This window comes from Mytilus edulis, chromosome 1, assembly GCF_963676685.1.
Source record: "Mytilus edulis chromosome 1, xbMytEdul2.2, whole genome shotgun sequence".
Classification (NCBI taxonomy): domain Eukaryota; kingdom Metazoa; phylum Mollusca; class Bivalvia; order Mytilida; family Mytilidae; genus Mytilus; species Mytilus edulis.
In genome coordinates, this window is record NC_092344.1 from 3,958,703 (window position 1) to 4,030,791 (window position 72,089).

At 32.4% G+C, this 72,089-nt stretch overlaps 1 protein-coding gene across 1 annotated transcript; it reads left to right on the forward strand.

Moving 5' to 3' along the window:
- The first annotated feature begins 31,521 nt into the window (after positions 1–31,521).
- On the forward strand, positions 31,522–46,159 carry LOC139506348 (cysteine-rich secretory protein 2-like). The gene is made up of 9 exons (XM_071295445.1): positions 31,522–31,588; positions 33,807–33,949; positions 34,677–34,892; positions 36,200–36,297; positions 36,721–36,806; positions 40,117–40,146; positions 42,146–42,247; positions 44,703–44,834; positions 45,359–46,159. Exons 1-9 carry the CDS (start codon positions 31,522–31,524, stop codon positions 45,373–45,375), a joined length of 891 nt encoding a protein of 296 aa, XP_071151546.1. The 3' UTR covers positions 45,376–46,159.
- Positions 46,160–72,089: the final 25,930 nt, after the last annotated feature.

The window sequence follows — 72,089 nt, forward strand, 5'->3', positions numbered from 1 at the left end:
CATTACATGAACTTCGATCAACTGTTCAACTTTTTGCAAAGACAAATTGAAAACACCAAGACAATCCTCTAAATGTAAAATGCGTATTTTAATTTATGTTGCGGAAAGACTACGAAATAGATCATTTAATTAAGTCGTCACTTCAGTAAGGTGCATTCACCAATTATATTAAAAGACTTTTAAAATACAAGTCTACGGAATGTTTTACTTCGCAATTTGTCCTGCTATTCATGTTATAACTGAAAGTAGTTCCTGTACTACATGTACTAGCGAAGCCGGAACTTTTCGTCAATATTAACTTGTGCATGAAATTGAGGTAATTGAAAGACAAATCCAAAACAGCGACGAAACCCGTTTCATTGAATTAATAAAACCCGGGATTATATTAGCCGTTTTTACGGACAATTAAGGAGTAGATTACTATATTTTAAATGTATATCAGAAGTTAAACAATTTAAGCAAGCAACTTTAAAAGACTTGGAAAATAATTCTCAAGCCAAGATTCAAGAAATTGAAGGGGTGTATTTCGACAAATTATGCGCCAAGGAAAATACAATTCTATTCAAATTAATCAAGGTTAAAAATGTTTCGATTTACTTGTAGAGTGTCAGGTATATTTGTATTGGGGTTGAATTAAGATATAGAAATTTTACAATAACAGATGATATGCACCATGAAAGTTAAACATCCTATGATAAAAGTTTTGCACATTATTTATGGAAACCGTATACATGCACTTCCGTCCAATTTTTCCTTCCTACATTACTTGCGACAGTAAGCACTGCATTTTTAGGTGAAATAACTTAAAAGGTAAACATTATTAAATCGATTTCCACAACTTGAGGTAATTTATGATAAAATGATATCACAAAAAGAACAGAACCAGAATCAACCAACAACATATAAAAAAACGAATTAAACTTCCAAAAATTAATCAAAGTCAAAAACCCTCTTTGACGCCGCATTTTTAGTGTAACGTCGTGTTGTAGGAACATCGTGAACAACGTTTCAATATTCATTTATTTATTTGTGGTATTTAGTCTATCTAAATTCTTTTAATTAAACTCCATAATAAAGCCTAACATCTTTAAAAATCAAAGCAGCATATTGTTTTCTATTTAATTCTATTTATTGCTACTAGTATAAGAAAAAACAATCCGTTTTTTTAATAAATCAGAGTCGGAATTTTGACTAGTATTTCTAGAAGGTCATGGAAGTAAATTTAAAAATTTAACGTTTTAGAAAGAAACATCAACAATATTGTTCTCTCCTATGTTTTGAATTGGTTTTTAAGAAAAAGGTATTCCTCCCCATCACCATAAATAACCATCATCTGTGGTGGTACCACTTAATAAAAATATACACTTAATAAAAAATATATAGAAATATCATTGTACAGTAATATACATCCATTGGTCATTTAAAGTCGCTCAGAAATTTGCTAAAATAGTTCTTATGATTGCTAGCCTTTGTTTCATTAGTCTTATCATCCTGCCGCCATTATAACTTGAAAGCAAAGTAATAAAGTACAAATAAAAACAAAATGCTGACTCAAGTCTTACTGACTTTCATAGACGATAAACCCGTAAAATCACTAATTTACTCTGAGAGAAATAATGTCTGAAGAAATGTCGCACAACACAAAGGTGAAGCGATTTCATTTCACATCATTTTTTTATTTACAAGGAACTAAACGCCGACTAAAATGGACTTCTCCGTGTGATAGCCGTTTTATTTATGATTCAGATAATAGCTATCTTAAGGTTAATATATTACCTAAGTAGCTCATTTTCCCGAATGGAACAGGTGCACTTTTGTACTATATATGTGACCTCTTCCGGAGCACCTGATTTCACTCCCGGTTTTTAGTGGAGTTCGTGTTGTTTCTTAATTATTATTTATAACTGTTGATGTAAATGTCCTTTGGTTTTTGTGAGTCTTATTCCTTGGTTTTGATTGCTATTGTCTTTATCGATGTTTAATGATATAACAAGCTCTTGTAGTTGTTAATTATTACAACTCTAATGTTCATTTAGTGTAATATTATATGATAAAATTAAACTGGCAGATGAGATTCTCTTTATTAATAGACAGTGGGGACTGTAACTCTGGTTACTTATATCGGATATCTTTGTAACAACCACTTGATTGGTGGCCTGCATTTGTTTTTACCTATGAAAGTCCAAATTTCAAACCGTTCCACCGGTTCATTACAAAACCATCTATTAAATTTGTTGTTAGTTTCTTCTCGACTTTTACATACAAGACATACTTAACGCTGGCTGATAAACCAGGGACTTTCTACACTAACGGGACTGGTAACTTATAACGATGTCTATACAAATTATCAGACTTATCTCAGCCGTGGCTGATGTCACGTGACTTTATAGCAAATCATTTCACATTTACGAAGTATTCTTCATAACCACATGATAACTATATGTTCAAGTTTAACAAAAAAATCGTTTTTATGAAATTTTATACATTATGTCATTATAAAATGCTGTTTTTCAAAAGATTTCTCAGATCGTTTTGAAAATATTCATCTTTGAAACTTGAGGTATTTTTGAGGTATTTGTTCGTTAAATTTTCAGTAGCCGCCATCTTGTTTGATATGACAACCATTTTACACAACTGGGGTGTTCTTCAAAACGAGACTTTTAAGCGTAATAATTCATCATTCTTTCAAAATCTTATATTTTTTGTGATCATAAATGGCTGTTAATCAGATTTTGTATTAACAACTAATAATAATTATATAATAACAATGTACTGTGAAATACGCAAATAACTACTATCATCGCATATCAGAGATACGAAACTAAGTTTATTGTTGGGTGGTAGCTTTAAACAGGCGGCTCCGTAATCAGTTAAAATCAAAAGAGACGAGTCCCGTTAGTAAAGAAAGTCCCTAGTAAAACAAACATCAATCAATCGGTCAATAATCTTTATTCTGGCCTAATTATTCTACCTACTATGTATTTATTGAGTACAATATATAGATTTAAGTATATCATTGAGATTAAAATATAACTCACATTTCATAGCTTATATTAAAAGTACAATATGATGTAGACATGTGAATATATATCTTTCAAGGTAGCATTTCACAACTGTACCACATAGTCAGCTATAAAAGGCCCCGAAATGACAAATGTAAAACAATTCAAACTAGAAAACTAACGGCCTAAATAAATGTATGTATAATAAATGAACGAAAATCAAATATATAACACATCAACTAACGATAACTACTGAGTTACAGGCTCGAGACTTTGGAAGGGCACATACATACAGGACAAGGCAGTGTTACACAAGTTAGCGGGATTCAAACCCTTCTCCAAAGCTTTGACAGTGGTGTAACAGTACAACATGAGAACCAAATATATAAGTCAGTTAAAAGGCTCAAGTCATTAGATGGATACAAATAGAAATACATCTAACAAGAATACAATGTGGACGTGGCAAGGTACTTATATATCCCAAATACAAAAACTAATAAAAGAAATCATGCACCCAAGGCTAAATTATTAATCAGTACACATCCAACATTTAATGCATTTAATGTAAAGACTTCATAAACAGTTGGAGAAAAACACGACCTTGTGTAATTCCAAGATACAGGTATCGGCAGATTATAGACCCATGAATGTGTAAATGTATACAACAATAATATTTAGTTTGCTTTTAAGTTACTGTTAACAAAATCAATATTAGTACCAATAAAAACAATATTTAATGATCTAATTAGTGTTAAATTGGTTACCTTTTAGAAATAGTTATTTAAAGGATCGACAAGTTTACCAGCAACGTTTCTAAATTTTCGAGCATGGTAAACAACATTCCCATATAAATGAGGATGTTCTATCCCGTTTGAAATAATTTTTCTACAAACACAACCAAATTTCAAAATTTCGACACATATTTTTGTCGTTCAATTTTAAAATATCACATGGGCAATGTTAGCATATAGGATTAAAAAATCAAAAGTATGTAAGAATTAATTTCAGAAATAGACCGAGATTTAAAATAGTCCAAAAATTCTATAGAATCCACAAGTGCATTCCACTACGTGATTAAATAATTTCGACGTTTGTGGTTCCACGTATTTTCTAATTTACAATAGAAATATATAACATAATAACATATTATAGAACAATAATATATTGACAGGATCTTTTAAAGTACAGAGTCACATTATAAGAACAAACGAAACACAAAAAGTCGCATATATAAAACACACCAGCGAAAATGAAAGTGATACAAACACATTGACAGGATGTATAGGTACTGAGCCACGTTAAATGGATATCACATAAAACAACCCAACCGTAAAAGTAATATTTAAAATAGAAAAAAGACAAATGAAAAAACAATATAACACGTTGTTAAGATGATAAACAACACCAGTACGCAGAATCTATACATCAAGACTATCATGTATTAATTGTGAAGTTGATACGGTACGGAATATTTATCAACAAGGTTTTGGTACCTTCCGATGATTTTTTTTTAGAAAAAGGACGAGACGTTCTTTGACATACGCCTGGTTCATCAACTTTCTGCTCAGACACTGATGACGTTTTACAAAGCTCTTGAATATCGAATAAATCGGGAAATGTATATCCCATATGCCGGTGAAGTTGGTATATTGCTACTAAGGTCAAGGAAAGGGAAGGACGATTATTACCGTTTGAATTCAGTTTATTTAAAACAAGTTTTCTTTGGGTAAATACGGCAGTATATTTAGAAAATTCTTGATTATTCATCAATTTAATGTATTTTAGACTGGTCTTTCCTGAGTTTGGTCATAAACTGTGATTCATAACAGTCTGCTATTAGTTATCAAAGGTACCAGGATTATAATTTAGTACGCCAGACGCGCGTTTCGTCTACATAAGACTCATCAGTGACGCTCATATCAAAAGTTATAAACCCAAACAAGTACAAAGTTGAAGAGCATTGAGGATCCAAAATTCAAAAAGTTGTGCCAAATACGGCTAAGGTAATCTATGTCTGTGTTTTATTCACAATTTTTTTACAATATAATGGAATTCTATAAGACCATCATACAAGTCAAAAATAAGGCTAGCTATTAAACCAGGTTAAACAAAATACTGAACTCCGAGAAAAATACAAAATGGAAAGTCTAATCAATCAAATGGCAAAATCAAAAACTCAAACACTTAAAAAAAACGGATGACAACTGTCATATATATTATATTAGGTTCAGACATTTCCTTGTGTAATAAATGGGGGATTAAATCTGGCAAATTTAAAGCTAGCTAAACATCTCACTTGTTTGACATTCTCTTCAAATTTCATTATATTGACAACGTATGTGAACAAAAACAGAAATAATAGGTATAAAGATTTAAAAGAGTAGTAAATAGTTATCAAAGGTACCAGGATTATAACTTAGTACGTCAGAGTACAGCAGTCAACATTGTGATATAATTGTAATCACTATAAAAACAAACAAACATGTAACAAAGAAGCAAAAAATGGCATACAGACCAATCTATATAAACAATTATTAAAGACAATGACGGGATGTATAAGCACAGAGCCACGTCATATATGTATCAAAAAACCATAGAGAGGCATATAGACTAAGCACATTAGCACATAAAAGACAAGAATACATTTTTTTTTAACAATAGCACAATAACGGGATGTATCAAAGAAACACCAAAAGCTATATAGACAAAGTACGTTAGTAAAAATGAAAGACAAAAAATACGAGATATATCATAGAACAATAACGGTATGTGCAAGTACCGCGCCACGTCTACTGGATATAAATAAAAACAGACTAAGCAGTAAAAGTAAAATTTATAAAGACAAATAAAAGAATAGTAAAACTGATGAGTCTTATGTAGACGCAACGCGCGTCTGGCGTACTAAATTATAATCCTGGTACCTTTTGATAACTATAACACGTTATGTAGATTATTAACAACGTCAGTACCACGAATCTATACTTCAAAACCATCGTGTATTATTTGTGAAGTTGATTCGGAATATTTATCAACAAGGTCTTGGTATCTTCCGATAAACCTTTTTTTTTTTTTTAGAAAAATGAGGAGACGTTCTTTGACACACCCATAGTTAATCATCTATCTACTCGGACACTAGTGACGTATAACAAAGAGCTGCAAGCTTTTGAATACCGAATATGTTGGGAAATGTTTATCCCATATGCAGGTGAAGTTGGTATATTGCTACTAAGGTGTGGGAAATTTAAATCATCATTGTCTACGCGAGGAAAAGCCTGCACCAATACGGGAATAACAATTGATTTCCATTCGTGAGGGAGGGTAGGATTCCTGGATCCCAAAAGGGTCAATCCCGAAATCCCGAGCTTAAAAACACCCGATCCCGGAGTCCCGATAAAGGTCCTACCCCCCCCCCTCCCCCTTTCCATTCGTTTGATGTGTTGATTTTTTTTTCCATTTAATAAACGGTTTAAATTTTTCTTGGAGTTCGGCATTTCTGATTTATTAGTTTTTGCTGTGCGGGATGTACAAGTAAAAGCCAAGTCTGATTAGAATAAGAAGTTTATTCTGAAACCTCGTGAAGAAAGACTGCCACGCTCAACTTTCAAAACGTTGTTGTGAGTGGTTTACAAAATACCTTATTTTCCATAGCAGTCAATAAAAATAAAAAGAACAAATTTAAAAAATAATCTACTTCCAACAACGTATGCAACTTTTGAAAATTGTACATGATAGTTGTCAGCAATAACACTGAAATAAGAACATACTGTATTGAAAAGGAGGTGAAATAAAACAGGCAAGCATCTTCACAGACAAACACGTATAAAACCGGAATCGTGCGCTTCATTGAGGATAATGTAACGAACTTCTAATTTTCTGACATTCGTGTTCATCAAAGTTGAAATATAGATGATGCAATACCATAGAGATTATTGTAAATGAAGAACTCAGAACTTTAATGATACATAGTTTGAAACTTATTATTTTATAAGGAAGGATCGAATAGGAAATACCACAAATAAAGGAAGAGAAGTCACATGTTGTATACTATTGCTAGAGGAAACAGATGTAGGTTGAATGTACTATAACAAATCTTTTTGAGTTTTAAAGTATCCCCACTTCCCACAGAGCAGGTAGTTTTAATTTAATTTTCTCTTTCATTGATAATAATTTTAATGTACATAGTGTGACAAGAGGTTATGTAACATCCAGCAATATAATATAAAAATGGAGATATGGTATGATTGCAAATGAGACAACTATTCAATAAAAATCAAACGAATTGGATGTAAGCTATTATAGGTAACATCAACAGTACAGCTTTCAATGATGAGAAAAACCTTAAAAGGTCCCTACTGCGAAATATGAAACAATTCAGTTGGGAAAACTAACTCTTCATATTTATAACAAAACAATTTACGAAAAACAAATATAACCAGTGGACTAAGGTTGATGATCATAGTGACTTCTCGCCCTTTACCGCTATAAATAGTAGGATATTGCTATTATTTCACAAATTTGTTTGGTTTTAGTGCAAATAAAATAAAATTCAAATACTATACCTGTACTTAAAATATAAGGAAACGTCTCCTCTCTTGTCAATGAAGGAAAATACATGGGGCCTGTATTATTAAATTATTTAATGTTTCTTGTTGCGATCATAGACATCGAAAATCTGATATAAATCCCTTTTTTATTGGTGTGATTTCGGCAGAAAATGAGGAAAAACTATCTAATCGTAAAGACACATTCTTTTGGCAAGAGTTTAGGGATTTCGTTAAAATCGGTATAGCCTTAAATGCTTAAACTATTTTCTTTCATTGATTCCTACATAATGATGTAATGTCTATTGTTTTTAAAACTAGTACATGTACACGGTTAGTTTGAAGTTTGAAATAAAAGAGGTCAATGTTGGTACCAATAGTTTACTCCAATCATTTTACGGACGACGTACTTTACCTTTGACTGTGATTGATTATTCAAGTTTTGAATTTGATTTGATACATGCACAAATATAATCACAAACTGGTCGACTTACATCAAAAACCCGTCTCTCAATTTTAAAAAGAGACCCAGATTCGGTTACAATGAGACTTGTAACTCCAGGACACAAACACATTAATACAGATATAGAGGTCAACTAACCGTCTGAAAAGAAGATAGTCGGACATATACATTATATGATATTTCAAACACTAAAGGCAAAAGTATAAATTGGCTGTGAATAAATTATTGGAGACTACCAATATTTGCTATATCATTCATTTCCTAAATCAAAATTTAGCAGTCTGATAATAACAAACACAACCGCTTGGACAATAAAACAACTCTCAGGCATGAGTGAAAACATCGCCTTGACTGACACAGATAAATGGTCCCGGATTAAAATGTAGTCATTCATATCCCATCCAAAGTTAGATAGGAGATTGCACTTGTGTGAATAATACGAAATTTTATACGACACTTTATTTTCCAGTTAAAAATTCGTTTATTAAAATAAACGGAAACATTAAAAACACTAGTCTTGGAATTACAAGAGATGCCTCATTATATGTTTTATATTTTTATCTCTTTTCCATAGCTCTATTTGATTATATCTTGATCTTTTTCATATATAGTCATACGGAGTAGCTAGATTGGAGTCTTGTTTAATCTTTCCTTGTAACGAAAAACCCCGATTCAAAATGGTGACAATAGTCCGTTATGATATGCGAGTCATGCTTTTTTGTACGTATGGTTACAAATGAGACACATATAGCCACCAAAGTCATCGTGACAAGACTATTAACTACGGGTGGTCTTACTGCCTTTGACAATAGTTATGTATATATGATCTCCCCCAGTTTTTACTTGGGTTGATGTTGGTCAGTCCTTAGTATTCTTTGCTGCCTGTGTACCTTGAACTTGTCTTTTGGTCAGTTTTAGTGTTTTGCCATGACATTGTTAGTTTGTTTTTGACTTGTGAGTTTGACTATCTCTGGTATCTTTTACCTCAGTTTTTATATGCACGATTGGTCACTTTATAATCCAACGTGTAACAGTTGAAATTAGATATTCACGACATGTTTGATCTTAAAGCATTGCAGGATCAAAAGAAAAAAAAACCCATAAAAAACAAAGGGTATGTGATACGACAACCACTTTGCCAAAGTTCTTCCTGGCTTTGGAATAACTCAGTAAATTTTTGAAGGCGATAATTCCCTCCTCTTATCAGTACCAGTTTAACATTAGAACAAATAGCAAAAAAATATCAAAAAGAGCTTGACTTGTCAAAATTGGACCAACTACAAAAAAAATAAAAACCAACACAGTAACAAAGGACATAAACAATATCAAAAATACTCAGTAAGTGATTGGTAAATCAAAACACGATCTCAACTCAAAATTGAAGATGTAGTCTAGTATTGAATTGACAACAAAGTGAGACGCATGAACACATAAGGCGGAGTATGCAGATTGTATGCCATAATTACGTATTAGAATAGGCTATTTGCCAAATTCCCGTAATTGACCCTATAATTAGGAATCCCTATTTTGGTTGTCTCCCTTATGCGGGACATACAGTGGAGAGCTAGCAGAATGAGCAAATTTACCTTTGCGTAATGTGAGTAATCTATAAGGTTTTTAAATCTTTTAATTACATTAATTTGATTTTTAGCTAAATACTTTTGACATCAGAAATTATTTTTCAGGAAAAATTAGTTAAACCGCCGATACATCACTTTCAATTCATCATGCTTTGCATTGGCAAAATGGAATTTTGTCCGGTATGGAACCAGTCTACGATTGACAACGGGAAGTAATTTGTTTAAATAGTGTGTAATAATAGAATCAAATCGGTAATTGGCAAATGGACTATTATAAATACAAAAATCTGCGTTTTATTTGGTTTTCGCAGAAATTATTTTAGAAGACTGGCATTGTCAAAATTATTTATTATAAGTTATAATTTTAATATTTGTTGTTTTCAATACTATTGAAGCCAACCCATGTTTGAGCCAAGTGGAACCCCAAATGGATACATTTCTCAAGAAATACGATGGGTAAAATAGTGCATTAAAAAAGACATAATCCCGGATTCTACAGACTAAATCTGCCGAGCTAACCTTCTTAATTTGAACAAACAGTTATTGAGTATATTTACAAACAGCAAACTGTGTTACCTGTTATCTAATGATTTTCGATCTTTAACAATTCACATTGTAAAAATTGGTAAAACTCAATGGTTTTACTGCGAAACGCTTCCAGTAATTTTTATACGCATAAATAAAAGCAACAGTAGTATACCGCTGTTCAAAATTCATAAATCGATAGAGAAAAAACGAAAAATGTCGCACACAGCACCAGTTTTGATGACGTTATTCAGATAAACGTTACAATTTAAAAATGAAATATTAACTGTATTTTTAGCTCACCTGGCCTAAAAGGCCATGTGAGCTTTTCTCATCATTTGGCGTCCGTCGTCGTCGTCGTCGTCGTCGTCGTCGTCGTCTGTCGTCGTTAATAATTTTTCAAACATCTTCTCCTCTTAAACTACTGAATGGATTTGAATGAAACTTAGCATGATTGTTCCTTAGAGTATCCTGCACAAAGTGTGTGCTTCGAATTTTGATCCGTCAAAAAACATGGCCGCCGTTACTTAAAATAGAACATAGGGGTCAAATGCAGTTTTTGGCTTATATCTCAAAAACGAAAGCATTTAGAGCAAATCTGACGTGGGTAAAAATGTTCATTAGGTCAAGATCTATCAGCCCTGAAATTTTCAGATGAATCAAACAAACCATTGTTGGGTTGCTGCCACTTAATTGGTAATTTTTAGGAAATTTTGCAGTTTTTGGTCATTATCTTGAATATTATTATAGATAAAGATAAACTGTAAACAGCAAAAATGATCAGCAAAGTAAGATCTACAAATAAGTCAATATGACCAAAATTGTCAATTGACCCCTTAAGGGGTTATTGTCCTTTAATGACAATTTTTCACAATTTGTTCATCATATTTGCTAACTTTAAAAAATCTTCTCCTCTGAAACTGCTGAATGGATTTGGATGAAACTTAGCATGATTGTTCCTTAGATTATCCTGCACAAAGTGTGTGCTTCGATTTTTAATCCGTCAAAAAACATGGCCGCCGTTACTTAAAATAGAACATAGGGGTCAAATGCAGTTTTTGGCTTATATCTCAAAAACGAAAGCATTTAGAGCAAATCAGACATGAAGTAAAAATGTTCATTAGGTCAAGATCTATCAGCCCTGAAATTTTCAGATGAATCAAACAAACCATTGTTGGGTTGCTGCCACTTAATTGGTAATTTTAAGGAAATTTTGCAGTTTTTGGTCATTATCTTGAATATTATTATAGATACAGATAAACTGTTAATAGCAAAAATGTTAAGCAAAGTAAGATCTACAAATAAGTCAATTTGACCAAAATTGTCAATTGACCTCTTAAGGAGTTATTGCCCTTTAAAGACTTTTTTCACAATTTGTTCATCATGTTGACTTACTTTAAACAATCTTCTCCTTTGAAACTGCTGTATCAATTTCAGCCAAACCTAGGCTAAATGAGTTTTAGAGTTTCAGAGTATCTAGTATAAATTTTATATTTCATTTCCTTGTATGTCAAGAAACATAGCTCCTATGGCTAAAATAGAACATAGGAGAAAATGATTTCTTTTTTTGCTTTTGAAGAAAATAGGACGATTCAAAGAACATTTAAATAAATTGAAAAGCCAAAATAATCATTGATGAGAGATTAAACCAAAAAAATTCAGGTGAGCGATTCAGGCTCTTGAGAGCCTCTTGTTTTACAGTCAACCGTGTGAACTAATTTCATTCAGTTAATTTAGTAAATAAAGGCATAAATAAAAACAACAGTAGTATACCACTGTTCACAATTCATAAATCGATAGAGAAAAAACGAAAAATGTCGAACACAGCACCAGTTTTGATGACGTCATTCAGATAAAAGAGGGACGAAAGATACCAAAGGGACAGTCAAACTCATAAATCTAAAACAAACTGACAACGTCATGGCTAAAAATGAAAAAGACAAACAGAAAAACAATAGTACACATGACACAACATAGAAAACTAAAGAATAAACAACACGAACCCCACCAAAAACTAGGGGTGATCTCAGGTGCTCCGGAAGGGTAAGCAGATCCTGCTCCACATGTGGCACCCGTCGTGTTGCTTATGTGATTACAAATCCGGTTAATAGTCTAATTCGGTAGGTCACATTCATGAAAGAGAAGGGGATTGTAGTTACGACGTAAGGAACATATCCGATATCATTTGTGAAACGGTTATTCCATAACGGTCAACCAACTCGTGATGGCGTCCGTAAAATTTACGAAGGGATGATTTCAACTTTACCATTTAGAACTCTTGGTTTAATAGCTTCCTTGTGAGCAGTAACCCTCTATCAAGACAATCATGATAGGAAATGCAAGCACGGGAATATCGTATCAATTGGGAGATATATACCCCGTATGCAGGTGCTGCTGGAATGTTGCTACTTAGAAATGGAAAGTTCACAATTGGAAAGCTGAAATCATCTCTTTTGTCGTAAAGTTTTGTTTTCAACCGACCCTCATTGTCAATTTCTAGATGTAAGTCAAGATATGAAGCCGACTTAACTGTATCTGTAGTATCCTTTATCTCCAATTCGATGGGATAGATGCGTTCCACATAGTCACCAAATTTTGAATTGTTTAGTGAAAGAACGTCATCTATATAGCGGAAAGTTGAGTTAAATGATATTGCTAACTTCTTATCTTTCTTCCTAAGAAGTTCCTGCATGAAGTCAGCCTCATAATAATAAAGAAACAAGTCGGCAAGTAGAGGGGCACAGTTTGTTCCCATTGGAATGCCGACAGTCTGTTGAAAAACACGTCCTCCGAACGTTACAAATATGTTGTCAATCAAGAAATCAAGCATCTTGATAATATCGGTTTCAGAGAATTTTTTGTTTGAATCAGAGTGATTCTTTACAAAGTATGATTTATCCCTCCCTAAGACAAGATACTTTTATCTACGTTGGCCATTCTTTTTTATGAAGCATAGTAATACCAACTCTTTCAATTCGTCTTTTAGTTTGGAATGTGGAATACTTGTGTAAAGAGTAGAAAAGTCAAATGTTTTAATACTGTTACAAGATGAAAGAGAGTTAGATTGTATGTACTCTAAAAGATCTTTGGAATTTTTAAGTATCCACATCTGATTCACGCCACCTCTAGAAAAGGCAGTTTCACCATAACTTTGAAGCCCGTCTTTGATTGCTGATAAAATAGATGTTAATAATTTAGAATGAGCTTTCGTGGAGCACTTGGAAGACCCAGCAATATACCATTGTTTGTAAGGACACTTCAACGTTACAATTTAAAAATGAAATATCAACTGTATTTTTTTACAGTCAACCGTGTGAACTAATTTCATTCAGTTAATTTAGTAAATAAAGGCATAAATAAAGGCAAAAGTAGTATACCGCTGTTCAAAATTCATAAATCGATAGAGAAAAAACGAAAAATGTCACACACAGCACCAGTTTTGATGACGTCATTCAGATAAACATTACAATTTAAAAATGAAATATCAACTGTATTTTTTTACAGTCAACCCAAGTGCTTCAAAAATTGCAAAGTTTTATAACAGTTTATTTATAACGAGAGGATGCAGCTGCTACTTAGACTTTGAAAAATATAATCGGTGTCGGAGCTAAATATTAATGATATAAAGGGGAATATGTGGTATGATTGCCAATGAGACAACTCTCCACAAGAGACCAAAATGACACAGAAATTAACAATTATAGGTCACCTTACGCCCTTCAAAAATGTGCAAAGCCCATAAAATTAGCGCGATTTCTGTAATATACTTCTTTTTTTTATTTCGATATTACCTTTTTTTCTCCTATTAGTTCAACAGAAAAAAAGTAACTTAACAAAAATGTATGCTTCTTTCGCAGATTGTGAGCGTAAATGAACGGTGACTCCATCTTTTTATTTGATTTTTCTATTAAGTATAAGATAAAGTTCATTTGTATAGCGAAATCCTATCTTAAAAATAATTTTTTATTTAGACCAGCGAGCCACCTTAAGAGTAGTTATTTTGACTAGATTGATTAAAAAAAACATGTTTGATTGAAATTTATCTTGTTGAAGTTTTTTTTATAATTGATAATTAAAGATTTCAATTTTATGTACTGAATGTAAAACCAAAGATGTGCGGTAAACAACACGTTATAATAATTAAACTCATAATTAGGCTTGCATATCCAACAATCTTTCAGTTATAAGAGACCAGTATGCTACAGATGCATTTGTAAGAGTTAAAAGGGTCTCAACGACAAGTTTGCTGCAGATGCATTTGTAAGTGTTAAAAGGGTCTCAAAAAACTAATTTTTAGAAAGAACCATATACAGTTGATGTTTGTGTTAGGTATGTTCTTTAGTAGAAAGCTATCCCAAAGTGATTTAAAAAAAAATAATTAATAACTACCTTGCCTACCATAATCTATTTAAAGCCCTCAGTATAGCCAGTAAAAGGAAAGGTTAATGGTCGAATTGTGTTTTACAGTTTCTGTTATCTTTCATCGTGTATGACATTCTGATTTCATGTATGGATTTTCCCAAAGACTAAAAAATGAGTTGATCGTGAAATTCCAGACCTTTTACATAAATAATGAAAAATTATTAACATCATAATGCACGTTGTTGGAGCTGATATAAAGAATAAATAATATCGTGATATAAGAACAAGTAATATATGTATATTATTATATTGTATGATTATAATACACTACCACGTCATATCTTGGAAATATGAGCTGAAACATGAAATATTAATCTTCCGTCTCTCTTTTACCTTATTTATATATGCTTTCGGTAAAAAAAATACGCCTCTTTTACTCTGGATTATGCTATTAGAAATTAAAAAAAAAACACCAGGGTCATTGTACGTTCAATCATTTGACAAGTCCTTGACTGAATTATTGTACTTTTTATCATTTTTAACTTGGAATTTGAGTATTTTTGTCATCTGATAAATTCATGGTAAAGGTGCACAGTTTTCTCTGCTTAAACATTCTTTTTGTGTCAACCCGTCCTGTTTTTCTTACTAAAATGAGCTAACTATAAACTATATATATAATATTTGAACTAGTTAACCTACTGGCAGAATTACAGGTTCTCTTGATAGAGTAAGGACTTAGGCACGTAAGAGATAGCTACATCCGGAAACTACATGTGACATATAATATTATTACTGGTATCAGATTTGACCTGGAAATTGTTAATTATTGGTTAAACTAATTTTTTTGAAAACCATACATTGTATGTCCTTGAATGGTGTTATTTTTAATATACACCATTGTCTTAAATTATTTATATATTAAGTTAAATTCTTTGGTTCATAATTTTTACGTCATGCCGGCTATCAAATTGGACCTCGTTATTTTAGTATCATAGATTCTTTAATATTGCCTATTATTCTCAACTTTCCCTTTTTTTTTTTAATTTTGTTTGGATTTGAAATATTCTTTCCCTCTGCCCTCCCAAACAAATTTCTGTATTATAAAATAAATGTGTAGATTATTGCAGCACGTAAGTTGAAAGTAATGTTAAATAGCTGTGAAAAGTAAAGTGTATAAATACATTCTAGCATTTGAATATACACTTTAAGGCTCGACTATTTTATTAATTACTTGGGACTGTAAATCATTTTTAATAACCCTGTTTCGAATCCCAGTTTCTACAAACCGGATGTCAAATGCAAATTGCAGAAACCAATCGCAATATAAATTCAAGCTCTCAGTTTGCTTTATAATCTCAATGGATTAATTAATGCACCGCCGAATGGCGTGTCGCCCTGTAGTGATCAGTCCGTCCGTAACGAGTTATGTCCGCTTTCTATAAGATAAGATAAGATAAGAATTTTATTAATCTAACCAAGAACCCATAAAGGGCATCATTTTACAACACAATATGATTGGAAAAAGCAAAATAGAAAACTAAAACCATACTATAACGTTATGGACAGGATCAGAGCCTAACACAACATGTGTTTTATATAACTATTATATTAAATCTTATAACAATAAAATATTATATTATTTCATATATTTTGTTTACACCTGGATCTTATTTCTAAACCTGTAATTTCCTAGGCACATGAGAGTTGGTAAATGCTCATTTGTGAACAGCCAGAAATATTTCTTATCATTAGGTAGTTCTTTAAAATTAGTACAAAAAGTGATAACTTTATCAAATACTAATTTCCTCTGTTCATTATATAATGGACAATTTACTGTCAAATGGGTCTCATCTTCAATAGAATTTGATTCATGTGATAAGCAGTGATGACATAGACGTATATATAGAGAGAGACCAGTTATGATTTTATACTTTATACTTGAAGTGTATATCAACCAACACAAGAGGTATTAATGTATTTACAACCTCCTAGATCAAAGGTCAGTTGGTTTCAGTTGACGACCTTATTTCATAAGGTGAAGATCGTGTCCGCTCTATATCTTAAGAACCATTATGATTTCAATGTTTATACTTGGAATGTCTATTAACCAACACCAGAGGGTGTGTCATAATGTATGTATTAGAAATTCCTAGGTGAAAGGTCAAGTTCAAAACCTTTGGTTTCATTTGACATGTCCTATGGTAAAGATGCAATTTCTTTACCACACTTTATCCACACCGTGCTAATTGATATCTGGTGTTACTTATCATATCTTCATATTTTGTTTTCTGGATACCTACAATTAATTTCCAATCGTTATTAAAGCTTTATTTATTTATGGTAGATGTTGTATAAATAAATTTAAATTCTAATTTCCATGTGAAGTGAAACCCTGTGGCATGCAATATAAAAGAAGGCTTCGAATAAAAAAAATTGAGATTAACACACCAGCTTCATTAGGACCTTTTAGATAGTAACTAATTTTGGTCTCATGAAACATTCTAAGTTTTAAGGATTTCCTTATTTTACTTAAATCAGTTCAAATATTCTACAGGTAAACTTGTTTTTTCTTTTAAGTATATCCTACTTTCGGAGGTGTATGAATACCTGAACATATTCTCAAAATAATCAATTTATGTAAAAAGATATGTAGATTTAAAAAGATACCAGGATTAAAATGTTTTACGTCAGAAGCGAGTTAAGTCTACACAACAGGTGATGAATTAATGTAATTTTAAGATAAACCATTGCGAATATATCACCCGACTTTTACACAATAAACTGAACAGTTGTTTGATATATTAACTAGTTTTATACACAGAACAACGTGTTCTTCCTCCAGCCTAATTGTGAAAAGTTGAACTGTCTAATATTATAAGATTTTAGAGGGTGAATTTCTCCCTAACGTAGTTCCTATAAATTAGTCTGGTGCGATATAATTTCAAGGAGTGTATTGTAGTGACGAAATTCGGTAAACACTTCGATGATATTTAGATTTCTGATGTTCTCCAAAAGTAATAAACGCAGAAGAGGCCAGTTTGTAAGTGACAAAACGATACGTTTTAATCGGATGTGGTGGATAAAATGAAAGGTAAAATTGATTGTGTCTGGATATCAATCTAGATTCTATACATGATTAGGGATTTAGTTCAAAGTTACATTGGTGTACAGCCCTCATTTTAAAAGTACTATGAGCCTAGCAATTAAGATCTATTATAAAAATGCTATTAATTCCTTTAATACTTAAAAAAATAGAAAATATGTTTCTGGTAATGCATATTGATAGAGTGGTCATTTCTCATTTTATTATTAAAACGGAACTTCTGAACTACTCTTTGTCCTTTTATATATAAGATGAGACTGTTAATGCATACACGCATGTTTATTAATTGACGACTTAGCCGTATTTGACACAACCTTTTTCAACTTTTGATTTTCAGTGCTGTACAACTTTGTACTTTTTTTCGCTTTCGATCTTTTATATTTGGGCGTCACTGGTGAGTCTTGTGTGGACGAGGCGCGTTTTTGGCGTATTGAATTTTAACCCTGATGCTTTTTGTTATTCATAGCATCCCAAAATATTTTATAGATTCGTGCACAACAGTTTGACCTCCAAAACTGTGTCTCAGATTTTTCCTATTGCATTGTATTCTCTCATAAATCTTCAATGAAGTTTGCAATATCAATTCATAAGAGACCACCAAATTCAATTGGGTATAAAATTTGTTCTACTGATGTTTTTGGAAATCTGAGACACAGTTTTGGAGGTCAAGCTGTGTTGTACAAGAATCTATAAAATATTTTGGAATGCTAAATTCATTCAAGTGTGGACATCACAATATAGCAACTAATTACATAATAATTAATTATGTAATAATTATGGCATAATGAAATTATCACAATTTAAAAGATTAATTTTTCTTCTTTCTTTTGGAACCTCATTTATAAAATTTAAAGAAAGATGAGTGGAATTACATCAGTTTAAAGGTGTCTGATTGGAGATGAAAAATCTTTATATTGTGCTACCTTAAACATTAAAATTTCCATTAAAGTTTGATGTTAGTAGCTTTGATATGCATAGTTAACGAAAGTTTATTCTATTTGGAAAAAAAGGTTCTTTTTGTATTATGAATTATTTTATTTCCCTTTAAGGCGGAATTTTTTTAAAATAAACATTGAAAAAACCCATCGTTACTACCAGAACTTTCACATGTACCTTTTCTAATAAATAGTGTTACCTGTATGAAAGTTTAAAAGCCATTGTACCAGTAGAAACCCCAGATGCATTTTTTTAAATGTCGGATATTTTTTCATTGAAGTTGCAAGTTGCAAGTTTACTGTACAATTAATTGGATCTTTCCTGTACAATCGGTTGGCCATCTTCATTAAATATATAACATATGCGTAAACTATAAAGTAAATTATTGCAGTGTTTAAGTTCATGAATGTTATTTTTAAGAAGCAAAAACTAGAAATATGCCTTTATGGAAACGTTAGATTAAAGGGTACACAGATTCAATTTGGTTTATGCAAAGATGATAATATGAATAGAAAAAAGATGTGGTATAATTGCCAATGAGACAACTCTCCACAAGAGACCAAATGACACAAGAGCAATTTAGACGGGTCTTTACGGAGTTTGGTCATACACTGTGATTCATAACAGTAGGAGATCATTCTTTAAAGTTGCAGTGACTGGAATTTAAACTTAAACAATGGTGTCATATGGTTAAGGATAGTGTGAGATATGCGCTGCAAATTTATTCAAAAATGGTAAATATTTTGACAATGAAAAGCAGATCTTCTAACGGTACAATCACTTGTTACGACATTTCTCTTTAATTAAAGCAATGGGAAAGTGTTAAACTTTAAACTGAGTCCGTTCTTCTTTCCGTCTATTCCGAACTCAAAATTAAGCTTGTCTCATCCAAATGTTATGAAACCATGGCCTATATAAATGACATAAAATATAATTGGCAATAATTAATCTTCTTCTTTCTATTATCATCTTAAATCATTTACAGTAATTATTACAGAAAAGAAATTATGGGTACATGATTTGGAAAAAAGTTACAATAACAGGAACAATATAACATTACCTTCTCAAATAATGATGAGCTTGTCCACCTAATAATGGTGCAGTAGACAATACATAATAAAAGTATAAAATAAGTTTATCTTTTAGATTTATTACTTTGCCCTAAAGACAACGTTTGTAGACTTAAAGTTTCAACTCAAGGCAAAAGGTGGCGGGACATTTTTGACTGGTTATACAGGGGAAATTTGGGATGGAAAACTGTCCCGTACTTTTCACTTTTCAAAAAGTATCAGAAAGTTTATTTCCAAGTTGTTGGGGGAAAATATTCTATGTCTACTTCTTTGTCGATTTGCATCACTTTCAAATAAAACGAACATGACCGAGCGAAACATGAAAACAAAACGTAAAATACACGGACATCGTCTTATTATTTTTAAAGAATAAATAATCTTTTAAATAATCTTTCATTGTCATATAAACAAATTAAACATGTTTGTGAAAAACTGAAACAAAAGACAAACATACCTACATATACTTTTTTTAAATTAAATATGTCAATTTGATAAGTAATACCAATTCCCATACCTGCATTTCTTAGAAACTTTTCGAAAGCTGTCCCAACGCTGTTTTAATTGATATATAGAAGAATACATTATTGATTTGAAACTAATCAGCATTTATCATCACTTAGAGAAAAAAAAATCAACCTGATGTTGAATAAATACCCTTATTGAGAAAAGTCGTAGGCAATTATTTGGAATGTTTAGCTGATGGAAATTGATCGCCCTGTATTGGAATATGGAGAGATAAATTGAAAATCCTGCAGGCAGACATTTATACCAATGTCAGACTTAAAGTGACATTATTCATGTAATGACACAAAAAAATATTTATAGGTCAAATATTCTACTTTTCAGTTAAATCCTGATACTGACAAATTAGGAAATAAAGATTGTGTTTCACAGTAAACAAACAATTGATTCCCACTTAAACAAATATTTCTCTGACCTATATTGAGTAGCATAAAATATGTTGTTATAAAACAAAAAACTTTTCTTAGAGCCTGATTAAATTTACTCTGTGCAAACATTTAGATCACATTTTTTTAGAATAGTTACCAGAACGGGCGCAGCTTTTATCCTAACAATCATGTAACTTATATTTTTTGATTGTGTAACATTGAAAATGGAAACGTGAATTTAGTCCAAAGGATAACAACCGGGCTAAAAAGAAAAAAAAAACCAGCACAAGGCCAACACAGCGCGAAAATCCCGCACCCGCAGGCCCATTAAAAGATAAGTGTACTTGTTCAGCAAAAATGGACGTCAAAATAAACTTCAAAACATATAAATGAACCACTAAGGCAGCAACCATTTGATTTTCTAAGAGGGCTATGGATTTTTTTCTGAGACAAACTTGTTTTAAAAGTTTTTCAAACATAAGGGGGTGGGGCTGACTCCGATGGACTCTCCCTATGTGTCATTTGATGTGTTTTATTGTTCTATACAATAATATATATGGTTAAGGGGTGGAATTCTCGACCATTTACAAGTTATCAAAGAGGTGTTGGGATGACCCCCTAGGGACTTTCCCTTTATTTCCTTTCATTTGTTTTATTGTCACCTACAAGAATATACATGGTTAAGGGGTGGGGATCTGAACCGTTTACAAGATACTAGCATATTTTCAAATTGAACGGGGTTGGGGTGACCCCAGGGACGTCCCTGTAATTTCATTTGATTTGTTTCATTTGTTCCATACAAGAATATATATGGTTTAGAGGTGGGGGTCTGGAAGGTTTACAATATAACAGTACATTTTCAAATTGAAAGGGGTGGGGCTGACCCCCAGGGACTTCCCTGTAATTTCATTTGATTTGTTTATTGTCCCATACAAGAATATATATGGTTTAGGGGTTGGGATCAAACATAAGGGGGTTGGGCTGACCCCGATGGACTCTCCCTATGTGTCATTTGATGTGTTTTATTGTTTTGCACAATAATATATATGGTTTAGGGGTGGGGATCTCGACCATTTACAAGTTATCAAACAAGATGGTTTGGGATGACCCCCTAGGGACTTTCCCTTTTTTTCCTTTCATTTGTTTTATTGTCACCTACAAGAATATATATGGTTAAGGGTTGGGGATCTGGATCGTTTACAAGATACTAGCATATTCTCAAATTGAACGGGGTGGGGTGACCCGAGGGACTTCCCTGTAATTTCATTTGATTTGTTTCATTGTCCAATACAAGAATATATATGGTTTAGATGTGGGGATCTGGACCGTTTACAAGATAATAGCACATTCTCAAATTGAAAAGGGTGGGGGTGACCCCAAGGGACTTTCCCTGTAATTTCATTTGATTTGTTTCATTGTTCCATACAAGAATATATATGGTTTAGATGTGGGGATCATGACCGTTTACAAGATAAAAGCATATTCCTAAATTGAAGGGGATGGGGATTACCGCCCAGGACTCGCCCTATATTTCATGAGATTTGTTTTATTGTTCTATGTTCATTTCAGAAGACTGCGTGTGTCTATCCTTTACAATTTTCATGTTATATTCATTTGAAAATTTTAGAAAAAAAAATCCCATAGGGTTCTATAGTAAACTCCTCCCCTCTTTCTTGCCCCTAAAATACCCCTTAACAGACCCAAATGCACAAACGAAAAATTGATGGCTCACCTAGATATATTGGTCTAACATTCTATGAAACCCTAAGTAATTCTGACAAGTGGTTTTGGAGAAACGCTGCGGACAAGTTCATTTTAAAAGTGGCGGAAAAAAAAGAAGAAGAAGAAAAATTAAAAACCAATTGTTCAGAGAACAATTGAAGGTCTTTCCACCAGTTAATATCTATTTTAATATTAAAATATTAAAATCAGTCTAAAATGTCAGTTCATATGGCTTTATGATGTATAGATATAAAGGAGTATGTTCGATAAGGTCCTAAAATGGCCCCCTTTTTTAGCGTAAATTTCAAATTCGGATTTATCGACCAATATCACGATAAATTATAGCTAATACATTGAATAGCTAGGATATAAACCATTTTGTTGAAAATTTTACGTTTCTGCGTTTCATTATGACGTCACAAGTTGTACTCATATTGATTTTTCACGAAAAAATCAATGAAAATGGGTAAATTTCCATAGATTATTGGACAGGAAACATAGAGCGCATACGTCGACAACAAAGATCTTTTAAAATAATGTTTGTGAAGACATTTCACATGTCTTATTTGAATCTTAAGCTTGTCGACGCCTGCGCTCTATGTTTCCTGGTCCTTTATTTGGTTGAAATCTAGCTGATTTTGTCAAATTTCACCAAAATCCCTTATCTTGACCTTTTTTGGATGTAAAAATCAACGTGTTAGAATTAAACTTTGACAAAAACAGTTCTGTTCAACATTCTAACATGTCTTTAAGGCAACTTAAAACATTTATTGTCTTGTAACTATGAACTTTATAATTGGGGCCAAATATGGCCCTTACCGAACTTAACCCTTTAAAGCAAAGGTCAAAATCTAGGACGTCAAATTAACCTATGACCTTGACCTCAATTTGAAGGTCACAAACTGAGGATCTCAAATCAAAAGACCCTAGGTCTCTAATATGTATGGTTAATAAGTTATATCACTTTACACATAATTTTAGATATCATAGAGGCAAAAAATCCCATTCATTGTCTACGCACCCTTTCAACTAAAATTATTTAGTTACGACATGTTGCAACTAACAATTTAGTCAAAATAATTTGTCGATATCTTATACGGTTTCTGGAAATGAGTGGAAATAAGCCTAATTCAAAAATTAAAATATGACCTTGACCTTTGACCTTGACCTAATTTTCATTTTTTTTGGACCAAGGACCTCAAATCAAAAGATCCTAGGTCTCTATCACTTATGGTGTTCCAGTTTAAAACACATTTCAAAATTTCAAATACAAAAAGGGAAATAACTCTCATATGGAGCGTTCATATTGCTTCGGTCGAAATTGGACAAATCATGCGAAGGATATAACGAGCAATTTTATAAAATAAATTTGTCGTAATCTTTTACGGTTGCGAAGGAGATGTGAGCACAAAGAAAACAGTGTTTGGGGAGATAACTCCTACAAAGAAAAGTATTCGGTTACGCAGGGTAAATTTCAAAAGCGCATAAACTGTTCGATATCATATACCAAATATCTAAGCGACATATTGCGAAACAAATGTTTATCGCAAGAACAAAATTAGGCGGAAGAAAAAAAAAAATAATCAGAAGAAAAACAATAGGTCTTTCCACAGAAAAGTGGAAAGACCTAATAATAAGAACTTATATTGTCCCACAGAAGAATATATATGGTTTAGGGGTTGGGATCAAACATAAGGGGGTGGGGCTGACCCCGATGGTCTATCCCTATGTGTCATTTGATGTGTTTTATTGTTCTATACAATAATATATATGGTTTAGGGGTGAGGATATTGACCATTTACAAGTTATCAAACAAGAGGGGTTGGGATGACCCCCTAGGGACTTTCCCTTTATTTCCTTTCATTTGTTTTATTGTCACCTACAAGAATATATATGGTTAAGGGGCGGGCATCTGGACCGTTTACAAGATACTAGCATATTCATATAAAAAAAATCCCATAGGGTTCTATAGTAAACCCCTCCCCTCTTTCTTGCCCCAAAATACCCCTTAATAGACCCCAATGCACAAACGAAAAATTGATGGCTCACCTAGATATATTAGTTTTACATTCTATGAAACCCTAAGTAATTCTGACAAGTGGTTTTGGAGAAACGCTGCGGACAAGTTCATTTTAAAAGTGGCGGAAGAAATTAAAAAGAAGAAGAAGAAGAAAAAAAATAATAAGAACTGAGCAAAAACAATAAGTCTGCAAACTTTGTTTGGGAGACTTAATTAACAAAAAAGACAAGATGCTCCTGACTTGAGAATGACTCAAAATGCTGCGGTATGTTATGTATGGTTTATGAAATATCAACCCTTCCCTATACCTCTAGGCAATGTAGAACAAACAAACACACATACGCACTGTACAATTCAGTTAAAAAAGAAGTCCGATACCGGAAAAGGTAACAAAAAAAGCTTAGCAAAAAGACTACTAGCAGTTCCTAACATGCAAGCTCCATACCTCAATTAATAGTTGTCAAAGGTATCAGGATTATAATTTAATACGCCAGACATAACTGATTGAAAGATTATATATTTATATTGCTATGGGTCAGCTGCGTAAAGGCTTATAGCAGCACAGTCGTAATAGTATGAAACAAGTCGATCAAAGCTGACTATACCATAGAACAATTGAAAGGTTATACAGGTATCATTTTGAAAGAGTTGAGTGTTCCCAGTGTATGTAAAGTGCGGATCCTAAAATACCATTTTCACTGTAGATGCCATGCATTTCTGATGTAGAATGGTAAATAAACAGACGAAAACATTTTGATTTTTTAAAGAAAATGAAGAAAATTGTTCACATCTATAATACTAAAATTACGAGGTCCAATTTGTCAGCCGTCATCACGTAAAAACGACGAATCAAAGAATTCAGCTTTATATATAACTAATATAGTACAAAGTTGTAGATTAAAATAGTATATTCACCTGTTACCTATTACCTTATCTGTACGTTCCGCATCTAACAGGTGCACCACCAAACGGTGTATTTAGGATTAATATGCTATATTCACCTGTTACATATTACCTTATCTGTACGTTCTGCATCGAACAGGTGCACCACCAAACGGTGTATTTAGGATTAATATGCTGTATTCACCTGTTACCTATTACCTTATCTGTACGTTCCGCATCTAACAGGTGCACCACCAAACGGTGTATTTAGGATTAATATGCTATATACACGGATCATAATCACAGGGTTGACAACATAATCACAGGGTTGACACTAAAATTCAATCATTGTCAAATTGTTTCCTATTGTAGTATTTTAATCAGTAAGACTTTCTAAGATAACAATACGAATACTAAAAATAAGGTGTATATAGGAACCGTTTTCAATTTGTTAGCGGGCATGATATGAAACAGTGAATCAAAGAATTCAACTTTATTTATAACTAACATAGGACAATGCTGTTGATTAAAAAATACTCCATTCCAGGACCTTTTGTTATCCAAATAATTAATATTACCAATAATTTAGAAGTTCCAGTTCGACGGGTTCAAACAGAAAGATTTGAAAGCTGAGAAAACTGTGTATCTTATTATCGGCATGACTTTATCAGATAAAAAATAATACTAAAATAAGGCTTGCGCATAGTTATATACTTTGATTCAGTCATTGATATACAAAGTAAGAGATGGAACGGGTTTTTATCGCACCGAGAGCAATCCATACGTGAAATATGTACCGAAATATGTGAATATTTAGGACGTTTTACGAACAAATCCGGCAGGTGATTAAAAACTAGCAGGAAAGATGTAGTTGCAAAAAAATATTCATGACATGTTGTATAACGTAGAATAGCTTTTGTTATTCAGTTTGCCCATATTGTATTGAATTTCACTATGATAATATCTTTATGCGAGTCATGTTCACTGTTAAAAAATGATACTTTACTTTCATTTTCACTGTAGAGCGAATCATTAGTATTGTATATGCGGTGCATTTTCACTGTATGAATTTTATGAATTTTTATGCATTAAATTCCAAATTCAGCCGACTTGCTCATACACTAATTAAAGTAAGAAAAGGATTTGATAGTGCTGACTTTAAGATGAAAGTTTGATTGAACGCTCCAATAAATTCAATAGAATTAATATTTATTTCAAATAAACACATCGCTGTGATAATATAACACTATGTGGATCATTTCAGAGTTGAAAGTGTTTTTAGATTAATGCAAAATATTTTCAAATGCATGCCAATTTGATAAAATTGATGTTTCTGCAGTCGTCATTATACGCATGTGCAAACATATTTTATCATTGGATTTCGAGTATAGGTCTATTTACCAATCAGAAGAAGCATGTCATAGATTTTTTTATAATTCATCAGAATCTATATTTAAAGTATAGTTATATTTATCCAATGCATAGAAAGTTCATCACTGAATACGTACATCTCTCATGTCTATCGAAATAGAATGGGATAAAAAGGAATAAAAACAACAATACTTTCTAATATTTTTTTTATAAATCACTTCTTGACCCATTTCAATGAGGTTTTGAAGTAAGATTTTTATTTTAGGTCCGGTTTTAAATTGGCCCACAGGGTCCAAAATAAAATTTGAGGTTCTTTGGTAGGTTGAATCCATACATGATTGTGTTTATTAGTTAAATTTTTTATTTTTGGCTTATTTAACAAGTTTGTGGGGTCCAAACTGTCAAGAAATAAATTCGTTTAGATTTCAACAACAGTTGAATGTTTGGGGAATGCTGAATCTTACCGTGTTTTTTAAATCTGGGATTTTGGTATTTTGGGCCAAGTTATCGAAATGGTCCACATTGAGGCCCAAATTCAACAGTTGGGGCAAATTTGGACATAATATTAAAGCTTGATACTATCTGAATTTGGATTGTGATCAAATTTATGACGTTATATAGGTTTCTGACACAAGGTAAATGTGGTCGAAGATCTTAAATCGTATGCGCAATACTGTGCAACTGAAGGTTTCTTCCCGTCCATAACATTTTGTTTTCCTTCTAGGATAAATAACCATCAAACCAAATCCCAGTCTTTCCTTTCTGGTAATGAACCTTGAAGTACAATTTTAGAGAGGTCCATACACTTGAACACAAGATATTGTCAGGAAACTAGAAAAATGTTTGTTTTGCCATTTCTTTTGCCCCTAATTTCTGCATGTTTTGGGGAATTATCCCCGAACCAAATCCCAGTCTTCCCTTTGTGATAATGCGAAAAAGATCCAAAAACGTACACACAAGTAATTATCCGGAAACTACAAACATGATTGTTTTTTGTCCCTTTTTGTTCCATTATTCCTAAACTGTTAGTACCATAACCCCAAAATGAATCCTAACATTCTAATTGTGGTATTGAACACTGTGGTACAATTTCAGAACAATCAAAATTCTTATACATGTACACAAGTAATTATCCTGAAACTAAAACATGCTTCTTTTATGCCCCTTTTTCGTAAACGGTTGGAGCCATCATCCCCAACATTATCCCAACCTTCCTTTTGTGGTATTTATAATATAAAAAAGAAGATGTGGTATGATTGCCAATGAGACAACTTTCCACAAAAGACCAAAATGACACAGACATTAACAACTATAGGTCACCGAACCTTCTTTAAAATTTATATAGTTCCATTCACTTAAATAAAGGTTGTCTGAAAACCAAATGGGTCTTCGGACGACGCAGACTATAACGACATCATAGCAATATACGAACCGAAAAAAAAAACATCGCGGGGAAACATTTCAGTTTACAGTTGACACATGTCAATACTGTGGGGAAACGTATAAATGGCCAGCCACATATACAAGTTATAAATAGATATAAATATTAAAGTAATCAAATAAGTTTTTCCTTTGTTGCAAGTCTAATTATAACATTAATCTACAATAAAAATTCATCGCATTTTCGAAAATTCTGCAACAGAAATGAATGCCATACAGTGATAATTCATCGCATCTATAGTGAAAATGGATCGCTTTTAATAACTGATATTCTATGTTATGTTGCTTTTATAACACATATTTGAACTTTAATACTATTATTTTACAATGAAAATATGTTAAAATTTAGTTTCAAATCAATTATTTTGGTATTTTCAAAACGTAAACAAATAAAGTTTTCCCATGATCCTTTATTCTACAACGAACATACTCGCATACAACAGTGAAAATGATCTGACTGGATTCGCAGTTGATATACACTGGTTCCTGATAAAAGTAAATCTTGAAAATAAACGATAACTTACTGAATTTAATCACATTCAGAAATATTTGCAAAAAGACCGCACTGCAATATATTAACTATCAGTGTTTTTCTGAGAGAGAATTCGCATTGCTACAACACGTGTCAAGGTACTTTTTTTTTAATCCCAAATTCATGTATTTAGTTTTGATGTTAAATTTGTTATTCTTATCGGATTTTGTCAAATGTTTTAACGTTTGTAGTTGTAAATCTTTTTTTTCTTTCGTATTTTATTGTTGTGGTAAAGATAATTAATCATCCAGTTCATTTATTAGATTTTAGTATGGATCAACGAAATTTATACGGTATATTTGGTTAACATATAAAAAAAGATGTGGTATGATCGCCAATGAGACAACTGTCCAAAAGAGACAAAAATGACACAGACATTAACAACTATAGGTCAACCTACGGCCTTCAACAATGAGCAAAGCCCATACCGCATAGTGAGCTATCAAAGGCCCCGATATGACAATGCAAAACAATTTAAACGAAAAAAATATAAACGGCCTTATTTTTATAAAACAAAATGAACGAAAAACAAATATGTAACACATAAACAAACACAGTTTGATTTAGAAGAAACACCGACATAGCTAAATAAAACAATTAATTATCTAATCACTACCAACATTTGATATTAATTAGTATTGTAATTTTCATTGTTATTAATAAATGTTATATCAGTATTACAAATCTAGTCTTGAAATCTATCCCAATTCTGTTTAATTTTTGGGAAATCTTTTTAGAAATTCAAATGTGACGTCATTTTGTGCGTTGATGGCTTTGGTTAACTCGGCTGTGTATTTGCATGTGCTGGCTTAGGTTGTTTTATGTAATGTATCCGTTTTTATTCTGTAGTTTGTCACCACTTCGGTTTGATCATTTTCATTGATTTTATAAAATTTACTGTTTGGAAAAGTATGAACTATTATAAAAAATGAGGATGTTCTTATCCTAGGCAGATAACCCTAGCCGTATTGGTCACATCTTTTTGGAACTTTTGGTCCTCAGTGCCCTTTAACTTTGTACCTGTTTTGGCTTTCTGACTTTTTTCATCTGGGCGTCGATGGTTGGTCTTGCGTGGACGAAACGCACGTCTGGCGTATTAAATTTTCAACCTGGTATCTTTTCAAGCTATTATTCGTGTGTTTCTCTGTCCTATGTGTTCTCCCATTTATATGAATTATAGTCCTGTCATGTAATGGTATCATTTTAATGTTATATTTGACATTGCCATAAAAGCGGGAGGTTTGGCATGCTTTAAAACCAGGTTCACCCCACCATTAGGAAAATGGTTATGTTATATTATATTCGTTTCTGTTGTGTCGTAATTCTCTTCTTATATTTGATGCGTTTCCCTCAGTTTAAGTTTGTAACCCGGATTTGTTTTTTTCTCAATCGATTTATGAATTTCGAACAGCGGTATACTACTGTTGCCTTTATTTTCAACGTAATATGAGAATATTTCATTGTGTTTGTCTTTGAAACCCAGTCAAAAACTGCATGTTTATTTTAAATCACACACTGAACATTGGATTATTCGTGACATAACTCAACTTTCTTATTATGATTTTGATTCGACTTGAAATGTTGCACTATTCCGTGTCCGCGCATTCTCTTCCTGTTTTATGACACTTTTCGTCAATGTCTATTAACGAGTTGGATAACAATTTGCACGATATCGCGTGCAAATTACGGAACTGTGGAAGAACATTGCAAGACACAGGAACTTATATGAATGACTGATTGATCAGCTTTAATTTGGTTCTGCAGAAAAAAGATAGCTGTCTATTTAAAAAAAAAGACAATTATTGCAATTTCCTCAATAGAATGAAAAAACAACAACATTAATATTGTTAACAAATATAGCATAATGCATACAGTGAGCCGCAATTTTAGCTAATAAGTCAATCATAAAAAAAAAGACATTATTCTTTATCGGCAGTCTTTAATTGTGTGTTTTGCCCCTGTTTGTAATATGAAATAACACAAAATATTTAATCTAAATATTTCGTGTTAAATGAGTTCTGAAGAGTTGTTCGATGTGTGTATGACGTCACGTGCATTTCATTTATAAATGTACGTGGTTGTACACGTAAACGTGACGTTGCTGCACTGTAACTTGACCGAATTCCCTAATAGTTCGAGTATTACGGTATGTCCCTTTGATATCTAATGTTAAATTAGTGTATGATCAAAGGACAATTTTAGAAAATTGCTAAAGAGGGCGATGGATACCAGAGGGACAATCAAACTCATAGATCGAAAATAAACTGACCAAGCCATGGCTAAAAGGGACAAACAAAAATTATAGTACAAAGTAAACAATATAGAAAATTAAAGACGAAACAACACGAACCGCATCAAAAACTGGGGGTTATCACAGGTGCTCCGGAAGGATAAACAGATAGTCTAGCGTACTTGCTGTTGATGTAAGTAGTGCACATTGTCCTGTATTGATGTCTTAAACTTTTTTTCTTACATCAAAATGATTTACCATAAAAAAAACGCTACCATTTTGACTTTCTTGTCCAAATCCAAGAGAAACAGAGAACTTTGTTTTCAAAACGATATGACACCTATTTCTGCGTTCTATAGACACAATAATAAAAGAATATTTTCGATTTATAGTTTGAATGTCCCTCGGGTATCTTTCACCCCACTTTTGTACTAGTAAAAGTCTACTGTGACATCTGACAAAAGGAGGTTTAATAACGAGCCAATAAGCCGGATCAACAATTTATTATTGTGGTCAATATATTTTTAATGAGGATAGTAATCTATATGCCGAAAGTAAATTATTTCTTAGGTTAAATGTAGAAGTGTTACTTATAACCCACAAATTATAAATGAAACTTTTTAAATGTGTGGTTTGTCATAATTCGTTTTTAGGTTTTTAAATCATGAATGAAAAATAAAAATAACATAACTAAATAGAATATGTTGACCATCGGTTACATTTGTAAATGAGATCATTAGATTTAAGTTCTATACTTTTACTGAAAGACAATCCAGACTTAAATCCTGTTTCCTCCTACATACATAAAGAGTGTATATAAAGCCTTGTAAGTATTAATGATCCACCATCACCATGACTGATTACAGTTCCTTGGATTATGTACCAAGCAAACATTTTAAAAAGTCTATCTATATCATAGGTAAGAAATATTATATTTCATACGCATTGTTGTTCAAAACGTAAATAGGGTTTCAATTTATGCACAGTTGATGCAAATCAAATGTTCGACAAACTGTAATTAATTCACGTTAATAAAATCAAATGAATCAAGGAAAATTAACATGATTAGAAATAATACAAAAGTCTAAATAATTTAACTTCAACTATGTGTAGAACACAAACTATTTACTCTAAAAAAAAACTGGAATTGTGCAGAGATTCTCGATATTATATTAGGATAACAGGATAAGAAATTCTTAAAAAAACAACTCACAATATACACAAATCATCCCGTCAGCATACATTATTGTCCGGAAAAAAAATTGTTTCTGTCTTGAATTCCCATTAAAATGCCACCGATAAATACATGTTTGTTCTATTTCCATCGAACTTTTTATATTGTTTTTTTTTACAATTTTATTTAATTAATTACTGTCAGTTACAAGTTAATAATTTAATCATTTCTCAGTCCAGTATCTTAGATTATCAGATCAATTAATTTAACATAATATGAAGGTTTAAAAACAATCAAGTCTCCATTTCCGACAGAGATAATAATTTAAAAAATAACCACGACGTTTTATTTAGTTTTTATGCTTTTTGTTTGTAACTATTAAAAGGCAGAATGGAAATCAAGATCGCAAATTATCAGTTAATATGTTGAACAAAATTTAATGTATGTTACTTTATTGAGTTATTTTTGCATTATTTCATTGTTCTTTGTATTCTGTTCATACGCTCTTTTTTTCACTCTGGTGTCAATTACAGTTTTACATTATTTGTTTGTCTCTAATTTTTTTTCATAGTTTCATATTTTGCACAAATCCATTAAACAGGGTATGTAGGACACGTAGTTTATACGTAAGCTCATTGTTGATCTGTGTAAAAGTTTGTTATGGTTATTTACATTACTTGAACAATACATACTTTTACTAAGAACGTTGGTTAGATTAGTTGGTATGTATTATTATTTTTTTACATAAGAAAATGCCTGTACCAAGTCAGGAATATTATCGTTGTTATCCTTTTGATTAATGTGTTTGAGTGTGTTTCGCTTTTGTCGTTTGCTTAAATACTATTCGTTTAGAATTTTCCTCAGAGTTCAGTACTTTTGTTATTTCACGTTTTTCAATAAAAAAAAGTAACAAACTTAAAGTCTAAACAAATGAAAAATCTGAGAAAAAATCCCCTACTGTTACTACAAGAGAGATGAAAGGAGCTTGTCACGTCCGGTCTGTGTTTTTGTTAGATGTAATCCCCTACCGTTACTACAAAAGAGATAAAAGGAGCTTGCCACGTCCGGTCTGTGTTTTTGTTAGATGTAATCCCCTACTGTTACTACAAGAGAGATGAAAGGAGCTTGCCACGTCCGGTCTGTGTTTTTGTTAGATGTAATCCCCTACTGTTTCTACAAGAGGGATGAAAGGAGATTGTCACGTCCGGTCTGTGTTTTTGTACTACAAGAGAGATGAAAGGAGCTTGCCACGTCCGGTCTGTGTTTTTGTACTACAAGAGAGATGAAAGGAGCTTACCACGTCCAGTCTGTGTTTTTGTACTACAAGAGAGATGAAAGGCGCTTGCCACGTTCGGTCTATGTTTTTGTACTACAAGAGAGATGAAAGGAGCTTGCCACGTCCGGTCTGTGTTTTTGTACTACAAGAGAGATGGAAGGAGCTTGCCACGTCCGGTCTGTGTTTTTGTACAACAAATGAGATGAAAGGAGTTTGCCACGTCCGGTCTGTGTTTTTGTTAGATGTAATCCCCTACTGTTACTTCAAGAGAGATGAAAGGAGCTTGTCACGTCCGGTCTGTGTTTTTGTACTACAAGAGAGATGAAAGGAGCTTGCCACGTCCGGTCTGTGTTTTTGTACTACAAGAGAGATGAAAGGAGCGTGTCACGTCCGGTCTGTGTTTTATATATGACATCTTGCCCGTGTTTTAAAAAAATCACGCTATCCGATAACTGGAAAGTAAATCTAATTACAAACGAAGTATATTTCCTGTTTTTAAGTGACACTATCATCGTCTCCCAAAGCTCATTATACAAGTGTTTAATCTATTTTACCGAGGTATACTCCATTTTTCATTTTGTAATGTGTTTGTTTTTCTCTGATTCCAATTGTCACTGTTTATAATATATATATTGTGGTTTACAAAATAGGGATCAAATTGACCTTACTTTTTCTGTTTTGTTTCAGGAATTTTTCTTCTGATCACATCACAAAATGAAGCAGCTCTAAATCCAAATGAGATAAATAAAATTTTAACGACACACAATTTATACAGACGCTTGTTTGCCAATGGAGCATACAATGTGTTTGTAGCAGACATGAAAAAATTGGTAATTTTACTTTTATTTTAAATCTGAAACGTTAGTAAAATTAAGTTCAAATTTATTTATGAAAATTGCCGATTATATTTTTGCAAATAAAAAGCAACTAAGTGCATTGTTTCGTTAGCGTGCAGAAAGCACTGCGCTTCTAAGAATGGACAATAGAAATCTATATTTAAGAACCCTTCTCAAATAATTCACATTTACTGTTAGGTTCTTGGTTCATTACTTTTACAAAATATGTTTGACTTTTACACAACGTCAACAACAGATTATTAGACCATGGAAATAACATAGATGTCTAATGCGTTCTTGATTAGACCAATTGTATTTCTCGTTAGCAATGATACCCAGAATATCAAATGAAGTAATATTATCAAACTTATCATCAGACTTCTTTCGTTGTATCATTCCTTAGACTGCAATATACCCCCAAAAAAGGCTTATTCTTCATAAATAATGTCAGAGCATCGACGATTCATTATTTTAATTGTTATTAATAAAGTCGTTTAACTTGATTTTATAGCAAGCACAAATTATTAACCAACTTACCAAAAGTAAAACATAGACATTCAAATACTAGTAATAAATGAATCTATATTTTACTTGATAAAATGATTTAATTTCTTATCAGAATTGTATCATTTGGAATATACAAAAAAATTATCGATATTTAAGATATTGAGATCTGCTTACAAAATTGCTAACATACATATCTGTTATAATATTTCTTCAGGAATGGAGTTTTGAGTTACAGGAAAGGTCGAACAGAATGTTACAATGTGATAGACTAAACGCACTCTCGAGATCTCCTGATATTTCAATAAATATTGGATCTTCACTGCGAAGAAATTATTCACATATAATTCGGTCATGGTTCTTTGAAATACGGACTTTCCTGCCGAAATTTAAAACTTGTTTGATTTTGAACGACTGTAAGCGGTTTTTGACGGTAAGCAATTTATTCTATTATATAGTTTCCTGTCTGCAATAACCTGTGTATAACGCATTTAGTATCTAAACTACTTTAAAACGTGCACGGTCAGTTTATAAATCTATAGAATCGTACTGATTCATTTTTTTACAAATGTAAAACTTAAGTTGTACTGGTTCCAAATACTTTGTAAGAAAACTCGTTTATTTACCTCTTTTAAATCACCTTATCCAACTGATTGTTAAAATTGTGACTCTAGTATTTTATTGATACAAAATTGAAATTTTGAGATCAAATGGTTAAAATGCGATCAAATAAAAATTAATAAAAATATATAAAGCAATTAAAAAGAAAATTGCACTAATGCATATATATAGCTTCACATTATGCAAACGACAAAATCAGTTTCAAAAATAAACCAGTTGCATGAATATTATCCCTCGTAGAATGAATATTGAACTTGCTAAGCTTGAGCAATGTCAAAATATACTCGGTAAAATATTCGCAATAATCCGACATTATTTTATTAACAAATAAAAAAAAAAATATAATTTACAAAATTATAAAGAATGTGAATTGAATAAGTATTTAAAATCAAACGAAAAAATTGTCCAACACTGTTCTACAGGGGCCAGACGAACTGCTCTACAGATGATCTTGATTAGTGCTTTTGACAGTCAATGCCAAATTTATATGTATTGGTGTCCGATGGCAAATATTGTATGCATATCAGGACGATAGCATATAAAGTCAAACTCATTGATCGAAAATAAACTGACAACGTCATGGCTAAAAAATGAAAAGATAAACAGACAAATAATAGTACGTTCATAGAACTCTAAAGAATAAGCAACACGAACCCCACCTAAAACTGGGAGTGATCTCAGGTGCTCCGGAAGGGTTCGCAGATCCTGCTCCACACGTGGCACCCGTCGTATTGCTCATATTATGACAAACCCGGTTTATAGTCTAATTCGTTAGGTCACAGTTGTGGTGAAAAGGGAAGTGGATTGTAGTTACGACATAAAGAACATATCCGATATCATCTGTGAAACGGTTATTCGATAACGTTCAACCAACTCGTAAATTGCGATGCAGATCAGTATTTGCAAAATGTCTGTTCTTTCGATAAGTTTGTGGTGTAGTCATATAAAATGCTCAAGAAATGGTCACAGATATAATTGTCAGTAGAGACAAACTAACCCTCAATGAAACTCCACTTACCTTCGACCTACAATAGTTTAAATCATAAACATCGTTAGAACTATTTGGCATTTATTTTCTTAAAAGAATTTTTACACGTGTTTTAACATGTTCTCTTTCAGCTTATGAATTCAAAGCAAAGAAAAGTGGGTTGCAGTGCTATCACGTGTCCTATAAATAACACTAAAACATTTGTTTTCATGTGTCAGTATGAAGGCGGGTAAGTATTTTTACTTCAAAAGAGGATGTATAGATACAGAAATAGATAACCAGATATTTGCGTGACTGCATCATAGATTTTTATTATTTGATGAGACATTAACGGACGAAATGCGCATTTGATGCAGTAAAATTGGTTCCTTTTATGTTATTTGACCTCGATTTGTTGTCTGTAGTCACTTCGACATTTAATGATATTAATTGTAGTCACTAAGTTTGGTCTTTTTACAAAGTTCAATAATACTCGGGGTAATATCTCTTATGTTAAAATTCTCAAGACATTTAATAACAAGTGTAATCTTGGAATTTTGATCCATTAATTTGATATGTTATACCAATTAATTTTTCTGATAAGGGCGTAGTCGAAACGTCACTGAAATATCAACCTATTGTTTTCAATAAAGAAATGTATGTTTTTATTCAGGCAGGATATTATGAGGCCGTATAAATTAGGTCAACCCTGTTCAAAGTGTAGAGGAGAGGAAACCTTTTGCGAACGTGGACTATGTGGTATGTATTATTCTTATAATTGATGCTAAAAGACTAGCTCGGAGATGGTTCATCGTGATGAATTTGAAATGAATTGTAAAACAGTTGCTGCAAAATTACGTTTTTCCGAGGCAACATAGTTTGACCTCCTAAAATAAGTTTAATATATTAGCATTGGTTATCAAAATATCAAACTTGGTATCATATTCATGGAACATTTTTTCATATCGTAAGAGAAAAGAGGGACGAAAGATACCAAAAGGACAGTCAAACTCATAATTCTAAAACAAACCGACAACGCCATGGCTAAAAATGAAAAAGACAAACAGAAAAACAATAGTACACATGACACAACATAGAAAACTAAAGAATAAACAACACGAAGAAGTGTTTCTGAAAGGTTCAATTTGGAATGTGTTGGAATTTTACTTTTCCAAATACTGCTTATACTAGTAAATAAATGTAATATCTTGATATCTATATCACTAACGGAAAGCTGAATACTAAAATTTATGATAAAAGAGGTGATTTTTCATTTCCTATCGTTAATTATCCATTTTTAGATGGTGACTTTCCCTTGTCACCATCTTACAGTGTTTATATATCTCAACTTGTACGATTCGCTCGTGTATGTAACAATGTTTTAAATTTTAACGAGAGAAATTTATGTATTACTGAAAAATTATTACACCAGGGTTTTCGATATCACAAACTAGTCAAAACATTTACTAAATTTTATCCTCGGTATAAGGACATCATTCGTAAATATAGCTCAACATGCAGACTTCTTATACGTTCAGGTATTTCACATCCATTTTTTTTATCGAAATATTCTTTATAAAGCACAAAGGTGTCAGTATTCACCTCAAAAACTAACAAAACCTTTGAATAGACTTATTACGAAGGGATATAGTTACGATACTGTTGTCAGGTCATTAAAGATTGCATATTTTGGCGTGAATATTGATTCACTTATAGGGTCTTTGCACATTTATTTAAAAACCAGTTGTTGGCATGACACGGGTTATGTTCTTCTCATATATGTTTTGATGGTATGATACTAAACCCCTAACGGGAAGGATTGTGCCTGATGTTCATATGATGAAATAATAATCTTTCAGTCAGTTTAATTGAAGTCTGGAGCTGGCATGTCAGTTAACTGCTAGTAGTCTGTTGTTATTTATGTATTATTGTCATTTAGTTTATTTTCTTTGGTTACATCTTCTGACATCAGTCTCAGACTCGGACTTCTCTTGAACTGAATTTTAATGTGCGTATTGTTATGCGTTTACTTTTCTACATTGGCTAGAGGTATAGGGGGAGGGTTGAGATCTCACAAACATGTTTAACCCCTCCGCATTTTTGCGCCTGTCCCAAGTCAGGAGCCTCTGGCCTTTGTTAGTCTTGTATTATTTTAATTTTAGTTTTTTTGTGTACAATTTGGAAATTAGTATGGCGTTCATTATCACTGAACTAGTATATATTTGTTTAGGGGCCAGCTGAAGAAGCCTCCGGGTGCGGGAATTTCTCGCTACATTGAAGACCTGTTGGTGACCTTCTGCTGTTGTTTTCTTCAATGGTCGGGTTGTTGTCTCTTTGGCACATTCCCCATTTCCATTCTCAATTTGAGACTTAGACGGTCATTTTGATCTTATCAACATTTAAAATATCTAAGTAGATATCAAAAGTACCAGGATTATAATTTAGTACGCCAGACGAGCATTTCGTCTACATAAGACTCATCAGTGACGCTCATATTAATATATTTATAAATATACAAAGTTGAAGAGCATTGAGGATCCAAAATTTCAAAAAGTTGTGCCAAATACGCTAGGGGAATTTATGCCTGGGATAAGAAAATCCTCAGTTTTTCGAAAAATTCAAAGTTTTGTAAACAGGAAATTTATAAAAATGACCACATTATTGATATTCATGTCAACACCGAAGTGTTGACTACTGGGCTGGTGATACCCTAGGGAACGAAACGTCCACCAGCAGTGGCATCGACCCAGTGGTGTGAATAGTTATCAGAGGTACCAGGGTTATAATTTAGTACACCAGACGCGCGTTTCGTCTACATAAGACTCATCAGTGACGCTCATATCAAAATAAACAGTTAATTATTAGGTTTACGACCGCGGTAAATTCAATTCTCTTTAGACAATTTGCTTACTGTTGAGAAGCTGTTCAAATAATTAAGTTTGTTGTGAATGTGTACATGTGAATAACAGTTCCTAAACAGTCTGAACATAGACTGACTAGATCTTAATTAATTGCAAAGCGAACTGTTTAAACCTTAATAAATACACCGGAGTGGTTAAGTCTAAAAATTTATCGAAAGACTGAAAATGACTATGTAATATTTTGTTGAGTCTTTCAAGAACTGTTTCTATCAAAATGACCAAAATGTATTTACTGGTTTAATTGCTCGCTACTGGTTTTTTCCCTGTCAAATAAATGGTTAAATAAATAGCATGTGACCAGAAGTATAACACTCATAGTAAAGTTTTCTGAAGTTAACACTGAAGATAAGATAACGTCGTAAGGTTCAAGTCACCACATCGCAAAAATACATTGAAGGTCACCTTTGCCAGAGAGAAGTACTAAATACGTTTGAACTCAATTACTTTAAAGAAGAATGCTATTTTAATTCAAGTCAATACAACAAGGTCGTTTTAAATGTGGTTTCCCTATCAACAGATTGAAATCGAAATGCAAAATGTTATAAATTTACAACATTGAAATTTTCGCATTTAGTCTGCATTAAATTTATAAAGATTTCGAAATTGTTTAATGAATGTTTTGATTTTTCCAGAGTTCGGTATGTTTTTTATTTCACCTTATAAATTTGGATAGTAAACGATCTTTGGTAATTTTTGTTTCTTTTTTCAAAACCTGATGGTTGAGGATTTGTCAGCGTGGATATCATATGTTTCTTGTGTGCTTATTTATTTTAGTAAGGTCTATGGTTGAGTCTTTTTAACTTTAAAACATCTATTTACCCAGTACATTTTTACAGATTATCTATTGCTATCTACTCTTAATCATTTGTAACATTGTAATATGTTTTTGTTGTAAAAGCAAAGGTTAAGCTTTTTGCAACAACGCATCTAATCATCTTGTTTACATGTATGTTACCTATCACATTGCTTATAGTCGGGTAATCATTTATGCTATTTAGTATATCCAATTTCTCCCTTATTGGATTTTAATAGATGTATTTTCTCTTGGCACATTTCATACATAATATAAAATTATAGAAAATTAGATCTACTTAAAGCTACAACCCAATATGAAATGACTATACATTGATTTATTTTTCCAATTTCAGTTTCTTGCAGTTCACAAAATCAGAATTGTGGTAGGTGATAGAAAGTACTTTACATTATTCATGTCATACTAAGAAGAATAATACAAACAATTTTCTTTTGTTTTATCACGATTATCCGTTTGAAGCTATATAAGAACATAAAATACTAATACTAGTAATCAAGAATCTAAAATAACCTCGGTAGAATTATTTAATTCGTGTTATTCTATTATTACAAAGGAAATAGAAAAATACTACAATCAATTACATTACCAATATTTAAACAACTAGATTCTCCATCTCTTAGGTAATTTATACTTTGAAATATAAGTATGATGTGGATAGGAAACTCTTTTTTCCACTACACATTCTCACATATAAAAAACGGTTATATAAGAATTTATTTATATCAAAGTAAAATATTTGTATATCTTAACAGTTTGTTCGATATGTACTTAAGTTTCCAAGTTCTATATTGTATACTGTTGGTTGTCTTTCGGTATTTTTTTTTTTTTTTGTCATTACGTTGATAGTATTTTTTCGACTATTAATTTTGAAAACTCCTTTGGTATCTTTAGCCTAGCTTGACACCCTTTGATTCTACCGAACAAACCGAAAAAGTGTTCGTTTTTGTGCCAGCTTGTTCTTACAATATTCACTCTCCCCTTGGTCATGTAGACATATATTTACAGTTTTATATAAACACTTTATTTAATTTTGGCATCCTTGTGTTTGTCCCCGGTGATTTATAGGTATTATCATGTCCTCGTCCAAAATTATCATTTAATTTGCCACTGGACGCAAACATAGTCATTTATTTAGCATCAACTGTGTTTATTATAATCAGGTAATCATTATTCAAAAGTATTTACTGCAAGGTTCTTGTCTACAATATTGGCAGTGACTATATGTCTATGTACGACTTTCCATAAAATATGTGACTTCGTACGTCGTTTTATAATATTTCTGAACCGTCTATATTTATTATTAAAAACAACAGTAAACACAAGGCCGCCATTGGTGACTATTAAAGAGTATAAAAACCACAGAACATAATCATGGACATCTCCAAAAAACAGAATTTTTCCCAAGGTCACGATTTCTCTGACTGTTAAAGACGTCTTATTCAATTGTATGTTGAATGTGTACTGATTGATATTTTAGTATGCTATGGTAGTTATTGAAATTGAACTAGCTGTCAGAAACATATTTTATTTGTGGTTAGATAAGAGGAATGGTTAAATGCCTAGTCAAGTCCGGTCTGTGTTTATGTTTTATATTTTAATGCCCCATTTATGGGCATTATGTTTTTGGTCTGTGCGTCCGTCCGTTCGTTCGTCCCGCTTCAGATTAAAGTTTTTTGTCGAGGTCGTTTTTGATGAAGTTGAAGTCCAATGAACTTAAAACTTAGTAAACATGTTCCCTATGATATAATCTTACTAATTTGAATGAGCAATTAGAAATTTTATCCCATTTCCACGGTCGACTGAACATAGAAAATGATAGTGCGGATGAGGCACATTCTTGTTCTTTTTTGTATTGATCTGATGAGTTGATCCTTTTTCTACTGCTTTTTATAGATTTTTCTTATGTTGTACTTGTATATGACTGTCCAAGGTAAGGGAAGGGTTGGACCCTTATAAATTTGTTTAACTCCTCCATATTCTGTTTGTTTCTCTCCGAAGTCAGGAGCATGAAGTGAAGTGGTTGTCGTTGTTCGTGTCTTTTACATATTTGTTTTTCCTTTATTTATTTGGTTGTTATAAATTGAATTTTGTGTTACCCTTAAGATGACCTGTTATAGTTTTCCTTAGGTAGCAGTCTCATTAATGAGTATACCATATATCCTTTTCATTTGTGTTAAAAGCATGCAAAAAATATATACACTTAACTTGATGAAATGTTACACACTTTATATAGAGAACAAAATGTTGAATGATTGACTGAAACCACAACATCGATTTCAATTTATAATCGAAAACATTTTGTAAACGAACACTTTCCAGAGTAAAAGTTATCGTACACACATTCAGTTCAGTATTCTTTTTAGATTGTAGGAAATCGTGTGTCAAACCTGGTCTTGGCTTTGGAAATCTGAACAGTACAACGTGTACATGCAACTGTGAATATGGAATGGGCCCAAACTGTGATGGTAAGCTGACGTTTTTAAAACTTAACTTCCTTTAAAAGTTAGTTACGGTTGATATAATTGATTGTTGGTTGCTGTCCAGTAGCAAATATTTTATGCATGTTTATGACAAGGGCAGATTAACAATGAATACAATAGGTAGGTCCTGTAATAGAGGACGTCCCGATGAATAGAGAATGAAGGTATATTGGATGGAGACAAAATATTAGACTACCACTGAAAATTGTAGTATATTGGATAGAGACAGAACTTTTGTCTTGTAGCAAGCCAAGTCCGGACCCCTCAAAGTATTGTAACAAGTGTTCCTAATGTGCACAGATCGTAACGCTTTCTTTACACGTGACATTGGGTGTAACATCCTAATCTGACCGGACGTTGCTGCGGACTTGTACAACTCGCACTGCCGAACGTACGACCAACTTTAGGCAGGGGTTAACTGACGGTCGGAAAACGACCTGAAGTGATCCTTCTGGATACATAAATTATAATACTTTAAGTGGTAACACATTTCATACGACTTAAAAGAGGGGCGAAGCATACCAAAGGGACTGTCAAACTCATAGATCAAAAATAAACTGACGACGCCATTGCTAACAACGAAAAAGACAAACATCTATACTATTAAACGAGAAGACCTCATTTTTTGTGTCGCTTCTCTTCCTTCCACAATAAATTAATCATTATGCCTATGTGTCCTATAGGTACCATGTATTGTCGCATTTGTCATCCATTCTTATGATTATTCAGTTTGGGTTATTTTTGGAGAAAAACGAAAAAAACTGTGTCCGGATATTTTCCCGTCATTGGACAATATTTTAAGTCAGACTAGACATCCGGTTTGCGTTTTTTCTGTACTTTGTACATACCAATGACTATGACTAACGTGAATTTGCTATCTGCTATCATTTTAAAGTTTACTTTCCACGGCGGTCACTGATTTTATTAAATAGAGAGGGTCTTTATAATATGTCAATCATGGATTGATAATAAAAAGCAAATACACTTTATTCATAGTAATGTATGTTCATAATATACAAATAAACGCTAACATTATTGAAATCAATAGAGACAAAAAATATAGGAGTTTTGGAGGAAAAAATTAGGTGCCGGGTTAGAATTAACAATTATCATGTCCCAAAGTACCTATAACTTTTGATACCTTTTCTGAAATTCTTCAGTCATAAAATCTTCTACAAAAATTTATCGGGTCACTAAGTATATTACATAGAGAGAGTCTATATAATAAATCAATGACCGCCGTTGATTGATTAATTAATTAAAAATTGAAAGTAAAAAGCAAACACACTTTATTTATGTGTGTTCATATTGAAATAAGTAGAAAACAAGAAAATGGAAATTTTGGGAAAAAAGCAGAAGGGGTTGAAAAACAATTGTCCTGTCCCCAAGTACCTATAACTTTTATTACTTTTCCTGAAATTCTTCAGTCATTATTTTTTTTTTACAATTCATCCTACAACACTTTACATAGTTTTCAACCACGCTCTGGATGCCAAAATCGCGGGTGTGTTCTAGCATCCTTGCTTATAGTGTTTCAGTTTGAGTTATTTTGAGAGGAAAACGAAAATATAGGCGTCCATATATTGTTTCCGTCATCAGACTGACCTTTTGAGAAATATAAAAGACTTCAACTGCTCTTTAGGCCTGTTTTGAAATTAAACATAATTTGAACATGAACTTAGGGACAATTATTTGTTGCGTTTTTCTGTATACTATGATCATACATATACTATAGATACATGTAAAGTGTATTTGATATTTATATATATTATCAATTCCAATAGTGCTCTATCCACGGCTGTCACTGAAATATTTCTGTATACTGCATACATATATACTATGAATAAATTGTATAAATTTGCTATAATTTACTATAAATTCCAATAGACTTTTAATATATCAGTGACCGTTTTATATAGTAAAATATGTTCATAGTATACAGAAAAACAGAAAGAATAAAAATCGGTCTTTTAAAAAAAGGGGGAGGGCAAAAGAAAAATGTGCCCAGTCCCCAAGTACCTTTGAATTTTGATACCTCTCCTGGAATTCTCCGGTTATATTTTTACATACGCTCTATTTCCCCGCGATTTCGCGGGTGTGTTCTTGTATAAATGATAGAACACAAAACTAAACATAGAAAACTAAAGACTAAGCAACACTAACCCCACCAAAAACTGGGGGTGATTTCAGGTGCTCCGGAAGAGTATGCAGATCCTGCTCCACATGTGGCATCCGTCGTGTTGCTCATGTTATTAAAAACCCGGTAAATAGTCTAATTCAGTAGGTCACATTCGTGAAAAGGGAACGGGAGTGTAGTTACGACATAAGAAGCATATCCGATTTCATCTGTGAAACGGTTTATCCTTAACGGTCAATAACTCGTTATGGCGCTCGAACTGATGCCTAATAATGTCTTTGTGATAAATGAAAAATATTTCAGAGCCTTGCCAGAACCCAGAACAGTACTTAGATTATGATATATGTGGGTCTGTTACCCCAGAAAACTGCTTATCAGATGATCAAGATGAACGAGATATGCTGGCTGAATTCTGTCCAGAACAGTGTGTGTGTAGTAAGTTTTTTTAATTACGTTCTAATAATTGCAAATATTTTCGTTTAGAGAAAAAGACTTGTTTTCAGTTGAACGCTTAAACACCAATAGTTTATTTGGCATAACAAATCATCATTAATACCAGGTTAATAATTAAGTCCTTCAGACACGCGTTTTCTCTACAAAAAAATCATTATTGGCGCTCTTATCATAAACAACAACATTAGCCTGCCCAGTCACAAAGCATTTTAAACCAAAACAAAAATTTTGGCCTTATATACATTGTAGTAGTAAATCTTAGATTTGCTTCTATGTTATCATTAAAGGAATGCATTAAAATTGGAACCTGTAACGTTATGACAGAAAATAACATCATAAATGATTTTTCAATTGAATGCAAGAAAGGTGTATGCATCTGAAAATTGACTGCACAGGACAGTTCTTTATTATCCAGACATTTTAGACGTTTACCGTTGAAGACTGAAATCCATGTTCTTTACTGTTAAATCATAATTTGTGTAACAAATGTAATTAAACTTTTGCAGACAAAGCACCGGAATAGACTACCAGGGGTGATGAGAGTGAAAGAACTTCTTCGTCTTTTAATCATTTCTGTAATGCACAAACCATCAATAAAGGAAAAATAGTTACTTTACAACGATACTTCATATTAGAGTGTTTTTGGTACAGTTAACATTATATATTAAAACATCATGTGTAAAATGTTATCCGAACTCACTTTTGTAAAGAACATTGTTGGAAATTTATGTATCATCCATTGTTAGGCCCACCATATTTTCTTGACCTTAAACACTTTATTATCCTATTTTGTTTGTGTCGTTTTTCTTATGCTATTATCACGCAACCACACTATTAATTTATTTCACAAGAAATATTACTACTTTAAACGTAGTTTTTTACGTTAAAATACATGTTTAGCAAATTTGAACATATTTTCGAAATTGTTTGTTGGTTTGGTAACCCATCAATTTATGTATTCAGTTCTGTTAAGCAAACTAGTCCCTAAATAAAGTTAAATTGTCTTTCTATAGGCATACCTATCGTGTGATTTGATAATTAATAGAGGCCTGTTGACAATTTGTTTATGTTTACGCCTAGCAGAAAATGAATGAGAAAAATGTTGAGTATGTGTGGTGCCTATTTGCTACGATGTATATAAAGCATGCAGTATTTTATATTGTATTTTTTTAATTAAAAGATACTTTTGTTTGATTCACTGTTTTCATGCTCAATGTTTTTATGAAAACACGCCAAGTCAATTTGTTATCCTGTGAATACTATGAAATGTTTTGTTTTGTTCTGTATCAGTGATAACAACAAGAAGAATTAAATCTATTTCGCCTCATTTCTCAGTTGTTTTTGGGCCTTTCAATACTAAAAAAAAACCATGACATTAAAATTGACATGAAAATAGGGAAGTTGTTAAAGAGACAACAACCCGACCAAAGAGAGACAATAGCCGCAGGCCAAAAATGGTTCTTCAATGCAGAGAGAAACTTCTGCACCAGGAGGCGTTATTAAGCTGGTCCTTAAACTAAATATATACTAGTTCAGTGTTTTAAATTGACTAAACTCCGACTTATATACCAGGAACTAAAATTAAAAATCACACAAGTCAAACAATGGCCAGAGGCTCCTGACAGGCGCAATAATGCGGCGGGGGAAACATCATCCATCCCCTTATACCTCTAACCAGTGTAGAAAAACAAACACACAATAATACGCGCAGTAAATAAAACTCAGTTCAAAAACAGTCCGAGTCCGATGTCAGAATAGGTAACAAAAGAAACTAAACAAAATGACTGATACATAAATTAAAAAGGACTACTAGCAGTTACGGACATACCAGCTCCAGACCCAAATTGAACTGATTGATAGATTATGTCTTCATCATACGAAAACCAAGCACAATCCATCCCTTAAGGGTTTAGTATTATATCATTAAATATATGAGAAGAACATTACCTGTATTAAGCAAACAATGATTTTAGAATAATGTGTTCCAAGAAAATCAATATTAAATTTACATATAACTTATGCAGATTTACAAATGCATAAATCAAAAGAATATAAGATACATTCTGTAAATACGCTATACAAATAAAGTATGGTAGCAATCTGAATCTGAAGTCGAATAAAGGACTGACAACTCCATCGGATTGTAAAAAAGATCAGAAATAGGATCAGATAAGACAAGACAGGCAGTTCCTACCATGTACTGGTTACCGAAATTACACAAAAAAACATTTAAATTCCGTTTCATCTCCGCTTCCAGTAAGTGTTCTACTACTAATCTATCAGTGCTTCTAACCACCTCCCTTACTACTATCAAAGAACTGGTTATTAACTTTTGTAATAAAGCTTATGAAAATAATGGTATTAATTATTTTTGGAGTGTTAAAAATTCTTTAGAGGTTTTAGATAAAATACATGCTTTCAGTGGTCCTTACAATTCTGTTGACAGTTATGATTTTTCTACTCTGTACACTACACTTCCACACAATCTTATAAAGAAAAAGATTTTTGTATTTGATAAAATGGTCTTTCGAAAAATCTCATTGTAATTTTATTTGCTGTAACTCGTTTAAGGCCTTTTTCTGTAACGAAAAAGGAAAGTATGCTAGATACACTTACTGGAAATGTGAGGATATGATTGAAGCTTTAAACTTTCTGCTTGATAACATTTATGTACGTTTCGGCGATAAAGTGTATCGTCAGGTAGTAGGTATTCCTATGGGCACCAACTGTGCCCCTTTAATATCAGATTTATTTCTATATTGCTATGAATCTCAGTTTATGACCAAACTCAGTAAAGACCCATCATTGTTACATTTGGTTGATACATTCAAAAATACCTACCGTTATCTGGATGATATTTTTTCGTTGAATAATCCAGAGTTCTCTAAATATACTTTAGAAATTTACCCAAACGAACTTACTTTAACTAAATCTAACATAAACAGCAGCAGTTGTCCTTTTCTAGATTTAGACATTTCAATTTCAAACGGGAAACTTCACACTAAAATTTACGACAAAAGAGACGATTTTTCATTTCCTATTGTTAATTTTCCATTTTTAGACGGCGATGTGCCTTTGGCTCCATCATACGGTGTTTATATATCGCAACTCGTTCGGTTTGCCCGTGTGTGTTCTGATGTCATAGATTTTAACGAACGTAATCAATGCATCACTGGTAAATTTTTGTGTCAGGGATTTCGATACCATAAATTACATAAAACTTTTACTAAATTCTTTCATAGATACAAAGATTTGATTAGTACATTTGGCTATACCTGTGGAAAGCTTATTAAAAATGGTATTTCACATCCTAAATTTTATGGTAATATTGTACTTGAAGCGAGGAAATCACTATGTGATCCTTGTAAACTCATCGAACCTTTAAACAAACTTATAAGTAAGGGTTATCGTACCAATATTGTAATAAGATCTCTGAATATAGTTCACATTGGCACTAATATTGATATTGTCATTAGCAAATTAAAACATAACTAAATTTCATTATCTTTTGAGGCGAGATGTATAGAGACACAGACACGTTAACTTTTATTTCTATAGAAGTCGCTCTTCACTATACTACTACCTGTCGATACATTTATTTTTGGCATTGCACAAGTCATGTCTTCTTTGACTATTAATGACGTTAAAATACTAAATCCCTGTGATGTGTTTTAGTCGATTTTAGTCTCTGATGCATGATTTTTTATTATTAATTTGTGTTGGCTTTTAACTAGCTGTCAGTAACTGCGAGTACTCTCAAATCGTATTTTCTTGTTAATTCGACCTGTTGATACTGTTTATAATGCTTTTTTGTTATTTTGTATTTATATGGATCTTGTCTGTACACCAGCTTTTATTATTTGTAATATCTTCAATTTTTCACTTATTCTTACAGCATTTGTATAAACTTCAAGATTATAAAAAAAAACGGTTTTTTTCTAAAGTGAACATTGATTGGTTAAATATTTCTCAGTCATGTCCGGTGTTTGAATTTGTTTGTTAGCTTTTTGGTCATGAATGTTTGTCTCTAATATTTAATTAACTGTGCATTTGTATTCAGATATCGCAGATCAAATTTATTCGTTTATTGTTTAATCATACGTTTTTTGATTGAGTTAAGTCTGCCAATTGATATTTTATCGTATGTTTTTCTTTGTTGTGATGTTATGCTATTGTTTCAGAAAAAGGGAGAAGGTTTGGATCCATTAAAACGTTTAATCCCTCTGCAATTGTTTGCACCTGTCCTAAGTCAGGAATCTGATGTACAGTAGTTGTCGTTTGTTTATGTAATATATACGTGTTTCTCGTTTCTCGTTTTGTTTATATAGATTAGACCGTTGGTTTTCCCGTTTGAATGGTTTTACACTAGTAATTTTGGGGCCCTTTATAGCTTGTTGTTCGGTGTGAGCCAAGGCTCCGTGTTGAAGGCCGTACTTTAACCTATAATGGTTTACTTTTTAAATTGTTATTTGTATGGAGAGTTGTCTCATTGGCACTCACACCACATCTTCCTATATCTATTTAAACAGTGAGCAGCACGCCACTAGTGGCTCCGATCTTCTCCATGCTTGAGTAATCCAATGAACGCAATATACTTTTTACTAAATTACGGAGACTGATTTATTTACCAAAAGTTACTTGAAAACTTTACTAAATTCTGTCCTAGATATAAAGTATTGGGTTTGAATTTATGCTGTTACTTAAGCAAACTTAGTGCAAACGTCATAAGAGATCCTTTTTTTACGGCGATAATGTTGACCGAAACCGGAAAATTAGATACGATCCGGGTAAACTAATCGATCCTTTAAATAAACTTACAACAAAAAGTTACCAATATGCAACACTGTCATTGGATTTTTTAATAATGTTTTTATTGGTATTATTATATAATGATCTAAAATCAAACTAATTTTTTTATATCCATATGCACATACATGGCTCTACTAACGTCCATACCTTTAGGTTGACAGTGTGCAAGGTCATATTTTTTCCTCTGACCGTTTATGACGTCTTAACACTAAATCCATCGGATGTGTACTGATTGCTTTTTTAGTCTAAAATGCATGGTTTTTTTTAAATTTTAATTGGCTTATACTAGCTGTAAGTTACTGCAAGTACTCACAGATTTATTCCATATTTCCTTTTGTTGTTAGAATGTATAAGTAAACTGCCATGGCGACTGTGTGTTTTTGTTAGTTATATTTTTATTGAGTCAAACTCATTGATCGTAAAAAAAAAAACTGACAACGCTATGACTAAAAACATTAAAGACAAACAAACAAATAATATTCCAATATTTTAAGTTCCCACTTAAGCTTCAATCGCTAAAAAAGCTTTAACATGTTATTTGAAAAAAACTGTTATATCTCCTATTCGCAAAACAAAATGATGCTAGTTGTAAAATTTGTATAAGTTTGTTGTATGTTCTTGCTTTACGTTTATAAATGTACTTCCAAAAATGTGTAAATGAGTATCAAAACGGTTTTGCTAACAACAGTTTACTTGGGTTTAATCTGAGACAACTACTCAGAAGAAGAAAAAAACAACGGACAACTGATTTTTTTTTATCTTTTACAAAAACATTCAATTTGTGAGAAAGGAATGGTATAATAAGAACTTCGAAACATTTTGATTTCAATGAATCGTTTATTAAATAGGTTTAAACTATGTATCCATACTTTCAAACATGTGTCATAAATAATGGGTGGGTATCAGAATATTTCACAACTTCAAGGGGAATCAGACAAGGATATTTTTTATCAGCTTTATTGTATGTTTTGTAAGGATAGATAAAGAAAGGCAACAGTAGTATACCGCTGTTCAAACTTATAAATCCATGGAAAAAAAAACAAAATCAGGGTAACAAACTAAAACTGAGGGAAACGCATTAAATATAAGAGGAGAACAACGACACAAAACTACAGTGTAACACACACAGAAACGGAAGCATCAGACAAAATCCCACGAGAATAACAAATATAACATCAAAACCAAATACATGAATTTGATAGTAACGATGTTGATCAGCAATGAATGTAAAAGAAATTTTAGCTCGTTTTCAGGTTTACTGATAAATCGTCTTTGGAATATTTAATATAGTGCTGTATGTCCTTATTTTTTTTCAAAAATTGACCTATGGGTACTAGTGGCATCCTTGTGCAATGATCTATCCCCCTTTACGTCTATCTCTCTAATTGCCTTTCAAGTACTACTAGAATGATCTATCTCAACATATTTAATGTTTGAAAAAGTTATGCTGATCTACATGTATGTATCATCCAATGCAAGTTTTGGGATTTTGGTCTCATGACATAAGCTAGCAAATAGTGAAAGTTTGATGCAATGACGGAAAAGTGGAGAATGTTTGATGCTATCCCAAAAAAGTGTAGAAAGTGTGATGCCATGACAGAAAAGTAAGTTATGTTTAAGCTTTTAAATTCAACTTCTTTTCTTACAATTATTTTAATAATAAAATACTGCTGTTTTGATATGTATCAATTTAGTGATATATACATATTTCGGATAATTAAGAAAGAGATTAAAGTATAGAGCATGATACAGGGATAACCGTCATTTGCTGTCAATCTTAGACATACCCGATATTCCTCTAGTAAGGATATTTTTCTTCATAGATCTAAAAGATCTCATGCTTTAAGTAAATAGAGTTTGTAACAGATTTTAACACCTGATTAATTCAACACTCGTCTTGTAGAGGGTATTTGAATTTTATTTGCCACAAATAATAAAATAGGAAGACTTACCTTACATATTAAGACACTCAAAGACCTTCAGAGTTGTTAATATTGCATATTGTACTTACACATCCCGTCTTTCTGTGTTAGATTATAGTTTTATATCAAATTTAAGCTGTGCAAGGAAATTCATCTGGTTAAATTTAATCAGAACTTCGATATCTAGTTTTCTACAATACCTACCAAATCTTAAAATTCTTGAACTTTCAGAGTTTGATAATCTGAATTACTGTGTTGTATCACACTGTCATAAACTTCAAAACTTATACCTCTAAAACAGGGACGAAAGATACTAGAGGGACAGTCAAACTCATGAATTGAAAATAAACTGACAACACCTGGCTAATTTAATAAAGTAAACCCAAAGACAATCAAAGATATTGTTTCTCGTACACCACAGGTAGAAATTTTAGATATTTGTGGTATTTTTTTTTTTTTTTTTTTTAAGTGACATCAATTCGTGATCAGTGTTACTGAACACTTGCGTTTATATACCTTAGTCTTGATTCATCTGTGAATGAAGAGGACTTTAAAATGGAGATACATATTAATTACACAGACCTTTTCTATCACATATATGAATCAATATTTAATATGTAACAATGGATTATAATAACAATAGTTCTGAAGAAATTTACGCAGTATCAATAAAATGATGAAGAATTAGCTTCTATTATTTAAAACTGTGATGAACACTGCACTATTATAATATTATAATAGTTTACAGATTCAGATTCCATATTAACCGAAGTTTTGATTTAAAAGTAGAACACAACTCTGAACATGTTTATGCAAATGTACAGATTCTGAATCCACAACCAGTTCTACATGTTCTAATGAATTTTAAAGTGATTCAGCTTTCTACATGTTCTAATGCATTTTAAAGTGATTCAGCTTTTTACATGTTCTAATGCATTTTAAAGTGATTCAGCTGAAAACATTTTATGTACTGCAATAGCATTACCTAATGAAAATAAAACCATAGTTTCAAGTAATACAATTGAACAAATTGATGAAGTCTGAAGTCATCAAGGTGAAGGTAAAGGTAACAATACAACAGGGGAACAGAACGAAGAAACAACAGAGGAGCAAATGAAGAAAATGCAGAAGAACAAAAAAAAGAAATAAGATGCGATACAAATGGAAATGATGAAACGATGAGAAGTAGAAAAAGAAAAAGACAATCGGAATTGTTGAAACCAAATCTTAGGAAAAGAGGACGCCAGTCTAGTATTTATAATACAAATACTAGGGGTAAAAAGTAAAAACACAAAAATACTGAACTCCGAGGAAAAATCAAAAGTCCAAACACATCAAAAGTCCAAACACATCAAACGAATGGATAACAACTGTCATATTCCTGACTTGGTACAGGCATTTTCTAATGTAGAAAATGGTGGATTGAACCTGGTTTTATAGCTAGCTAAAACTCTCACTTGTATGACAGTCGCATCAAATTCCATTACATTGTCAACGATGCATGAACAAAACAAACATACTCAAAGAGTAAAAATGTCAAAAATAGGGGTACAACAGTCAATATTGTGTTATCATCTTAATATCACTATAAAACAACAAATGTAACAAAGTAGCACAAAAAGGCATACATCAAATTTAACATTCTCATTTTGCTTTTCTTATACGGCTGAATTTATCTATGTAAAGTCTACCCATAAATGAAAGAAGGTTTTCATTACTGGTGTAAAATTGCGCGTTTGAAATTCGCACAGGTAGACATAAAAATAATTTTGTCGTATGACGGCATACATAAATGCAGACTCACGTAAAGTAGATATAACAAAAAACAGACTTACAGTAAAAATAATAAATAAAATAATGGTGTGGTTCGAAGTATGACGGGACACATAAGTACAGTTTCACGTCAAATACGGCTGAATTTATCTATGTAAAGTCTACCCATAAATGATAGAAGGTTTTCATTACTGGTGTAAAATTGCGCGTTTGAAATTCGCACAGGTAGACATAAAAATAATTTTGTCGTATGACGGCATACATAAATGCAGACTCACGTAAAGTAGATATAACAAAAACCAGATTTAACAGTAAAAGTAATAATAATAAATAAAATAATGGTGTGGTTCAAAGTATGACGGGATACATAAGTACAGTTTCACGTCAAATGTATATCATAAAAAACAGACTAAACAGAGAAAGTAGTCTTATTGAATAAAATAGTTTAGTCAAGATCCTTAAGTAAAAGTAATATCAATAAATGAAATAATTTTGCCGTTCAAAGTATGTGGTTTTACGTAACCACAGAGTCACTTCAAATGAATATCTAAAAAAGACATATAAAAGAATACTATAATACGTAATTAAGATGATAACAAACGTCAGTACGCAAAATCTATACTTCAAGACCATCTTGTATTATTTGTGAAGTTGATACGGAATATTTATCAACAAGTTCTGGGTATCTTCCGATGAACTTTTTTAGAAAAAGGACGAGACGTTCTTTGACATACCCCTGGTTCATCAATTTTCTGCTCAGACACTGGTGACGTTAATACACAGCAAAAGAAAGAAGTTGGGATAGGAACGAAGGACTGTAATGCAGGTGGATGTGGAATTAAATGTAGTAAAAATGTATCAGAAACTGAAAGGAAAGCGATTGTTAGAACTTTTATGTTTTTTTTTCTAGTTTTTTCTTAGAACTCTAGATAAAGGTGGCTGTAGGATTCAGTGGTTTTTTTATAAGTCTCCACAGTTTGAGATCAAAAGAGGAAGACATGTTAAAAGGAAAGTATTAGAAGTCTAAAGATAGAATCAGAAACCATATAAATTCATTTCCTCAAATTGACTTCCATTATTGTAGATCTTCTGTTAGACAATACCTTCGTCAATAGCAGATATGTATTAGCTTTACGTTTTAACTTGTAATGCTTCAGGTGTAATTCCAGACAACATATTTAATTTGGGTTTCCACACTCAAAAAGAAAGACAGATGTGATCTCTAAGGGAATCTAATTGGTAAACCAAAATTGGTTGACCGTGTTCATTAAAGCGTAAAATCGACCAACATGAAATAAGGTAAAAAAAGTTGGGTTGAAATATTCAGAAATATATGACCTTTATAGTTGCATTTGATAAAACCCTAAAATATTGTCATTCTGATCAGAAGATACAAGTCAATGACAAAACTAAAACCCAAATAATCACAAGAACTTAAAAAGGATCGATACTTTGTGCATCGAAATGTCTTCTGGTCACCAATGCAAATCAACATTTACCCAAAACATCACAACTGGTAATAAAAATTGATAAATCAAAAGATCAGACGATTAATTTGGTTTCTGAAATCGATATTTTTTTTAGTTCCTTTGAATTTGGGTGTGTTCCTCAGTTTTATCTCTCTCGATAAATGAACAAAAGTATCCGGGAAATTAGCCAATTTTATTTTAGCAAAATTAATCACTTCCCGGATCCGTGTTCTTGAACCTTAACGTCAGATGATTTTTCAAGTGCTTTTTCCCTCCAGTGATTTTTAAAATCCATAAATAATTCGTCATAACGACTACAAGGGAAAATATCTTACTGGACTCTTTTGCTTTGTTTGATTCGTACTGTATATGTCACTGAGAAAAAGTTGCTAGTTAATGTTTTTCTGTGTTAGTACGCTCATTGGTACATACTACATTAATTGTTATTGGTTGGTTTCATCTGTTACTCTTTTATAATGTTTGGTAATTAATTCTTAGTGTTCTGTATAAGTTATAACTGGAAATTGTTTTTAGGCCCCATCTTCAATAGTAGAGGGGCATTATGTTTTCTGGTCTGTGGCTCCGTTCGTTCGTCCGTCTGTGCGTCCATTCAGGTTAAAGTTTTTGGTCAAGGTAGTTTTTGATGAAGCTGAAGTCCAATCAACTTGAAACTTGAGTACACTTGTTGCTTATGGTATGATCTTTCTAATTTTAAAGCCAAATTATACTTTTGACCCCAATTAGTCCAGTCAATCTAGCATACATTTGACCCTAACCCGAAAGTAATTGCAAAAGAAAATGTTTTAATCTTTAGCATTATACCCCAAATATACACAGAAAAAAGTCTCATAAAAACTTGAGAAAGACAAAAAAAAATTACCATTTAAAATTCCTATGAAGATTAGCCTTGAAAAGGGAGATAACTCTTGCAGAAAAGGCAGAAATAACAATAACAATTGATACAAAATTATAACTTTACCGCTTCTATTCATCGGAATGTATTGATTCTTGATTTTTTTAGCAGTCTTTAGAGTATAACAAACAACTCTAAAAGGTGTTTTCATATCTTTTACCAAGCAATAATATAGATTTCGTAATTCATTAGTTGACCATTTATTGAATTTTTCAGCATATCACGGCAAAGAATCTCAAATTTAATAAAAACAATAAAGCATGTATTCTTCTTTTTGTGGTTTTAAGTTTCTTTAGATAAGTCAGTTGGTGAAAAAAATAATATACAAGTATAAACAATACCAAATCTTCACATTATTTTTTCAAAATGGTCACAAAGCTTCAAATTTGCAATTTCTTTAATAAAAAATGCACAAAAATAATAAAACTACCCATAACACTTCGGTTTTGTACATTTCATGAGCAGAAGATTATATAATTTAGTCAAATACAAACTTATAACCCCATCAAAGTATCATATTTTACATAAATTTCAAGCAAAACAACCAAAAACTGACTAAAAAGACTCATTTTTGCAAGAGTTATCTCCCCTTCCAATGTTAATTTTCAAAGGAAATTAGAAATGCTGATTATGAGTTTTCAAGTTAGCTTTTATGGGACTTTTTTTCTGTGTATATAAAGGGCATAATGCTATAGATTAGAACTAAAAAAAATCTGTTGCAATTAGTTTGAGGTTAAATCTTAGTTTGACTGGACTAAATTTCACGATCCACTGAACATAGAAAATGAAAGTGGGAGTTTCAGGTTAAAGTTTTTGGTCAAGGTAGTTTTTGATAAAGCTGAAGTCCAATCAACTTGAACCTTAGTACACTTGTTGCTTATGATATGATCTTTCTAATTTAAATGCCAAATTAGACTTTTGACCCCAATTTCACGGTCCATGGAACATGGAAAAAGAATAGTGCGAGTGGGGCCTCCTTGTACTTTGGACACATTCTTGTTATAACTATGGCTGTAGGTTACAATCATTGTAAATACAAGTACACATCCGTGATATCGCGGGAATAATTTGACAATGATTGAATTTAGTAGTGTCAGTCTTTTGATTATGACCCGTGTATATAGCAAAATCCTAAATACACCGTTTGGTGGTGCGCCTGTCAAATGCGGAACGTACATATAAGGTAATAGGTAACAGGTGAATATACTATTGGTATCGGTATCGGATTTGACCCGGAACTTGTTAATTATTGGCAATATTAATTATGTGGAAAACGAAAGGGTCTGGAGTGGTGTAATTTTTAATCTACATCATTGTCCTATATTAGCTATATATAGAGTTGATTTTTTCGATTTGTCGTTTTTACCCGATGACGGCTGACAAATTGGACCTCGTCATTTTAGTATTATAGATAACTGTTAAGCTTTGATGTTTTGAAGAACGTAATACATAACTAGTTATGGATATCCGTCCAGTAACTACACAATGTGTAAACCCTCTGTATATTATAAGCATTATACAATTAAAGAAAATCTTTATTTAACTATTACGGTTATCATATTAAGGGAGTTGGGTCCTGTCTATCTAAGAAAAATAAATAAAAAAAAAGTTTATTTTTAATATAATAATTTTAATGATAGGTGGATTATCGGTTGATGTATGCATGTGTATAAAACTAGTTATATGTCCTTATTCATCAATTCAAACAAATATAAATCATGTATAAAAAAAACTCTCAACACCTTTGTTCAGTTATTAGCTCGCCACGACAGCACAATTTTTTTTATTTTATTACAAATAAAACACAAATGACCAATTTGCTGTCATCACATATAAATACAATCAACTAAAGAAAAATTGTTTCATACGTGAGAGATTAAAACTTTTTACAATATAAGACGATTATACACCATTACATCAAATTCAATTTCTCAGAAGTTGGGAGTGGGTAAGCTGTAAATTATAGTGTGCTGTTGTTAAAGCAAAACTAGAATGCTATTGGTTAACTATCTAGACTATAATCTTCAGCTTAAATTTTAACAGGAAATTATCTTTTTGGTTATAGAATGAATAAGTAATTGTTAGCATGTTTTGTTTGAATCACAGACAGTTAAAGTAAATAAATACACGTGTTTCAGAATAATCTTTATAGATAAATTTTCGTTCTAATTCAATATATCAAACGGAAAAAAAATATTTAGAAAGAAAACTCAGCACAGAAGCTTCGAAAAATAAAGATTGATTGATGGATTGTTGGTTGCTTAACGTCCAGTGGCGAAAATTTCATGCATGTTCAGGACGAGAACAAGTTAACAATTAATACAATAGGTAATTTCTGTCAGAAAAGAGGCCATTCGGGATGATGGTCGGGGAAATTTGGTCTGCCACTGGAAAATGAGGGTATATTGGATAGGGACAGAAATTTTGCATTGCAACAGGCCACCTCCGGACCCCTCAAAGAGCTGTTGCAAGGATTCTTAACGTGCAAAGAGCGTGGCACTCTCTTAGCATTGGATTTAAAGTCCCAATTCTGACCGGACGTGACTGCGAACTTCATACATCCCACACAGCCAAACGGACGCTCCACTTTGGCAAGCGTTTTACTGCCGATCGGGAGAAGGCTAAGCGACCATATTTCGTTTCCCCAGTCACCCTTGGGGTGAAAAATGAAGGAAGGGATGAATCAATTTTTTAATCAAGCATAAATTCTTGAAAACTTAACATCCACATCTTTGGTTTGATAACTTATATATTCTAGCTTCTGCCATGAAAGTAGCTCAACTAAGTATTCAGCTGGTGTAGCTCAATTGTCTTTTCTTTTTGAAGAATTCAAAAAAGCACTTATCTTACAAAAAATCATTAGGTGTTTCTGGAATGTTAGCAAACATAAGGTAAATAAAGGCAACAGTAGTATACCGCTGTTCAAAACTCATAAATCCGTGGACAAAAAACAAAATCGAGATAACAAACTAAAACCGAGGGAAACGCATTAAATATAAGAGGAGAACAACGACATAACACTAAAATGTAACACACATAGACAAAATCCCACGAGAATAATATATATAACATCAAAACCAAATACATGAATTTGGGATAGACAAGTACCGTGACACGTCTTATCGCAATGTGAATTTACACTCAAAAATAAGAGAAAACAAACGACACAACGTTATAATGTAATACACACAGAAGCGAACTATAATATAACAATGACCATATTCCTGACTTGGTACAGGGCATTTTTAAAGGAAAAAATGGTGGGTTGAACCTGGTTTTGATAACTTATATATTCTAGCTTCTGCCATGAAAGTAGCTCAACTAAGTATTCAGCTGGTGTAGCTCAATTGTCTTTTCTTTTTGAAGAATTCAAAAAAGCACTTATCTTACAAAAAATCATTAGGTGTTTCTCGAATGGTACACCTAATGATAAGGTAACAGTGTTTCTGGAAAGGTACACCTAATGATAAGGTAACAGCGATCATGCAACATTCCTAGTTTTTGAAATGTACACTTCTATATGTTCACTTTATACCATTTATATACATTATTTTGTGAAATTTACTACCCCCTACAGTCTCATAGGTCACCACGTGATGTCGTTCAACCAATCACAACGTGATAATTTACCTGCTGTGCGATAAGAATATTTACGTTGTAACTTATATTGATCGTTGAAATTGTTGTTCTGGTTAAATATCAATCATAAATGATTCAATATCAAGCTAGTATTACGTAATACGTTATGTTTACGACATGCACAATGATTACAATACGACATCAATGCTGCGACAATGTTGGTACCCTCTGCATACATGTACCATTGATCATGGGATAAACTAACTGAATAACTAAAATTGAGAATGGCAATGGGGAATGTGTCAAAGAGACAACAACCCGACCATAGATCAGACAACAGCAGAAAGTCACCAACAGGTCTTCAATGTAGCGAGAAATTCCCCCACCCGGAGGCGTCCTTCAGCTGGCCCCTAAACAAATATATATACTAGTTCAGTGATGATGAACGGCTCTACTAAACTTCAAATTGTACATAAGAAACTAAAATTAAAAACAATACAAGACTAACAAAGGCCAGAGGCTCCTGACTTGGGACAGGCGCAGATATGCAGCGGGGTTAAACATGTTTATGAGATCTCAACTCTCGCCCTATACCTCTAGCCGATGTAGAAAAGAAAAAGCATAACAATACGCACATTACAATTCAGTTCAAGAGAAGTCCGAGTCTGATGTCAGAAGATGTTACCAAATAAAATAAACAAAATGAAAATAATCCATAAATAACAACAGACTACTAGCAGTTAACTGACATGCCAGCTCCAGACTTCAATTACACTGATTGAAAGATTATGTTTTCATCATATGATTATCTGGCACAATCCTTCCCGTTAGGGGTTTAGTATCATACCATCGTAACATATATGAGAAGAAAAGTACGTTTCAATACAGGAATGTTGACCTGTTGATACAATTTGTAACCCTTTTCTGTTATGTAAGGCTTACTTATTTACTGTTATATCTTGTCACTTTATTTTTAATAAATACCAGCTTTGATATGTCTGGTATGACTAGAAATTTTCATATCTGTTATCGTACTATGAACATATATTTCGTATTCGATTACTGTGTACTTTACAAAAAAATTATTTTATTTACCTGTGAACATTAGTTCGACATTTGTCAAAGGTTATGGTTGACTTTCTGAAATTGATTAAAATTTCTATGATTTTGTATTTATATAATGTGTCATAGATCAAAATTATTCGTTCAGCGTATTTTCACTTGTTTGTGTTAATATGTCTCGATTTAGTTAAGCCATTTCAATTTCCACTGGTTGTAAAATCTTCTACTATTCTTGGTAACCCAGCAGTAAAATCGGCAAATTTGCGGTCGATATCCGTCGCTTTTTTTCCAATTCTTATTTCTTCAATTTGCTGTCCTTGGTTTCTGTTTCAATTTATATTATTGTTGTTTCCATCGAGTTGATAGTTGCTGTTATATCATGAAAACCAGTGTCACACCCCTAGGCATTCCTGTTAACTTCCGTCTTTATTTCATCCAGTTGTGCTCTCAGTTCCCCGATTGCATTATTACTATTTTGTTTTATCTCATACTTTACCAGACAGTCAATTGCTTCAAGGGTTACACCTAGAAATAAATAGACGCAAAGTGTGTTACAATAGGCTAGAAGAGGTTCATTGTTCTTATATAATAACTAGAACTGTAAGCAAAATTTACTTAATATACCACCGCTGTTCTTACAAGTGCCTACTTACCAAGTGGTTGTCCTCAATTGACCATGACATTATATTATGCTAAATGGCCAAATCTCAACGAACTGGAGTACCATTGTTCACGCACATCTATAAATGATGATATAATATTATATATCATCTTCCATAAGTATCTAACAAACAAAGTATGAGGAGTTACAATGATAAAGTACATACTCGATAGGGTAAAACAATTTAAGTAAAAAGGTCCATACCCCATGGAAAACTCAATTGACCGGAACATCCTACCTTTGTGTACACCTACATATGTGAATCTAGCAATATACATACTTGCATGTATATCTAACAAACCATGTCAGATAAGTTGCTATGACAAGCATAGGTTCAAAGTTTCGCGGTCCAAAATGCCATACCTCATGAAATTATATACCAGATCATCTTAAATATAGCTATTTTAACACATCACGGTTAGTGGGACATGTAACAGACAGACGGACATACAATGTAAAACCTATAGAACTAAATGTACATTAGAATTTGCGAATATAACAACGTACAAACTTTTATGTGTATCCAATAAACCTAGTCAGAGGAGTTGCGATGACATGGTTCATCATGAATAGGGTCAAAATTGCAATGTTTAATAAAGGCCATAACTCAAGGAAACTCAATGAACCGGAACAATCCACCAACATGTACATATAAATATATGGATCTAACAATCTACCCACATTCATGTGTATCCAACAAACTGTGTCAGATGCGTTACGATGACAAGCTGCCTACTGCAAAAGGGCCCACATTTCTTAGTCCGAAGGGCCATAACTGAAGAAGAACTCAATATACCGGAACATTCTACCTATAGGTACTTCAACACATCATAGTCAGTTACTGTATAAATATTCACTTAGTATGGACATAAGACATGAATTGGTCCGGATAATGTGACAGACAGGCGGACAGACAATGTAAAACCCATATAACCCTAAAACCTTGTTTGATTGTGGAAATAACTAGAGGATCATGAGAGTCTGTATGACTTACTTGACATAATCTATTCTTTTGGAGATTATGATGATGCTCCATATTGTGATTTTGCGTGGACTGGTCGGAATCATTTTGGTTTAAAATAAGTTGTTCTTCTAGTTTTGGGTGTTTTTTTTTTTTTTAAAGAAACAGCACCCACCATCGAACAAGGAGGATTTTGCAAGACATCCCTTTGAAAGGGAACATCTGTAGACAATTCACACACTATATGTGTTATAGTGTGTATTTCTTTGTTATGACGTTACACTATTGTTCTAGGTAAGCTGAAGGGTGGTACCAATTAAAACGTGTAAACCTGCTGCATTTGTTAGTACCTATCCTACGTCAGGAATCTGATGTTCAGCGGTTAACGTTTGTTGATGACGTTTCTAAGTTTTTCTTTATTTTTTTTTTAGTAGATCGTTGCTCTACCTGATTGAATGGTTTTACACAAGTCTTTTTATGTCTTTTATAGATTGATGTTCGGTGTGAGCCAATGCTCCGTGTTGGAGACCGTACTATGACCTATAACGCTTTACTTTATAAAGTGTGACTTGGATGGAGAGATGTCCCTTTGGCACTAATACCACATCTTCTCAAATAGAAAAAAGATTTTAATGTAAATGTCTAGATAAAATATTTTATGAATGAACAAATCAGTAGACAATATAAATGTAAATGACAGATTTGAAATTTCTAAATGTGTTTTGGCCTTGTCTGCTTGACGTGTTGAGTATTGTTTGTGCTGGCGTTATGAGGATTTTTTTCTTCTTTGAAGTTTTTAGAGTCCCCTTGGTATCTTTCTTCCCATGTTTTGTGTCAATTTCAAAAGTGCAGATGTCAAAAAGGATTGCACGTGTTGAAAATAAACCAATATTAAGACACCTACGAAATCTTCAGATTTACAATGACCAACAGTTATTACATCAGGCTTACATAATTGTCATTTTCATATCATTGAAATTTGACTTTAACTGTCGAAAAACATGCATTACATATTTAACATATGTAACTGTTCACATAAATATCTGACTTACACATATGAAGGATTGCATCACGGAATATTAACTTATGTTATTCCCGGAAGAAGACCATAATATTCTACTGAATTTTCATATTCAACTGAAGATTATGGGAATCAATTTTAATTAAAATGCAATTAAGACAATACATGTAAAGTAAATTTCAAGGCAGCAAATTTAATCGCATGTGAAACAGTATTCTGTTAAAGTACACTTTACTAAATTGTCCGTTTATAAATTTTGAATTTATTTTAACAACTAAGGTTTCAACTCCCTCAGGCAAAGTTGGCTTTAGATGAATTAGCTATTTATTTTAGGTGTTTTTGACATATAGCTCTTCAACGATTTTCGGTACTTATCCGTCTTCGGATTTCAAATGTTTGGCTTTGAGCGTTCCTGAGGAAGGTAAATCCAGAAAAGGGCTTCGGACGCAATAAATTATTAAACGTGTTGTTTATCATTTTTTAATTAAGAGATAAGATTTTGTATCAAACAGGACTTTTAAAAGGTGAGATGAGCCTTTTTGTTCGTCATAAATTTCCATAGTGTTAAACTGTAAACACAAATCTGTCTACCTCTCATGTTGTAATTTCATTATTAACGTTGTTTTGCATTTTTTGAATCTAGCTATATGATGTGTATTCGTGTATTCTCTAGGGTATTTATGTGTTAGTAGTATAATAGTATCGTCATTAAAGTTGTAATTTTAGAGTTAAATTTAACATTGCCATAAACGCGGAAGGTTTGGCTAGCTACAAAACCAGGTTCAACTCACCATTTCTTCTTAATATGTCCTAAAGTAAGGAAAATGGCAATTGCTATCTATTAATTTGCTTCTGTTTATGTTGCATTGTCGGTTTTTTTTTGTTGCACTTAAAGTGTTTCTGTTTCGTTGTTTTCCTCTTATATTTGATGTGTTTACCTCAGTTTTAGATTGTAACCCGGATTCGTTTTTTTCTACATCGATTTATGACTTTTGAACAGTGGTATACTACTGTTGCCTTTCTTTAGTAAATTGGTAAATATATTTATGGTTTATGAAGTTGTTCATAAAATTTAGGATGATCATGTCGCTTGCTATGCTGTATATGACACAATGCAGTCATCAGCTACGTTATTCCCAATATTATTAGTGGATTTATATCCTACCATATACGTCATTATCTTAAAGTTATTTATTTGTTGCATCTCATTTCCCCGTCTATCCAATGTTTTGAACATTTCATTTACTGTTAAGTGTGTTTGGAATATTCGTGACATATGTACTACATGATGATATAAAAGATCAAGTGAGCATTAAAGTATTGTCATAAATCGTTGAAAACAAAGGAAAAACATTTCAATTACCTGTCAGCATATTTGCAAATACTACTTCGTATATTTCTTGAATGCTTTTCTTTAAAATCTTTATTTTCGTCAAATACCATGTCCCTGATATAATTGTTCGAGAAAGCCGAGATTTGAAATCTCTTAGTCAAAAATGACTTGAACAATAAAGGCAACAGTAGTATTATGTTCTTCGAAGATGTTACCATTATTTCTGGTTTTATAAATCCCTATTCTTAAAGTATTCACTTGTGAACGTTTCGAATGAATGTATATTTGAAAACAAACCTGAATATAATGATCTTAATCAACACAAATAAAGGCAACAATGGTATACCGCTGTTTGAAATGCATAAATCGATTGAGAAAAAACTTAAACTGAGGGAAACACATTCATTACGATAATAAATGCGACCTATTTAAATTGATCAGAATGGTTTTTGTTCATAGAGTAATGGTCCTTTCCACTCAGAAACATACATGTTTTCTTACATTACTAAACAATCAATGCTATTTACTTCAAATTCCAACTGTCATACAGTTGAAATATTTACTTAGCTATAAATAAAGGCAATAGTAGTATACCGCTGTTCGGAACTGATTAATCGTTAGAAAAAAACCAAATCCTGGTTACAAAGTAAAACTGAGGGACACACATTAAATATAAGAGGAGAACAACGACACAGCATTAAAATGTAACACAAACAGAAACGAACTAAGCATTAGACAAAATCCTACGAGAATAACAAATTAACATCAAAACTAAATACATGAATTTGGGATAGAAAAGTACCGTGACACGTCTTATAGCAATGTGAATTCACACTCAAATATAAAAGGGAAACAAACGACACAACAGAAAGACAACGTTAAAATGTAAATCACACAGGAACGAACTATACTATAACAATGGCCATATTCCTGACTTGGTACAGGACACTTTCTAAAAGAAAAAGAAAATCAGCTTTAATCCACCTTTATTTACATAAAAAAATGCCTGTACCAAGTCAGGAATATGACAGTTGTTATTCATTAGTTTGGTGTGTATGAGCTTTTGATTTTTCCATTTGATTATGAACTTTCAGTTTATTATTTTCCTCAAAGTTTGGTATTTTTGTAATTTACAAGATTTGTAGCTATATCGTTTGTTGCTAACTTCGAGAACTTATTTATAGGAATGTAAATTACGTTATACACAAAACAAGATAATCGTAGGAGTAAATTTTAATCGGAAGTAATATTGTCACCTAGTTTGTTTTTTTAAAAGTTCCAAGAGACTCTTGATACAGTTTTCAATGTTGCGTTTTGTAGACTGTAATTTTTCTTTCGTCGTTTTCATTTTTGCCTTCAACTTTGTACTTGTTTGGCTTTACAATTATGTTTATCTGAGCGTCACTGATGAGTCTTATGTAGACAAAACGCGCGTCTGGCGTATTAAATTATAATCCTAGTACCTTTGATAACTATTGCTATAATATTCATATTTTAATTTTTTGGAATTTCCTTTTAGTATCTTCCCGCCTCTGTTCTATAATTCTTCATTTCTTATCTTCTGACGTTTTAGTCTCGTTGAAATCTCGTTCTGAAATTATTTCCAAAATATAATATAATTTGCTTTCAAATTTTATTACCAGTTAAGTCAGTCTTTTTTGCCAAAATTTTGAGAAAATGGGTGATGGATACAAGAAATGATTATACCAGATACATATATCCCATATCCCTTTTTTTCTTTTCAAATATCTTAGATATGTATTTTTCATTCAATTATACAAAAAAAGTTGAAAAAATATCCATTTTGTTCTTAAAACTGAGAAAAACCACAAATTTATAAAATTTACAGCATGGTAAATTTGACACAAAAAAGCATCAAATGCGATACAACTTTCTTATATTAACACCTACCTATAGTTTTTTTAATTGAAATTTATTCAGTTTGGTCAACTTTGTCTTTATTGAAAGTATGAAAAAAGTTTAATTGTGGAACTGTGAGTTTTTTCACGATAATAGCCCAAAAATGGGAAAATCATCAAAATTTTGTACTTTCAAAGGGTTTTAGCATTAAAACGAAGTGCACCACCATATGACAATTTCTTCACCAATTATTTATTTATAGTCATATCAACCCAAAAATCAGGTTAAGAACAAATGTTTTATTCTAGAAATTTTTGGCTCCTCAAAGGTGTACATCCTTGAAGGAAAGGGATTTAAACCAAGACGAAAGAAGGCCAAATTAGAATATTATATTTTTACAATGACAGCTATTTTCAAAAATCTAGGCATCTAAAAATACTATTGCGTTTCAACTGTCGTTCTTGTCATACCAAGCTATTAAGAAGCTATTAAGAAACTAAGGCTTCAACTTCCTCGGGCAAAGTTGGCCTTAGATGAATTTTTTGGCTATTTATTTTAGTTTTTTTTTTTCATATAGCTCTTCAACGGTTTCGGTACTTATCAATCTTCGGATTTCAAATGTTTGGCTTTGAACATTCCTGACGAAGGTAAATCCAGAAACGCGCTTCGGATGCAAGAAATTTTTAAACGTGTTGTTTTCAATTTTTTACTGGGTCGATACCTCTGCTGGTGGACTATTAGTCCCCGAGGGTTACATTAGCTCAGTAGTCAGTAGTTCGGTACTGACATGATTTAACAAACTTTACTAAAATTGTCTGTTTATAAATTTTGAAATTATTAAGAAAGTAAGGTTTCAACTCCCGCAGACAAAGTTGGTTTTAGATGAATTTGGCTATTTATTTAGGTTTTTTTTTTATTTCAAATGTTTGGCATTGAGCGTTCCTGATGAAGGTAAGTCCAGAAAAGTGCTACGGACGCAAGAAATTTTTAAACGTGTTGTTTTCAATATTTTTTCGTCACATTGTAAATATCTCTGGTTTAAACGATCGATTACATTGACAAATTGTCCAAATGAAATTATAATAAAATTAGATTTTTCAAAAACACTGGAGAAAGCTAATCCTGATAATTCTAACGAAAGTATCCTGGTGGGGCATATAAACCATTCTTTGAATAGTCAAGTTTCTTTTAATGTTATAATAAGCTGAAAATGCTGTCCTGAAGGTTTTTGTTTTGCATGGCATGCCAAATGCGTTTAGCTAATATTCGAACGATTATGACAGATGTTTTCAATCTGTTGGTTTACTTTTTAGGTTTACAAAAGTCTATGTACCGATATTTTCTGGCAATCGAAGTAGAAATATAGTTCTTGGTGAAATATTGTATAAGCGCATACAAGTAACATAGGGAGAGGAAATTACAAACTTCATTACTGGCAGTACTGCCTTAATGAAAATCAACTTCCTTTCAGATTTTGGTTTTTGCCTCCGTAATTTTATCCCTCTTTGTTTGAATGAAGTTTCAAACGCCAATACATATTTAAATAGAACTCTAGATTGTTATTATTCGCTTGCGTTTTCTTCCTTCGTCCACCAATTACAATTTTCGTAAATGAGTGAGCAGATTTTGCCTTAGGCTGAAGAACGTACATCCAAATCCACATTTTTTTTATGCGATTGTTTTTATGTTTCTACTCGGCATCTCAATATTCCATGTGCTTATCAATTTGGCTGTATGATCTGTTGTCAGTGCATTTGGCTAACATAATTCCCTATGTTATTTGCAGAATGTTTGTATATGCAAGCTTAAAAAGAAATTACAATATGATGCCGTTTCACACGCAACCTGATTGCTTTTTGTCTACTGTTTAGACGTAATTTTTTTTCTTCACTCTAATTGATTCTTTATTGCACATGTTGCTGTTTAACAATTAAACTTGGTAAACAGACGTAATATTAAAACAAATAGACGTGTTTGTTGTAAACGGATAATGCATGTCTACTGTAACTTAAATGCGTTTGGAAAAAGTTTTACATTGTACTTGTTTTGTCTTGTATTGTAAATATCGATTTGTCTTCCTAAAACTTGGCAAGTGAAGATGCTGAGCTGGAAGATGTCTCTACAATGTATCATAGGGTCTACATTTGACTCTCATTGGGTTTTTTTTACAACTGAATGTTTTGTTTGATGTCATGTCGTCTATAAAAAGTAACATGCCGAGTCAAAAGGAACACAACAATTGGTACTGGCAATAGTATTACTTGTACTCATAATATTTTTAATACTTTGTTATGAAATTGTGTGCAAAATTTAAAATTACGCATGATCAAGTTAGTATATTTTTAAAGCGAAATAATACATATACGTCGTTTGAAGTATATAAATGTGTATTTCTTCTGTATTTTTATCTTACTTTCGTGCTCTTCGTACACATATTTATAAATATAAAAAAAATGATGAGCTCTAATAATTATTCTATTCTTGAAAAACTATGTAGATTTATAAAAGGTATTTCCAGAATTATACTGACACTAGTGAAATAAGTTTTGGAGTAGATGGTCATTCAATTGTTTCAGAATTATTCAGTAAATTTTCTGTACACCATTACTGCATCGTCTCTTTGTTTTATGGACGCCATCGAGTTGGTTGACCGGTAGGGAATTGACGTTTCACAGATGATATCAAATATATTCATTATGTCGTAACTACAATCACCTACCCTTTTCACGAATGTGACCTACTGAATTGAGACTATTTACCATATTTGTCAAAAAAAACATCAGCAACACGACGGCTGCCACATGTGGAACAGGATCTGCTCACAATTACAGAGCAACCGAGGTCACCTCCAGTTTTTTTGTAGGGTTCGTGTTGCGTAGTCTTTAAATTTCTGTAATGTATCTTGTGTAGTATTATTTTTTTGTTTTGAATTTTTCTTTTTAACCATGGCATTGTCCGTTTATTTTAGCGAGTTTGACTGTCCCTCAGCATACTTATATTGGGTGAATACCCTTGCCAAACTGTTATTGAAGATAGTTCCCAAAAAACAATTTTAAGATATTTCCAGAATTATTATTAAGGCACTAGATGAAATAAGTTTTGGAGAGGATGGTCATTTAATTGGTTTTCGTTCATTTTACAATTATTGTCTTTGAAAGTTATTGTCTGCAATCTATTGATTATTTTTTTAAACTTTGTTTTCAAAACTCTTACCCCCTCCCCAAAAGGGTGACTGGGGAAATAAAATAGGGTCACTTGGTCTCCTCCCAACAGGCAGTAGTGGGGCGTCCGTTTGGCTGTTCGGGATGTATCAAGTTCGCAGTAACGTCCGGTCAGAATGGGGACGTTAAATTTGATGCCTCGTTGAAAGAGAGTGCCACACCTTTGCACGTTACGAACCCTTGCAACAACTCTTTGAGGGATCCGTAGGTGGCCTGTTTTAAAGCAAAATGTTTGTCCCTATCCAATATACCGTCACTTTCAAGTGGCATTCCAAATTTCCCCGACCATTATCCCGAATGGCCTCTATTATGACAAGTAAAATTAAAATTGAGAATGGAAATGGGGAATGTGTCAAAGAGACAACAACCCGACCAAATAAAAAACAACAGCAGAGGGTCACCAACAGGTCTTTAATGTAGCGAGAAATTCCCGCACCCGGAGGCGTCCTTCAGCTGGCCCCTAAACAAATATATTATAGTCCAGTGATAATGAACGCCATACTAATTTCCAAATTGTACACAAGAAACTAAAATTAAAATAATACAAGACTAAAAAAGGCCAGAGGCTCCTGACTTGGGACAGGCGCAAAAATGCGGCGGGGTTAAACATGTTTGTGTGATCTCAACCCTCCCCCTATACCTCTAGCCAATGTAGAAAAGTAAACGCATAACAATACGCACATTAAAATTCAGTTAAAGAGAAGTCTGAGTCTGATGTCAGAAGATGTAACCAAAGAAAATAAACAAAATGACAATAATACATAAATAACAACAGACTACTAGCAGTTAACTGACATGCCAGCTCCAGACTTCAATTAAACTGACTGAAAGTTTATGATTTCATCATATGAACATCAGGCACAATCCTTCCCGTTAGGGGTTTAGTATCATACCATCATAACATATAGGAGAAGAACATAACCCATGTCATGCCAACAACTGTTTTTAGAATAAATGTGTTTAGTTCCGATGCAAAGACCTACCTATTGTATTTGTTAACTTGTTCTCGTCCTGAACATGCATGAACTATTTGCCACTGCATTTTACCAACCAACAATCAATCAATCGAAACTCTTTAGACTTTAATTTAACTACTGGGCCAAATTACACAAAACTTTGCCCCAGTCATTATTAGGACATAAAATAATATTGATAATGAGTTTTACCTTGGTGTACATGATTTCCAAAACCACAATAGATACAGGTGAGCGACACAGGCTCCTGAGAGCCTCTAGTTTTCTACGTAGAAGATGTAAGCACCTATAGCCTGCGAATTAACGAACTGTTAATGTAAAGAAGTACGACTTTTATAAAATCTACCCATTATGCAACATTACTTGCGGAGTAGGCTCATAACTATGCATCTTCTATTCTGCGTCATATAATTTGTAAAAATTGTCAGATGTTCTCTTCTGCTGAACTGAAAATCTTTCTTGTCACTGCATTATTTTCTTTCTGGTTAATTTTTTGTCTACCCTCGAAAGTTCACGTCATGCAAATGCAATATTCCTTTTCAAAAAACTATTAAATGTCAAATAGAATTTTAAAACGCCATGGTGATGCTACATTACATGTTTAATTTAAGACATAAATTTATCTATCCAAATTATGTAATTTTTTAAAATATAGCGCACATGAAGTTTATTCTTTTATTGTTATGACCAAATAAACAATGGTTTTAAGTTGGAGGCTGTAAATATTGGTTACAGACTGGAGAATAATAGGTATTAAAGAGAAGAAAACAGAACTAGATGCTCTTAAGAGCCAGTGTCGCTCACCTTGGTCTATGTGCATATTAAACAAAGGACATAGATGGATTCTTGACAAAATTGTGTTTCCTTGATGGTGATGTGTTTGTAGATCTTACTTTACCGAACATTCTTGCTACTTACTATTTTCTCTATCTTTAATAAACTGCCTCTTTGTTACAGAGGATATTTTGTAAAAATTTACATAAAATTACAAAATTAATGAAAATTGTTAAAAATTTACTTCTTAAGGGGTCAACGGACCATTTTAGTCATGTTGACTTATTTGTAGATTTACTTTGCTAAACATTATTGCTGTTTACAGTTTATTTCTATCTATAATACTATTCAAGATAATAACCAAAAATGGCAAAATTTCTTTAAAAATTACCAATTGGGGGTTAGCAACCTAACAACCAGTTGTCCAATTCATCTTAAAATTTCAAGGCAGATAGATATTGACTTGATAAACAATTAAACTGCTTGTCAGATTTGCTCTAAATGCTTTGGTTTCCGAGATATAAGCCAACATCTACATTTTACCACTATGTTTTATTTTTAGCCATGGCGGCCATCTTGGTTGGTTGGTCGGGTCACCGGACACATTTTTAATCTAGATACCCTAATGATGACTGTGGCCAAGTTTAATTATATATGGTTCAGTTGTTTCAGAGAAGATTTTTGTAGAAAATTACAAAAATTTACGAAAAATTGGTAAAAAAATACTATAAAGGGCAATAACTCCTTAAGGGGTCTACTGACCGTTTTGGTCATGTTGACTTATTTGTAAATCTTGCTCTGCTATATATTATATGATTATAGTTTATCTCTATCTATAATTATATTCAAAATAATAACCAAAAACGGCAAACTTTCCTTAAAATTACCAATTCAGGGGCAGCAAC

Bases quoted from the DNA above. Each gene is read 5' to 3' on its own strand.
- LOC139506348 (XM_071295445.1), top strand. From the start codon at position 31,522: ATGACTGATTACAGTTCCTTGGATTATGTACCAAGCAAACATTTTAAA. The intron at 31,589-33,806 runs GTAAGAAATATT...GTTTTGTTTCAG, and splicing joins AAAGTCTATCTATATCATAG to GAATTTTTCTTCTGATCACA. The intron at 34,893-36,199 runs GTAAGCAATTTA...GTTCTCTTTCAG, and splicing joins ACTGTAAGCGGTTTTTGACG to CTTATGAATTCAAAGCAAAG.